General features: G+C 35.8%; 5 protein-coding genes across 7 annotated transcripts; all 5 read left to right on the forward strand.

Moving 5' to 3' along the window:
• The first annotated feature begins 3,629 nt into the window (after window positions 1-3,629).
• Window positions 3,630-9,276, forward strand: LOC133286467 (uncharacterized). The gene is made up of 10 exons (XM_061483884.1): window positions 3,630-3,680; window positions 3,932-4,015; window positions 4,498-4,570; window positions 4,671-4,716; window positions 4,839-4,948; window positions 5,021-5,128; window positions 5,203-5,262; window positions 5,867-5,928; window positions 6,974-7,286; window positions 8,696-9,276. Exons 2-10 carry the CDS (start codon window positions 3,987-3,989, stop codon window positions 8,933-8,935), a joined length of 1,041 nt encoding a protein of 346 aa, XP_061339868.1. The 5' UTR covers window positions 3,630-3,680; window positions 3,932-3,986; the 3' UTR covers window positions 8,936-9,276.
• Window positions 9,277-12,440: 3,164 nt separating this feature from the next.
• Window positions 12,441-14,317, forward strand: LOC133286466 (acyl carrier protein 1, chloroplastic-like). The gene is made up of 4 exons (XM_061483882.1): window positions 12,441-12,660; window positions 13,386-13,484; window positions 13,606-13,728; window positions 13,907-14,317. Exons 1-4 carry the CDS (start codon window positions 12,592-12,594, stop codon window positions 14,036-14,038), a joined length of 423 nt encoding a protein of 140 aa, XP_061339866.1. The 5' UTR covers window positions 12,441-12,591; the 3' UTR covers window positions 14,039-14,317.
• A 3,206-nt stretch (window positions 14,318-17,523) lies between these two features.
• On the forward strand, window positions 17,524-26,791 carry LOC133286469 (coiled-coil domain-containing protein SCD2-like). Of its 3 annotated transcripts, none has more exons than XM_061483886.1 (17): window positions 17,524-18,104; window positions 18,382-18,557; window positions 19,341-19,422; window positions 19,575-19,616; window positions 19,700-19,762; window positions 20,753-20,802; window positions 20,894-20,921; window positions 21,339-21,413; window positions 21,525-21,635; window positions 21,717-21,777; window positions 21,966-22,082; window positions 22,172-22,290; window positions 22,817-22,886; window positions 23,279-23,320; window positions 23,998-24,038; window positions 24,474-24,600; window positions 26,418-26,791. In XM_061483886.1, exons 1-17 carry the CDS (start codon window positions 17,718-17,720, stop codon window positions 26,555-26,557), a joined length of 1,731 nt encoding a protein of 576 aa, XP_061339870.1. In that variant the 5' UTR covers window positions 17,524-17,717; the 3' UTR covers window positions 26,558-26,791. The 3 variants fall into 3 exon arrangements, with proteins under 3 accessions (XP_061339870.1, XP_061339872.1, XP_061339871.1); XM_061483888.1 differs by having other exon boundaries at window positions 21,978-22,082; XM_061483887.1 differs by having other exon boundaries at window positions 18,382-18,554.
• A 3,093-nt stretch (window positions 26,792-29,884) lies between these two features.
• Window positions 29,885-32,577, forward strand: LOC133286470 (serine carboxypeptidase-like 45). The gene is made up of 10 exons (XM_061483889.1): window positions 29,885-30,101; window positions 30,228-30,329; window positions 30,416-30,511; window positions 30,861-30,953; window positions 31,064-31,143; window positions 31,244-31,531; window positions 31,657-31,781; window positions 31,961-32,053; window positions 32,175-32,292; window positions 32,422-32,577. The coding sequence occupies exons 1-10, from the start codon at window positions 29,885-29,887 to the stop codon at window positions 32,569-32,571; spliced, it is 1,362 nt and encodes a 453-aa protein (XP_061339873.1). The 3' UTR covers window positions 32,572-32,577.
• Window positions 32,578-59,324: 26,747 nt separating this feature from the next.
• Window positions 59,325-66,038, forward strand: LOC133286468 (dual specificity protein phosphatase PHS1-like). The gene is made up of 11 exons (XM_061483885.1): window positions 59,325-59,393; window positions 59,613-59,746; window positions 60,022-60,223; window positions 60,627-60,803; window positions 60,914-61,074; window positions 61,616-62,702; window positions 63,323-63,469; window positions 63,570-63,797; window positions 64,792-64,949; window positions 65,245-65,658; window positions 65,765-66,038. The coding sequence occupies exons 1-10, from the start codon at window positions 59,325-59,327 to the stop codon at window positions 65,603-65,605; spliced, it is 2,724 nt and encodes a 907-aa protein (XP_061339869.1). The 3' UTR covers window positions 65,606-65,658; window positions 65,765-66,038.
• Window positions 66,039-70,867: the final 4,829 nt, after the last annotated feature.

Here is a 70,867-nt window from a genome sequence, read left to right on the forward strand (position 1 = left end):
TGTTGTGAAGAAAGTCTGTCATAACTCAAGAAAGAATAAAGGGGATGAGATTCGAGTGGATCGAATACCTTTCCGAAGGGCAATGGGAGGAGTCTTGATGGAGGATCCGGAGGAGAAGAGCCGACGGGAAAAGACGATGAGTCATCAAGAGGCAAAGTCGGAGGAGGTGCAGGCTGACGACGCTGGTATGTGAGGAGAGGACGATCTGCAAGTATGGAGGTAATTGGTTGCTCCTCTGGAATAGGGGCACCTGCAGCTGGTAAAGACAAGTCAAGAAAAGGAACAGGAAGGACCTGATCAACTTGTGACACTGGAGACGGAGTAGAGTGAAAAGGCTGCTGATCAAGGAAAGTGACATCAGCAGAAACGATATAACGCTTGAGATCAGGTGAATAGCAACGATACCCTTTTTGAAAACGGGTATACCCAAGGAAAATACATTTGAAGGCCTTGGATGTCAACTTGTCTTTACCTGGAGTAAGATCATGAACAAAACAAGTATAGCCAAAAATATGTAAAGGCAGAGGATAAGAAGGTGCTACTGAAAACAAAATACTGTGGGGAACATCATTATTTAGCACAGAAGAGGGCATGCGGTCCATAAGGAAACATGAGGTGATAATAGCATTTGCCCAAAAACGAAGTGGGACGTTCATATGAATGAGAAGAGTACGTGCAGTTTCAACTAGATGTCTATTTTTACGTTCAGCGACTCCATTTTGTTGTGGAGTGTGGGGACAAGTAGTCTGGTGTATCGTCCCATGTGTATCCAAAAATTTAGAAAATTCAAGAGACACATACTCTTTTGCATTATCACTGCGCAAGATTTGAATAGAAGCACCAAATTGAGTTTTTATTTCTGCACAAAACTTTTGATAAATTGAAAATAACTCAGAACGATTTTTCATTAAATAAACCCAAGTGCAACGGGAGAAATCATCAATAAAGGTTACAAAATACTGAAAACCCAAAACTGACATAGTCCGACTCGGACCCCAAATATCAGAATGAACAATAGAAAAGGGAGCAGCAGCTCTTTTATTGACTCTACTAGCAAAGGAAGAACGAGTATGCTTTCCCTGCTGACAAGACTGACAATTCAAAGACTTAAGACCTGACAAAAAAGGAACCATATGCTGAAGCTTCGAGAGACTTGGATGACCCAGACGGCTATGGAGAAGCTCAGGAGACTCTGTGAGAGAGCATGCAACTGGAGCAGAGGGTGCATGCAGATAGTAGAGACCTCGTGACTCACCGCCCGCTCCAATCGTCTTCCCCGTACTCGGATCCTGCTTAGAAAAAGACTGTTTAGAAAAGGTGATAGAGCAAGAAAGAGAATGGGTCAATTGACTAACAGAAATTAAATTAAAAGGAATGCCAGAGATGTAATAAACAGAGGTTAAAGTCAAGAAGGGAGTTGGTTTGGCTTGCCCAATGCCACGAGCAGCAGCCTTGGTGCCATCAGCAAGAGTAACAGAGGGAAGATTATTAGAAAAGGTAAGGGAAGTAAAAAGATCCTTATTACCACAAAGATGATCAGTAGCACCTGAGTCTATTATCCAGGGTCCAAGAGACGATTGAGAAAAATAAGCAACATGATTACCAGTATCTGGAGCAGGTGGCTGAGAAGAACTCTTCTGGAGAAGGGCCTCATAGTCTGCAGCGGAAATAGTCACTGATCCGGTAGAGGGCGGTACAACATCTGTTTGAGCAAAGTTCATATGTGGTGGCTTCAAGTGAGGGTACTTTCTATAACAACGTTCTTCAATGTGGCCCAGATATTGGCAATAATTACACCGAGGCCTTTGTCCTCGGCCACCCTGTCCATACGACATCGTCTGTCTGCGCCCGCCTGGGCCATATGAAGTCATGGGCCCGCGACCGCCTTGTCTGCGGCCACGACCACGACCGCGACCACCATTGTTCCAATTACCACGAGAGACTAAAGCAGCAGAATCAGACAAGAGAGCAGTAGAGTCAGTAGCTGTGACGTGTGCGGGAGCCACCTTATCTTGAAGATTCAGAAGGCGCTGAAAGGTCTGGGATATGCTGGGAATCGCAGTACTGGTTAGAATGTTCTCACAAACACTTTCTAATCCGTCAGGGAGACCAGAGAGAGTCACAACCGTAAAGAGACGCTCCACTTGCGTCCTGTACACTGTAGCATCCGCAACATGAGGTAACATAGCCAAAAATTCCTGCATCAAAGAACGAATCTTACCAACATAAACTTCCATACGAGCTTCGGGTGATTTGCGCAAATCCATCATCTGGGAGACAATGGAATAAAGTTGTTGAATATCATTGGTGGAGAGGTTTTTCACTTCCGTCCACACATCATAGCAGGTCTCAAAAGGAATGAAAATATTGAGAAGAGATGAATCAATGGATTGCCAAAGAATACTGAGGAGCTGAGCATCAACTTTCTCCCATTCAGTCATCTGATCTTGGGAAATATCAGTCTTCTTAGTGGTGAGATGTTTGTCATGGCCTTGACCGGTAAACCAGATCTTAACGGAGGTAGACCAGGTCTTGTAAGTGGCAGATCCGGTCAATTTCAGAGTTGTGATAAATGGAATAGCACTTGAAATGATGCCGGAAGAATGTTTACTGGTTCCTTCCATCAGGAACAGCGATCAGACAACCAAAAAACTGTAAAAATTACGCGAAAAAGGAACAAAGTAGCGACTTTTGCACTAGAAACCCTCGAACGGAAGAGACCCGCAACGATCGGTCACTGGATCTGGAAGGAGGAGGCAGAGGCGAGCCTGTCTGCCTTGGTTTGGTTGGAAAAGGTGGCCGGAACAGTGATGAACAGTGACGGAACAGTGTTTCTTGCGATGTGAACAGTGTTTTCTGGTCAAATAATGAAGGAGGATGACGATCTGAGATCGAAAAAGGGTCTAACAATGTTCGGAAGGTTGAAAAAGGTTGCCGGTATGATGCACGGCGGTAAAAAGGTTTGCCGGTATGATGCACGGCAGTACAACGAAAGGAATATATATGCGGAAGCAGAGCCCTCAGATCGAGAGCTCTGATACCAAATTGAATCTGAAATATATTGTATATTCAAGTGTGTAAGTCTGTACAAGGAGGCTCTCTATTTATAGAGACTAAAAAGACCTAATGGGATGACCTAATGGGCCAAGCCCACAATCTAGACTATTCTAGACTATTCTAATAATAATAAAATAATATTATTTCTAACATCAGCAATACAAGCCAATTTTTGTGGAAAAATTTATCTCTTACTCTGTGATATGTCTTGGTGTTTGAATGTTCGTAGCTTAAGCATAAGGTTCAAGACTTCTAATTTAAGATAAGCAACAATGATAAGTGATCTCCAACTGTGTAGTAATTTCTGGATCCTTGCTTTGATTGTATTGAAATGGTTGCAATTGTATTTGATCTAATATGGATTATTATGTTTGTTTGCTATGTCATCATGTCTTTAAATATTTCTTTGTTTGCATAATTCTGTATAAATTGCTTTTTTTATGGTGAATTGTGTTTTGCTTAGTTCCTGTGTTGTGAATGTTCTGGTTTTAAAATGTCTAGAAATTGTTTTTCTTCCTCCTGTAGGATATGATGTATACCTTGTTGGAGGTTGTGTACGGGATCTTATTTTAAAGCAAACACCAAAAGACTTTGATATTATAACTTCAGCTGGGCTTAAAGAGGTTACCTACTTCTATTTTATTTTTTATTTTTCGAATTATTTATGAAATGACCGTTTGCTGGACAATTCTAAATATCAAGCATTAAGTTTATTAAATATAACAGTTAGAAGGGAAACAAGTGTGTTTAATTGGAATTTATCTTTGCATAAAAAGTTAATTTATGCAATCTCAATCGAAAAGTTAATTTTCTATTTTGGTTTTGGTGTCTCTGGATATTAAGATTGCATGATAAAAAATGACTCAATTTTCAGGTTATGAGAATATTTTCATGGTGTGAGATAGTTGGCAAACGTTTCCCTATATGTCATGTTCACATGGATGGTACCATTGTTGAGGTTGGTATATTTCTATTAACTTTAAAGGATTTTAGCTTTGTTCTGAACTTTCTTTAGTAGAATGATTGCTTGAAACTTTTCCTATTAAGTGCTATCTCTTTTATTGCTGTTTGTCATGATAATTTTACCTCCCTCCCAATTAGGTTTCAAGTTTTAATACTCCTAGATACAACGTGGGTATTAAATTCTCTCATCATATGGAAGCACCTAATGGCTGTGACAAGAAGGACCATCTTCGATGGATGAATTGTTTAAACCGAGACTTTACAATTAATGGGTTGTGCACCAGTCCCTGCAACTTAAAAGATTGATTTATATTATTATTATTATTTTATTTTTATTTTTTTTTCCCGGGGCGGGGGTAGGGTGTTTGCATATGGCTACAACTGTCTCCTTTTTTACCTCTCCTCTTTATTTAAAATTTGAATTTACTTCAGTTTGTACAGCTCTTTATGCTGTTAACCAACTTCACACTTTTTCAGGTTGATGCTTGATCCATATGCTAAAATTACATACGATTACATGGGAGGAATAGAAGATATTAGAAAAGCTAAAGTGTGCATGTATCTCTTAAGTCTTAACAGTAATGGTTTCTTATATTACTTTTGCTAAGCAGTGATTTGAGGTTTTGTAACTTAATTTTCTGTATGAATAGGTGCGAACTGTAATTCCCGCAGATACTTCATTTCAGGAAGATTGTGGTTAGTTTCAGTTGATCGGTTACTTGACCCTGCTTTCCTATGTTTTGTGCAGTGTAAACTGCTTTAGAATGACCTACTCTTTGAATTACCTAGGTATGTCTGACTCCATTTTTTTTCTGCAGCTCGCATTCTTCGTGCAGTTAGAATTGCTGCTCGCTTAGGATTTAATATTTCAAAGGAAACAGCTCATTTTGTTAAAAAACTGTCTTCTTCAGTGTTAAGACTTGATGAGGTATTTAAAGTGTTCTCCCTGCTTATATACCAATATCCTGGTTGAGTTGTTTCTCTTCTTTAATTGTTTCAGGGTAGGCTCCTGATGGAAATGAATTATATGCTAGCTTACGGTTCTGGTGAAGCTTCTTTGAGGCTATTATGGAAATTTGGACTTCTAGATATACTTCTTCCCTTTCAGGTAGATGTTGATTTTGCATTAATTTCTAAATATCAATCATGGAATGTAAGTTTAATTTAGGTTCAATAGTACAGGCTGCATATTTTGCTCGCAGTGGATTTCAAAGACGGGACAAAAGAACCAATATGCTTCTGGTAATGCCTTACATCTTTGTGGAGTTTAGACTTCAAAGCTTGCAGGATTATATATTGACTTACCAGCATTAATTTAAGTGGAATAGCATACAAGAGATCAACTTTCCTAAGCTAACTCATTAACTTGTTTGTTATTCTGTCTATCAAGGTGTGCATTAAAAAATATAAACATGTACAAGTTTGGAAATTAATACAAGACCTTGCCTGATTTCACATAATCCTTGCATATGATATAAACTAGAATATGCAATATGTTGAGTTCCTTGGTTCCACTACCTAAGGACATAGAAATGTTTTTTTTTATCTATTTATTTAATTTAGCACAATTAGGAACTCATTCTTGTTTTAATCGTTTTAGGTTCTCAGCCATTAAAGTCTACGATGCATATACCTTGTTTTCGTGCAAGCTTTTCTTACTAGTCTCGTAAACATGAAAAAAATCTTTGAATTTCCAAGTGGTGAGTTCGGGGGTGTAAGTCTCAGACTTATCTAAGCAGAATAATATTTGTTACTTGGGTATTAAACCTTGGTAATTTCAAAGTGCATAGCATATTGGTACCATATTGACACATTGTATATTGGATCTTTTGGAATTTCATTGCAGTCTTTCTTCTCCAATTTGGATAAGCTTTTGGCACCTAATCGTCCATGTCATAGTAGCTTATGGTAAGATCATCTATGCAACAACAATGCCTTTACCTTCCTTGCTGTACTTTGTTAGACATATCTGATAAACATAATGTGTAATGCTATGTAGAAAGAAAATCCATAAGAATAATTGGCAGCAGAACTGCAGTTAAGTGTTCTTTGAAGATCATGCTATTGGGTGGTATATGTTTGAATACATGATTCAAAATTCCTGTTTCAGAGGAAATGCCTCATAAAGAACTTTTATTTCCTGATACATTTGTCATCAATTGAAGCCCATAATCTACTTCAATTTTCTTCTTTTATGAAGCAATTGAAGTTATATAATGATCCTTTTGCTATTAATTTGTTACATATTTTCAGTGCCTAAACTGCCATGGAATCCTATATAATAGATTTGCATATATCTATGCCCAATATTTATTTATTTTTGACTTCAATGGGGTCTAGAACTAGAACCTGGGAAAGCTCAGGGACTCGGGGGAATGGGAACAAGGGTTCTTTCATCTAAAAGGGGAGGGAGAGAGGGGGGAGAGGGGGGAGGCTCATTGTAGAACCTGAATGAGATAGGACCAAAGATCTCATAAACTCATCTGCCGAAGACAAGGGCTGTGACTGTTTGGGCAGAATGCAATGCCCACAGTCATCTATGCTAATCTTGTCTTAGGAGAAACTATAATCTGAATTCAGAACAGCCAAGAGCCCTGCACCAGTGTCCAGCAAACATCTATCAATCTATCATTATGAAATTTTTATATTTTCTTTGTAGCAAATTATTGGTTCTTCAAAATAAAAATAAAAAATCAATGATATTTTTGGAGCCTTTGTTTATCTAAATCCTTTGTTATTGGGTATGATTGAAATTGTCTTTTCTCAATTCTCTTAAATGTTAAGAATAGTTTCTAAACATTGTTTTTCTTCTATCCAAATTATTCCGAGTCTAAATGGAATGTGATGTAATTTATTTTACTATCAAATATACATGGTTTAGAGCACAGATATATTAACAAGCTGATTACAAGTTCGGTCAACAAAGCAAAATTTATCAGGAATCTGTTTTCAGGTTTGGTATCCTAGCATTGCATAAAACTTTGAGTGATCAAGCAAGGGACCCCTTGGTGGTTGCTGCATATAGCCTTGCAGTCCATAATGGTGGAAATTTGTGGGAAGCGGTAAACATAGCAGGGATGATCAACAAACCACATGATGTTAGATTTCCTGAATTATTAGATACTGCAGGTCTGGATGCAGAGGCATTGAAAGCTGAGATTCTAAATCTTGCAGAGTCTGTTAGAGGGACACTGTTGCAGATGACAAATGAGTATTTTGTTTCTCAGGCTATGACTGACTATCCTCAAGCCCCTCATTCAGATCTGGTGAGCATTTTTATGCATACTTCAGGACAATATGCAAAACACATAGGGAATGGCAGACACATTTCTGTCAAAACATGCAGAGAGAGAGAGTGAGAAAATGTTTGCAGCCTTTGAATTTTTTCTAATTTACATCATATTTCATGCAAACAAGGAAGATTCCTTGCTAGTCTGTATCTTTTTAATAAGTAACTTGCTTAAACCATTGCCATGCCAGGGATTTTTTCAAGTTCATGGGCTGAAGTAAGAGAATGAAACATAATATATATATATATATATATATATATATATATATATATATATATATATAGTTTTTAAAGTTTCTAAAGTTACTTTAGATAACTCTATCTAATGTTCACCAAAATACACACAAAAAATTATGTGGGGTTCATATAGACCCATGTAAAGAGAAGAGAGAGAAAAAGAAAACATGGTCTCACACACTTTTTTGTGTGTATTTTGGTAAAATTAGATGAAGCTATCTAAAGTAACTTTAGGTATATATATATATATATATATATATATATATATATATATATATATATATAGGGGCATGATCAACTTATACCGATGTAAGAATAATAAGTCTTATATCAAATATTAGCCGTTGATTTCCATGCATCTAACGGTTGTAAACTTGTAATTTAACACTCATTAATTAATTATTAATTTCCAATAAATTACAACCATTAGATGCACGGAAATTAACAGTTAAGATTTGGTGTAAGACTTATTATTTTCACATCGGTGTAAGTTGATCTTATCCCATATATATATATATAGGCAAAATGATTTCTACAGCTGCTGTACCTACAGCAAGCTAGGATCCGCGTCCGGATCCTAGGATCCGCTGCCGGATCCTGTTTTGTTTTGTTTTTTTTTTTTAAAAAAAACGGTGGGGCCCACTTTTCTGTGTCAGCTGCAGATAGCGTTGTCTACGGCTGCTGCAGAAATGTTAAGCCCATATATATATATATATATATATATATATATTAGTTGACGTAAAGTATTCATTTCATTGAGATAGTTAGAAATTGAGTTGTGGTTACCTGGAATATTAACTTATCTTTTTGAAATTTATGGATTCTTTGTCTGATGATTGATGATGTTAGTAGAGAGTTAAAATTGCCAAATCAACCAGATGTTTGAAATATGATTTTTTTAGTTGTTTAGCAGTCCGGGTCTTCTATGTAAGCATGCAAACATTATGTATGGTTCAATGCATTCTGATTAACATGATTTATTTGTGGGATTCTTGCATATTTTAGTTTGTACACTATAAGGTCTCGGTTTTTCTCTAATGCAATTTGACGTTATAGATTCAATTACTGTGCCATGTTGTTTTGACTGATTAAGTGTTAGAGTATGCAAGAATTTTTTTTTATGTGTTCCTACTCTTATCAATTTTACAGGTATTCATCCCATTAGGATTATACCTACAAACATTCAGCATTTTCGAATGCGTAAAAGTAAGTGCTGATAAGAAATTTTTGTCAAAGCAAGACAGAAAAGTTGATTACGAGTCCTTAGCTCATGGTAAGCTGCAAGAGATACGACATGTTTTTGCAAGGATTGTATTTGATACCGTATACCCACTTCACCTAGATCAAGATCAGTCATTAAAGAGTAACTGGATTTCACAGGGAGACTAGTTTGAAGTCTTTATTTGAATTCACGTGAGAAAAATGATGCTGAAATCCGCATTCTCTCAAGTGGAATAATCTGATAAAAATTGGAATAGTTTGGTGAAAGGTCTAATTCCTTCTCTCCGGGCCTTTCATGATATACTTCTTCTTTTTGGGTTTGGTGGTGGTGGGGAGTTTGTACTGTTACGCATTTTTGTTAAAGAATAGGTTTTTGTTGAGGGGGCGAGTTCTGCCTCTGTATAAAGAATAATTCTTTCATCAATATCTAGTTAGCTTAATCTCATGGTATGCTGATAACGGTCATCTGCTAAGCCTAACGTTAAATGTTATGTATGTAGCAATTTCAAATGCCCACGTCATGAAATTGCCCAAGGGTGCATTGCTGTAATACAAGAAGGAAAAACGAGTTCTCCTTTGTTAATGAATGACACACTGGGATTCTGAATGTTCCAAACCACAAAGATGTTTGGATATTAGCTTAACCTTATAATATTAATCTTCAGTTACGGCCAGTTGTCATTAGAAGAAATTTCTTTTACTTGTGAGTGTTCCTTACATTAGCATCTTCAAGCTGCAAATTGCAAAATATTGAGAGCGTCAGCCCAGCCTATTCAACAACATCAACATCAACAACACCTTTATCCCAAATTAATTGAGGTTGGTGGTAGATGAACCCATATGAAAGATACAAAACGGTTGAAAAAAAGTAAAAAAAAATAAAAAATAAAAAATAAATAAATAAAAATACACAAATAAAATAATACAATAAAATAAAATGAAATAAAAATATATGTATATATAAATAAATAAAAGTAAAAAAGAAAGGGACAAGAAGAAGTGGGGGAAATGAAGGGGAAAAGGACTAAAAAAGGACCATCTGGAACATAGGAATAACAGCGGGTCTAACCCTCCACCATACTTATAGCTTTTCTCCATTCCTTTCTAAGACATACTGTCCGCCAATCTATATCCCACTCCATTAAATCTTGTTTTACTACTTTCCCCCAAGTAAGCTTCGGCCTACCTCTGCCTCTTTTTGTGTTTAGCTCTTGGTAACAAACTTCTGTTCTTACAGGAGCATCCATGGGTCTTCTCATCACGTGCCCAAACCACCTCAATCTATGTTCTCTCATCTTCTCGGCTACCGGTACTACTCCGACCTTTCGTCGAATATCTTCATTTCTTATCTTATCCATCCATGTGTACCCACACATCCACCTTAACATCCTCATCTCTGCTACTCCCATCTTATGCTCATGTTGCCTATGTGCTGGCCAGCATTCCGCTCCATATAGCATTGCCGGTCGTACTGCCGTTTTATAGAATTTTCCTTTTAACTTCAGGGGAATTTTGCGGTCACACAAAAATGCAGATGCACTACGCCATTTCATCCACCCTGCTCTGATTCTGTGATTTACATCCTCATCAATCTCTCCACCATTTTGTAAAATGGAGCCCAAGTATTTAAAAGCATTTTTTTTGGGTACCTCTTGACCATTTAGATGCACAGGTTCTTGGTCCTCATCTTGTACCAGAGAAAACTCACACTTCAGATACTCAGTCTTGCTTCGACTTAATGTGAATCCTCTGGATTCCAATGCGCTTCTCCACAATTCAAGTTTTCTATTAACACCCTCCTTGCTCTCATCAATAAGCACAATATCGTCTGCAAAAAGCATACACCATGACACTTCCTCTTGAATATCTTTTGTTAGTTCATCCATAACTAAGGCAAATAGGTAAGGACTTAGAGCCGACCCTTGGTGTACACCTACCGTGATAGGAAAATAACTTGATGATCCGTTACAAGCTTTTACACATGTAGTAGCCCCATCATACATATCCTTGATTGCCTTTACATACTTTAATGGAACCTTTTTCTTCTCCAGGACCCACCATAAAACTTTCCTTGGAACCCTATCGTATGCTTTCTCAAGGTCTATGAACACCATATTCAAGTCCTTCTTCTTTTCTCGGTATCTTTCCATTAGTTGTCGCATCAAGAAAATGGCTTCTATGGTACATCTTCCTGGCATAAATCCAAATTGATTTACAGAAACCTTGGTATCTCTCCTCAAGCGATGTTCAATAACCCTCTCCCACAGCTTCATAGTATGACTCATTAGCTTAATGCCTCTATAGTTTGAACAATTCTGTATATCTCCCTTGTTTTTGTAGATAGGCACAATCATACTTTTCCTCCATACATCAGGCATCTTATTCGTCTGGAGAATCTTATTAAAAAGATTGGTCAACCATTTTATTGCCACATCCCCCAGGCCTCTCCACACTTCAATAGGGACACCATCAGGCCCCAAGGCTTTATTAGTCTTCATCCTCTTTAAAGCCTCCTTAACTTCATGTGTATTAATTCTGCGTACAAATCTTCTATTCATATCATCATACGCGTCCTCTAAGTCCACCTCGCTTGTATTTCCATCCCCATTAAACAGCTTGTTGAAGTATTTCAACCATCTTTCATTTACATCTTCATCTCTCACCAGAAGTTTTTGATTTTCATCCTTGATGCATCTAACTTGAGTGAGGTCTTTACTTTTCTTATCCCTTATCCTTGCAAGTTTATAAATACCTCTTTCACCATCCTTGCTCCCAAGACTTTTATACAACTCGTCGAAAACCTTGCCTCTCGCTTCTCGCACTGCTTTCTTTGCATTTTTTCTCGCCAATCTAAACTTTTGCAGGTTCTCTTCATTGGGACTTTTATGCAAAGATCTAAAGCACTCCTTCTTATGTTTAATTGCCTCTTGCACCTCTCCATTCCACCACCATGTTTCCTTTGTATGAAATCCATTTCCTTTGCTTTCTCCCAACACCATCCTTCCCAAATTTTGAATACACTTAGCCATCTCATTCCATATTGCATTTACTCCTCCATCAAACTCCCAAGGTCCTTCGTGCAACATTCTATCATTGAACTCTCTCTCTTTTCCCTCCTTAAGCTTCCACCACCTTATCCTTGGATTCTGAACCCTCTTCTTCATTGTACGTACTTTGTTGAACCGAACATCCAAGACTACCAGCTTATGTTGCGTAGCAACACACTCTCCAGGGTAGACCTTACATTTTAAAAAAAATTTCACGTAATTAACTTGAATTCAAAATTTTGGAATATCATCTCCTAATATTGTGCTACCTATAAATAATTATCATAAGTCATCTTTTGCATAAGTTAGAGATTATAAAAATTATAGAACATTTAAATTAGTGGGTGTGAGAACTCAAGTCAGTGATGCTTTACCTGCATTTGTAATTGATAAAGTCCACATCATTGTTGATGGCCGCCATCCACTTCTGGCACTGGGTGCAAGCCGACAAAGCCAATTCCCACATAACCAACTTGCATTCAAGGACCCAACAAATAAATGCCACCTAAGCTTTAGATAGGCTCTGCCTCTGACATTCTCTAGAACAATGTGCACCACTTGTTCATTCCCATCTCTTATAACCCAACGGCTAAAACTCAATACTGTTCCTTTTTGTCGGACATGGCTAGCCTCTCAAACAAAGCACTACCTAGTTTATTACCAGTTAACACTCGTAATATCAATTGCCTTGGACAAAATCACAAAATATTAGACACTTGACTCATAAACATAATCTCTAACTCTCTATCCTTTAGCCTGATTCTTACCTGAGCTTCAATGGCCTCTATTTCAGCCACTTCTCTTAGATTCAAATCCTCTCTAAAGCTGCCTAGCTATACCAGCCAGGTTCAAAATAGAAGCATGTTATTTCTCTTCTTATTTATTTATCTCTGAACTATAAGTTTTAATGTTTGGACTATGCCATTATGTAATAGTTTTAGGTGCAATGTGCTCCATGATTAGATTGTGACACTGACTAAGAGTCTAACCTTTGGAAGAATATATCAACTTTTGCTGAAATGAGTGTTTTGACATAAGTGAATGCATTGAATGTTGCTGAAATGAGTGTTTTGGCATAAGTGAATGCATTGAATGATTCAATGAAAGCTTCATTATTAAAGTATATTTGTCAAATTTTGCCAAATATATCCTGTTGAGGTGAATTGGTGAAAAACAGCAAGCACACCCTTAGGTAAAGTGTGCTCCAGATTATATGATAGCTACACCTTAGAATAATTTTCTGAATCTTTTTTTGGATAGGGCTGATAGCAGAAGATATTGCTCTAACTATGAAGGGCAATGGCTAAGAAATAATAAATAAAGACAGTCAATTTTGTCAGGGGAAAGTGGATTGAAAAATGATAAGATATGGTAACCTTGTACATAACATTATAAAAGATTCAGTAATATTACTTAGATAGACACTATCAATCAATATTTTTAAACCACTTTAAAATTCTTAATTTTGATGTTCCATAGGTAACACAATCGTTCAGTTTATTATGTTGAACTCTACTTTTGATGAAATAACTAAGTAGTAAAAAGATTGTTGGGATGTTTAAAACATGCAGGCTTCTTCCAAAATTTCAAGTTTGAGGACAGTTTCTGTGGGATGGACCAGAAGGAGTTTATCTTCTTTGAGAACCTCCAGCTTCAGCATCTCTTGTGCAGTAAGTTTGATTTTTAGCTACGTAATTCCCCCCCCCCCCCCCCCCCCCCCCCCCCCTCAAAATTTGCATGGAACAAAATATAAGTTAAAATTTTGATACATGTAAATTTGCAATGATCCAGGCACAACCTGAGACAGTGCAGAAAGTTTGCGAGGTTGTTAGAAAACAACTTGCTCTGGCACCTGAATCTGAGCTTACCCCAGAAACCAAGTTTTCAGCACTTGGTGCTGATTCCCTTGACACAGTAAGATTCAAATTGTCAGCATGCATTTTTAAGTTTAATTAATATGTTCCTCTTAGCAAGTAACAAAGCATAAGATTGGACACTCACAAATGCTTTTATTCAGATATTAAGATATGCGTTGTTTATGCTAGTTAAGTTTTAGTTGATCAACTTTGATTTGGACATATGATTGTGTTAGGTGGAAATAGTCATGAGTTTGGAGGAAGAATTTGGCATTAATGTTGAGGAGGAGAACTCTGAATCGATAACAACAGTCCAAGAAGCAGCTGATTTAATAGAGAAACTGGTTCAAAAGAAAGGTGGAGATTAAGAGGTGAACTTGAGTGTAAACTCAAGGGAATTGAACATGCATTTCTGAAGTGAGAGTAGAAGTAAAAATGAATGAGGTTAATCATTTAACCAAGTTACTTGACCTAGATTTTGTATCTTCAAATGCTACTTAGGAAACAGTTTAGCTTTTTTCCATTGTGATATTGTTTATCTTACTGTTCCTATTTGTTGTTGTTTTTTTTTTCCGGAAGATATGTATCCCATTTGCTTTTGTAGGGAAAGACCTAAAGTAAAGTTTATTCTATTTGTCTAATTTTATTGGTCAAGTTTACAATAGAGTGGTGGAGTGGGAATGAAGTGGTGACTAATTTTGCTATATATATATATATATATATATATATATATATATATATATATATATATTTAGAGATATTCCAATCGGTTCATCGCTTCGCTATTAGTCCAATTCAGGGCGGGTTCAGGGACAAAGGCTTTAAATCCCTCCCAAAGATGATATAGGAGGATCGAACACATGCTCTTATCCCCACCTGCTCAATTCCCTGACGTCAATTGAGCTACCATCATTTGATCAAATTTTGCATATTAAAATAGGGGAATATGTCCCTCCTATAATCGAGAGAGACATTTTGTCTCCCACGGATACATCGAAAAATATGCCATGTCTTTTTTTTTTTTTTAAATAATGGGTCCCACATCAAAATATCTCTACAGGAGACAAAATTCTATTGCCCATTAAAATATTACATTGTGGTTGATGTTTTTGTTGGCGAGATCAATATTTGCCATAAGGTTCGTTCGATGTGGCTAAGAGTTGGATCAAATTATGATTAATAGCTATGGATTTGGATCATCTCATGTAAAAAAATAGTCATGTAATTATGTTATTTGATCACAATTACTAATTAATAATGGTATCAGAGCTAATGTCATAGATTTAAACTCTAGAATAATCCTGGTGTAGGTCGACGTCAGATTGACTCATGATGTTTGAGTTGTAGGGATAAGGATAAATAAAAAAAGTTAGGCGCTAACCAACTGCTCTTTGACTCATTTGGGGTTTTTACCCCTTTAATTTTTCAATCTGATATTTGATTTACAGTATTTACTAATGAATGAAGATTGTTCAGTGATGCAAGGGGGACCCAACGGCACTGAGTGCCGCGTCCCTCCCCCCGCATCACTGACACATTTTTTTTTTCAATTGAGTGACGCGCCTCCTCTTGGGCACTCATAAGATTGTGCCAGGTGGCACAATCTCGTTAGTCCCGTTACCGTAAAACTTCGAAAAGTCATAACTTTTGACTCAGGTATCCAAATCAGATGATTTTTTTTATTTCTCATAACTTTTCGAGATCTACGCAACGACATCTCGTTTGTCATATTTTATCACTCACAAACATAGTTTGAATTTGTAAAAATGTGGAACTATTGTTGCAAATTTGAACTATGTTAATGGAAGATAAAATATGTCAAATGAAGTGTCATTGCATAGATCTCAAAAAGTTATGTGAAATAAAAAAAAATCATCTTATTTGAATACCTGAGTCAAGAGTTATGGCCTTTCGAAATTTTATGATAACAGGACTAACGAAATTGTGCCACTTAGCACAATTTTATGAGTGCCCCAAGGGAGGAAAATAAATTCTGTAGTCGCTCTCTCTCTCCTCCTTCTTCCTCTCTCTCCTCTCTCCTCCCCTTTCTCTCTATGAGGGACCAATGGTCCTAGACCACTACATATCTGCTCCCAAGGAAAGTGGGCGTCACTCAATTAAGAAAAAGAAAAAGGAATGTGTTAATGAAGCAGGAGAGGGTCGTGACACTCAACGATGCTGGGTATCGCTTGCATCACTAAACGACCCCATTGATAAATAACTAAAATTAAATACTAAATTGGTATACTAAAACCTCAAAAACAAACTCTCAATGGATCAAAGAGCCCCTAACTAACCGTTATAACTTTTATGATAATAGTAAGCGTTCTGTCGATTAGTTTTCATCCCTTTAAAGAAATCATTTGGTTGCATTGGGTGTCCATCCATTCACCTTGCGTTTTAATCATGGTGCTTGGAGTCTACTACTGGATGGTGGTGGTGTATCAAAAAGTTAAAGTTATGCCTTGATTAATACGTATAGCTTGATTCAGATGATTGGTATTGTAGTAGATCTTGAGTTATAACTACAAGAGCGTAGTTGGAGAGATTTTCGGCAGATCGAAGAATTATCGTGTTTATCGGTTTTCCTTGTGTTCATGTCATGGTACTTGATTTTTTTCTTTTATCATCTACTTGGCATTAGGTTATAATGTTTTTTTAACCTAATAGCAAGTGTTTGATCAGATAATAATTATATATGAAAATATAAAAAAAAATTAATTAATTTATTTGAATCAATTAATAAATCATGCAATTTAGTTCTTCAAGTTTCAAATATATATTATGGGTTAATCTTTTCTTTGTTACATGACAGAAAAAAAAAATTCGATACATGTACGAGAAAAATCTTCTATCGTAACTAATGAGAAAAGATTAACCGATACATTATACACTTGGCTTAGAATCTGTTTGGATGAACTTTTTTTCTTTAAAAATTGTTTTTTTTAAGAAAAAAAAAGCACTCTTCGAAAAAAGTATGTTTGGATGTCTGCTTTTAAAAAAAACATAAGTTATAAAAAAGTCAAAAACCTATTTTTTTCGGAAGCTAAAAATTTTAGCTTTTAAAAAAAACAGAAGTCAAAAGCCAAATATTTTTTTAAAAATCAAATATTTTTTTAAAAATCAAATATTTATTTTAAAATCTAAATAGCTGTAACTTTTATAAAAGGTACTTTTAAAATAAAAAAATAATAAAGAAGACTTTCTTAAAATGCCAATACAAACAAGCTCTTAGCTTTTAAAAACGAAACACAGCTTGTGTTTTTCACCGAAGAGACATGAACATTATCATGATGATGTATCTGGAATTTGTCTTCTACTCGTAAGGAAACACAATAATGTGAGAGATTGATTGTTTTCGGGAAACTCCTAGAAAGGGAAAAGTAGGGAGATATTATAATATGAGTAATAAAGTGGAGAAAACAAAGCACTGAAAAAAGTTGTGTTTTTTTGTTGTGAATTATTTATAAAACAAAATGACTATATGAGTGTCATACGACCTTTCACCATCCAAAAGCTTCAAAGATTATATGGCATAGAATTAGACAGTTATTATAGGAATAATACAATTTAATTCATAAAAAAAATAAAAATAAAAAATCTCACAAGTTCAATCCTAGTTGGAGGCTAATTCCTTTCAACATCATTAATTTGAATTAAATTGAAGTGTTTCCTTTCTATGTCTCCTCTCATTCAAAATGGGAAACTTTTTCATCAGCGGATCCGAGAACAGTTAAATCATGCTCCAGAGTTTCGACTTCACCTTATACGACACCGTTTCTCACGCCGCCAAAACAAATGTCCTTCTCTAATCAAATCTAATATGTATGCTACAAGAAAATAAAAGTAAAAAATGAGACACGTATTCTTCTCTCCCGCGAACCCATCACAAAGAAGCGGCGTCGTTTTGTCCTACACACCCGCGCACGGTTCGAACATAACAAACTTTCCGAATCCCAACTTTCCTTCGATTTTCTCGAGAAAATCTAGCTCCGACAAAATCTAACTGAGTCTCTGCAAGTCTTCTATATACATTAGCTTAGACTCATGGATCGAAGGAGAAACGCGAGTCCGGTGTACACACGTCAGTGGAGCGGCGGTTCAAGCAGCACCGGCTCGTCGTCGCCGGCGATGTCGCCGGCTCATCCTCAGTCGAGGCTAGGTCCTTCTTCCACCGGCCTCTCCACCATCAGGCGCACTCAAAACGTGGCCGCCAAAGCCGCCGCGCAGCGCCTGGCTCGCGTCATGGCGTCTCAGACCGTCTCCGATGACGGCGAGGAAGACGATGATCTCGGGTTCCGGTTCAGCGCTCCGCCTCCAGCCGCTCTTTCTTCTTTCTCGAGCAACGTCAATAGTAACAAGAGTACCGGTGCTAGTGCCACCACCGTCCCTCCGATTACGGTGGCGAGGCCTAATAGATCTCCTTCTCCTGCGGTAATTCTCGTCGCAATTGTTCCCTATTCCTCCGTTTACGTGATTATGTGCATGGATTCGTTTGCTCAATTGTGGAAAAACCGAAGATGATGCGTCTTTGATTGTTTTTTAACTTAGTAATGTTCTGTTGGTACATGATTATTAATTCGATGCCATCAATAGAGATTGAGTGAGATCTAAGTTTTGGATTGCTACTTTTGTTGCAAGAAAATGGATTTTATTCAATTGGTGTCTCCAAGTTCTTGTTGAGCTAATAAGATTTTGATATTTTTATTAGTTAGGTCGGAACTTTGTAGAGCATACTACTCATGCAGTGCGTTCAACATCAGCTGGAAGACCGGCAGTTTCAGTTCGCTCAACACAAGTGGTGCCACCCAACAAATCAATGCTCCGAACGCCTATGGCTGTACCTCCAATTGATCCTCCTACCAATCGGAGTAGAGAGAAAAGGTGGTACGCACTTTCCCTCCAGCCCCTTAATTGTTATGATTTTGCAGCTATGACAATTGACTAGTACGTTTTTATGTCTTCTAGCTCTTCCAGGGTGACCCAATAATACTGTAAAGCTGAATTATCAATAAATTTAAAAGAACTAGACATCTCAAACATATTTTATTTTGTAATACTACTTCATTGACTTGTTCTAACGGCTCCAACTCCCTCTAACGACTGAATGTCCTAAGTTTCTATAATAATATATATGGCTTTTGTAGGATTTTGGTGGTATAATCTCAACAATTCAAAAATTACCCTAAAAGATAGGAAGTTGTTATAAGTGGGTAGTTATTTGAAGTTTCAAAATACTCTATTATCTAAATGAAAATAAATATAATAAAGTGGATTTACATGCATGTGAGTGGGTGTCAAGACATCAGTCAAGTTCAATGCCTGTTTCCCTCAAAATCATCATTATTTTATTTATTTAGGACAAATTTAAGATGAATAATATTTTCTCTGCCTGCCCCATATTTTCTGATGAGCTTTATACTGAGGTTGAATACATGGGTTCTAGTTTTGGTTTGGCCAATTTTTACCTCTTCACATGCGTGTAATTGGTTCTTTTGGATGTATGAATGAGCTCAATCCTTAATTTATTTATTGAGGTTAAATATCTATCTATATCTTTGTGTGTGTATGCGGAATGCATTGATAGGCTAACAAACTCTAGTTTACTGGCCATTTAGGTAATATTGATTACTCACTCTTTGAATCTTAATCATTGGTTACTGATTTCAGGTTTCCACCAGATATCCCTATCGGGCAACTTAACTCAAAAGAAACAGGAGATCAGCGTGAAGCTTCTGCACTGCGTGATGAAGTATAGTATTTATATGCATCAGTTTCTGTCTCCAAAAACTAAATTTAATGACCCTTATATTGGCTATGCTAATTCTTAGCTTTATTTAAGTAGATTTTGTATTGCAATTTTTAAATGATGAGTTTTGAAACTGATTCATATTGATATTGCAGCTCGATATGCTACAAGAAGAGAATGAGATTATATTAGAAAAGGTGTGCTCATTCACACCCAAAATAAGTTGGCCTTTTGCGCATGTTATTTGATGTTGAACATATATGCCTGATTATATTCACAGCTAAGACAAGCAGAGGAAAAACGCCAAGAAGTGGAGGCCAGATCTAGGGAACTTGAGAAACAGGTGATTTTTTTGCTAGATATTAACTGAACTTTGAAACCTAACCAAAGTAGTTTTAATACCATAGTTTAGATACCATGCTTTGAATAACTACTATTCATAGCTGTCTCTAACCATATTAAGAACTACTTAACAATAGAAGTGTTAGGCAGGAGGAGAATAAACAGGATAGAATTTGCAGGGTATATTCCAGGAAAAATAAAGGAAGAATAAGCTGTAATAAAGGAGAAATAAATGTAGTTAGTTAATTAGTTAGCAGATGATATTTTGGCAGTTAGATGGTTTGGTAGTTTAATAAGGGGGGAACACTGTAAAGGCATCTTTGAGACATTCTCAATGGAGAAGGGAGTACTCCCTTGTGAAGAGGATTATCCCTCGTGTCATAGAGGTGGCAAAGCGGGCAATCCGCCCCGTCCCAAAATGAGCCAACCCACCCTACCCCCTTTTTAAAAGTGGGTTGAAAATCTCAAACCACCCCTTTTTTGGCGGGTTGTCAAGTTGTCAGGTCAACCCGTTTATATATTGAATTTGGCAAAAAATGCAGAAAACTTGTGTTGCTCAGAGAAGTAAAGGGTATCAAATGAAGACCAAATAGCTATAAAAGGGTCAATGACTAATGTTTTATTAAAAAAAAATTGACTGCGGCGAGTTCAATCTTGTTTTGACCTGCACTTATGTGGAGCGGCTTAAATGGATTGGCAGGTTGGGAGTCCTAGCCCAATCCCCCATATGTGGCAGGTTAGACGGGCCAACCCAACAGGTTGGACCCGTTTTGCCATCTATATGTAATACCTCTGTTATTGTAATTATAAAATAGTATTCTTTTTTCGCATTACCCTCTGTCTCTCCATTTTCAATTCACTCCCATTCTTTTCACAATCTTTCATTAGCCTCACTCGAGGACCTAACAACAAGTTACTTTGTACCTATAGCTGTCATTCCATATGCTGAGTTTGCTGATATTTGTATCCTTGTTCATTTTGATTTTGACAGGTTGCTTCTCTTGGTGAAGGTGTATCCCTGGAAGCTAAACTGCTGAGCAGGTAAACTAGCTTTAAATTCCTTTATATGCTGGCTGGAACTATTTATTTTCTTTAGTTTTTAGGTTATGGTTTTTGTGTTGTATCTTTGCAGGAAAGAAGCTGCTTTGCGTCAAAGAGAGGTATGCTGGAAGGATGTATATTAGATGTGGTAGAAATATGAAATTAATGATGGTTGGAAGTTTGAAGTTGATCATCCTTGCTTGATAATTCACTATAATAGCTCTTGTAAGTTTTAATCTAAAAAATGTTTACTGTATTCTTGAGAAGAATGCATATGTAAATGGGCATATTTGTGTAAATATGTGCATATTTGTGTAAATATGTGCATATTTGTGTAAATGGGCGTGAATCAGAGGCAGCCACGGAGCTGGTTCTATAATCATAACTTGATTTTTTTTATTTTTTTTTTATTTTTTACCTAAAGCTCTGTTTCCAGTTACAGTTTTCTTCTTGAATTGTGGGTTTTGAGCAACAAAGCTCATCAATGCTGGTTCTTTCAAAAAGTGTCCGTGGAATACTCAATGTTTTTGTCACAGGCTGCTCTCAAGGCTGCAAAACAAACACAAGATGGGAGAGATGAGGATATCACAGCCCTTCGTGTGGAAATTCAGGTAATTCTGAAGAAAGCATGCATTTTTTTTCATTTTATAATTGTACCATATACCTGGTCTGTTCAATTATTCTCTGGTATAAGTTATAGCTATATTCTTTGTATTTGTCAGAACCTAAAAGATGATGCTGCAGCAGCTGTGGAACAACAGCAAGAAGCTGAAGCTGAAGCAAAGGCCCTTCGGACGATGACACAGAGAATGATTTTGACCCAAGAAGAAATGGTTTGTGTTTTCTATTAAAATGAGAATTAACAGGTATCTATTTTCCATCTGTCTCAACTCATCTTTTTATCTGTCTTTTAGGAGGAAGTTGTCCTGAAGAGATGTTGGCTTGCCCGCTACTGGGGTCTTGCTGTAAAACATGGTAATAAAGTCGCTACTGCTCTCGACTTTCTGCAGAAAAGAAAATTTTCCAATCTTTAATTAATCTTTTCCCCCCTTTGTATGACCTGCAAAAATTTGAGAAGTATGTATTTCAAAAGTCCACTCTTCTATTGACATGATTCATGAGTGCTTATAATTCTTGTGGCATTTTACTTCCATTCTTTTTAGGCATATGTGCAGATATAGCACAATCCAAGTATGAACATTGGTCTTCTCTAGCTCCTCTTCCTTTCGAGGTTGTCATTTCTGCTGGACAAAAGGCTAAGGAGGAATCTTGGAACAAAAGTGAGTGTGAGTTGATACTCGAAATTTAGTTTGAATTATTTATCTCTTAAATTATTTGCAGTAACATCTAATTCAAGAGCATGGACCAGGTGCTGATGGTCCAGATAGAAGCAAACTTGTTCGAGATTTGAATGATCTCACTGGGGAAGGAAACATTGAGAGTATGCTTTCAGTTGAGATGGGTTTGAGGGAACTTGCTTCTTTAAAGGTTCTCCATGAATGTTATTGAAGTTAATGCTTTGTTTGTTGAGTTCTTTATCATGTTCTACGCTTTGACATTTTAGATTCAAGCTATTATATGTATGAGTTTGGTTGAAATTTGACTTCTTTTCTATCTTTCCAGTTGTTCCATATTCTGTTCATTCTTTTCCTTTCGTATTGAATTTAAAAATGTATTTGATAGACCCATAGCATATGTTTATGCTAGAAAAAAGAAAATGGGCTGAAAAATAGTGGGCTGAATAAGAGTGATGGGGTGTGTGTGTATGAAAGGAGGTGCAAGAGAGGAATTGGAGAAAATGGGGAAGAACAGAGAGTAATAGGAAAGGGGTTGGGAGCTAGAGCGACAGTCATCTCTTTATTGTTTTCTGCAACTTTTCCTTATTTATGTGTTGTTGTTTGTGCTCTGTACAGAGGGCTACCTCTGATGTTAAGGAGCTAGTCTCCTCCACAGACAATGTTCTATAGTAAATTTTAGTTCCTATCAATATTTTGATAAAATTCTTATTTTATAGGTTGAGGATGCTGTTGCGCTTGCATTAGCCAAACACAGACGTCCAAATTTGGTTCGGCAGTCCATTTTAGGTATGTTAATTTATTATCTGGTGTCCTTTTATAATCTTAGTTTTCTACTTCTCCTTGTTAAACAATTTGGTTATTCTTGATTCTTCCATTTGATGTGTGACATATGTCTATATTCTATCTGCAGTTATTTCAGTTCTTACCATATAAATAGAGTTGTTTCCTTTCCCCTTCTGATTCAGTTTTTGGTTAATTCAGGCAGTATCTTAGTTTTATGATTTGTCATATTTGGATGCCCTTTTGGTATGAGAGTTCTGTTTAAGTTAGTTTTGATTCATCTGCACATTTTTGATTAATGTTCTCAAAACTTTTATCAATCTGGTACTCTTCCAAAGCAGACAGTTTAGTAGATGATTTGAATTATAATGTTCACATTTTTATTCATTTATTTACAGATTCCAAATCGCCTGGTGATGCCAAATATTTAGAAACATTTGGTAAGAATTAAGTTGTCAGCTTTTGTTTTAGTGTTTAATTTGATGTGCTTTATCTATTTTAAGTTTTGGTAAGAAATAAGTTTTCAGCTATTACTTTGGTGCTTAATTTGATTTGCTTCAGTGATGTTAAGTTTGTGAAGATACAAACCCCTACGGAATAAGAGTCTAGGCTGTACATTTGCCTTATAGGATTTCTCTGCTTGTCCTCTCCTGTTAATATGATGCTTTAATATTTTTTCTATCATTTCTCTATATTTTTCTTCTTTTGGAGAGGGGAAGTTCAGATTGACTTTGGCCAATATACCTGAGTTTTATGCATGGTTTGATTGGATACGCATGTGATCTGTTTAGGAGGATGATGGCACATCTATAACGTAAAATGCATGGTACCTAGTCGTTTGTTACCCTCATCACTATCTGTGAGAAATACAAAATCACCCTTGCCTTCTACAAACGTAAAGGAATAAGACATTTTGGTGCATAGCTCGAAATACGTGAAAAAGCTTACTTGGCAATACTATATGTGACAACTGACATTCATGACCTTTGATTGAAGTGTATAAATCCTATTGATTATAAGTATAAGGCCAATTATGTGGCTGCAGTTAGCCATTCTTCATTTGTTAATGGAAATGTGTCTGGCAGATGACCTGATTACTGTTCTTTGTTTCCTCCAGAATTAAGTGAAGAGGAAGCGGAAGATGTCCTTTTCAAAGAGGTTAGTTGCTTGTTCTTTGAAGGTTCTGAAATTTGGCACTCTATTTTCTTGGCCTATGTTCTATGAAATTGCAATACCCGTCCTTCTAATGATGATTTAGCATGTTCATTTCTACTAGTATTTTCTCGTTTATGGTATATGCCTAAAATCTTGTCAAAATCAGCAATCAGTTATCTTGATAGAGATTTGTGTTCTTTGCTGAATTTCCTTCTGTTCAAGTCAGATTTATTTATTAGGAGATTCGTTTAATTGTTTTGTTGCATTTTTACTCAATCACAATCTTTTAGATGAAATCTTGAAATTGAGGCTCCTACATAGCCATGCCTTTCGGATGATCTGTTTATGTCGGAGTTGGATTTAAAGTATAGCTATTTTCAATATAGTATGCACGCATAATTTAATATGCTTAATTTATAAAACTCTAAATATTTGAAGGCGTGGTTAACCTATTTCTGGAGAAGAGCTTTATTTCATGGTGTGGATGAAGATATTGCAGAAGAGCAGCTTCAGTTTTGGATTGTCCGCAGTAGGCAGTCACCAACTTCACATGATGCTGTCGATGGTAAGCTCTTGTCATTCTTATCTTCTTTTGTGGTTCTGAGGAGAGTAAATATGTCATCAAGTTGTAAGTAATCAGTCTTGAAACTGTAGAGGGATTAGTATACCTGGTTTTTTAATTTTGTGCTGATTGGCAAAATTTTGCCAATGGAAGCTTCCGCCTTGGATTATAACACCTCCCAAGATTAGTATACCTGTTTGTTCTGGATAATAGGTCAATTGAAAAATCTTTGATCTTAGGTTCTCAAACTGGTAAGTAAGGGTAAGCTTCGGGATTATTAAAATCATATGATTCTCAATATTAGCAATATGAATCAAGGAGGGAATCAGAAATGATCCTAAATTGTAACAGAATTGATGGAAACAAATCTATTCTATCCATTCTGGACAAATTGTGCAATTCAGCAATACACACAAAGCTTTGTTTTTCAGCCTGGTCACGGCAGATCTGACCCAGATCTGCATGATCCAATTGATGAAAATTTTGTAATTTGGCTTTTTTATTTAAACAAGTGTCAACCTACATACAGGCTAAAAACAAAGCTTTATATCTTGGATCGGCTATTTTATTTTTATTTTTATTTTATTTTTTTGGGTTTTGGGGCTTTGATTGTGGTTTATATTTATGATACATATGATATTAATCTTGTTAGCCTTGATCTAAAATTAATAATTTGAGTATATTCCATATAATTTTTGTATATAAATCTTTTAGATTATGAAAACTAGGTACGCTTGACAAATCTGGTAGTCTAGGTCAGGCGTACACTTTTAAATTTTTGTTGTTAAACTTCCAAAATATTTGCTGTTTTATCCCAGTTCATAAGGAATGAGTAAAATTTGATGCTTCCGCTCATGCAAAAGTAACTCCCAAACAACCTCATTTTTAGGCTTGTTCTAAACTTTAAGTACTTACTAGGGAATCGCGAGATTCTTTTATAGTTCTATTGTTTGCTTTGGGCTAATGGCCCTCCTCTTTTACCGAAAAGAAAAATAAACTTTAAGTACTTATTAAGGTATTCAAATGATGATCTTTGGTTGTGTCTGGGTCTATATATATATATATATATATATATGACGGTTGTAGTGTAATTACACACACCTTTTATGGTATTGAGGGGAATATTGGGTAACACCGAAGTATTTGAGATTGTATGATATGACGTGGCTTGTACGGTAGCTTTACAGTGTCACTCATTCGTTCTATATTTCGCGAATTCCGTTCGTGACAAATAGCTTTGTTGTTGTATGTAACATGAATATACTGAGTGTTGGGATATAGCTACCAACAGAAAATGACACTGGTACTATCTGAATTTCATTAGTTAAAATCAATTAGGTATCATTTTGATTCCCATGTTGTCTTGGATTTCTTGAGAATCATGGGAATGAGACAATGAGTGATGCTGCTCACACATACAAAACAATAAAACAAAAAAGTCCCAACTGCTTGTACGTGCTGTCAAATTGTGGACTATTTGTAACATTCATCCAGCAGAGACAGTTGTCCTCTTTTATGTCTGATTTGGTCTGTGAGCAGCGTAAGACAGGTTTCTCCTACAAAATTTTCTGTGCTTGTTTCGTTTTTTCTTAACTGAATCTGCAACACTACCAATCTGCTGAAATTTAGAAAAAGGATAAATAACGTGTCATCTGTGATATTGGAGTGTAGTCTGTAATGTTAGGTAGACACATAGGAAAATTTGAAGAGAAAAGGGTTTTGTTATGTACTTAAATGTTTTAATTTTTTATTGCTTTTGATGTACTTTAACGTTTAGCATGTGAACTCTTAACTCTTAAGCTCCTTCTGCTTCCTTCTAGTTGAGCGAGGTTTGTTGGAGTTGAGGAAGCTGGGTATAGAACAACAACTTTGGGAAGCATCTCGGAAGGGAGTTGATCAGCCTCCAGGGTCAGCAGTTGCTAATCATAAGCCTGCCACTGACTCTGATGCCTCATCGTGATAGTACACTACGAGCCCTTAATATGTTGATTGATTCTTTGTCCTACATGTATATTTTTGTTTCATTTTCTACACAAGTTTTTATTTCTATACACCAAGCTTTCTACATTGTATTTGGGTCTAGTAGAAAGAAAGAATATTTATGTTGCAAGAGACACAGTGGGTTGTAATAATTAGTAACCAAGGTAAGACTGAATTTTTCCTCATTCTTTTAATGAAATTTTGTAATCTAAGAATCCGAGCTTGTTTGTTTGTTATCAATTGGAAATGCGGAAAATAACAGCCTTTTTTTAGTTGAATATTTTTTTTCTTGTGTTGTTCGTCTTATCTTGATAGAAAACTTGAAAAGCTTGCTTCCTTTGAAAAATAGAATATAAAGCTCTACGATTCAATTTGAATTGTTTAAGATGCAAGATCATGCTTTTAAGTATCACGCAGCATAAAGCACATAATTGTCCCCATTCCTGCATTGGAGTTCAATAAGGCCTAACGTCCTGGTGGTGTATCCCGGATCAAACATCTCTAGCAACTAGCGAAACAGTCAGAGGACTCCACATCTTGGAGGTAACAATATATCTTGTCCAAATTTACCCCAGTATTGAATTGCACAATATATCAGATTCCTCTAATTTAACCAAAAGAAGAAAAAAAATCATTTTCCTCTCCCATCCACTAATAATAGCAATAATAGTAACAGCACTAGTTTATAACATAACCCATTCAGGCCCATGCTTTAGCGGAAGATTATTTATGAGGAGCGTGCTTTTGCTTGCAGAAAACAGGATACTCTATAGTTGTTTACATATATTAAGGATTCTGAGAATATAGCTCAGATGCTGCTCTACTCACGCGGGGTTCCTGTTCAGCTTGGTGGATGCCAATAGTGGGTGTCTCGGTGGCACATAGCATCATTGAAAAAAAAATAAAAATAAAAAGCCTGCGTAATTTAATAGTAAAAGTATATGAGCTTTTTCTCCACTTGTGTTTTTTATGACTATCCTGCAAAGGACACAAGTTTTGAGGGAAAAGAACGTTAAAAATATATATATATATATTACTCAGCGAAAAGGTGCGCCTTTGCTCTACTTGCAAGGATTCAAAAGCAGAGTATAGGCTTCACTCGCACTCTTCCACACATTTTCCAACTCTGATGCCCAAAAGTCATCCTAACAACTTCTACATTGTTATAATATTCACTCATATATCCTTGTGACATTAATTTTCCTAAGCATTATAAGCACCTACTCTTCTTTTCCCTTTTTGTTTTGGAGTTGGGGTGGGTGTAGAACTCGCTTATGAGAGAGTCAATAGAATATTTTGACAATTATGGTATGAAAACCAAAAAAAACCAGTACCACTAGTGCTGGTAATGATGAACAATCTGAAATCTTTTGTAAAAGCTGTAAGGTAGGGACCATTTTCTTCTCCTTTACCAGTTCTTTAAGCTGCTGCATATATAACAGGAGCACAGAACCCACCATGTAAATCTCGATCAAATTTGTCATTTCATAGTTTGTTCTTCTTCTTTTTTACATTCATTATCTTGCATCTTTTGTCTCCCTTGTCTTAAGAGAAATAAAATAAAAACCTATCTACCTATGCAGCTAGAGTGATCAATTGACAAGGCTTTGCAGTAATTACACTCGAAATGTTTACCAAACCATAATCATCCATAAATTGCGCTAGCCATGAATATATAACACATCTTGAGTAGTTGAAATGGTGAATATAGGAAGGGCCCACAAGAAGCTAGCATGGAAAGTTTTGAAGCCACGATGGGGAACATGTGGCTCCGTGGAGGCTGGCATGTGAGTTTGTATTCAAAAAAGAAATATGGAGTTGATGGATGGAGGTGGAGGGTGTGGATTTGCTTTTGTATCAGTAGGACAAAAAGGTTTTGAAAAAAAGAATCAAGGTGTGTTACCTTGTGATTATACGAAATGCCTTTTCACAACTGGTCAAAGGGAACAAGTTCATTCCCACATAAGTACATAAAGATAAGTCTTTAACCACCATCAGGAAAAATAGTAGACTTTATAGGACTATAAGTTTATTTGGTTTCTACCTTCACTTAAAAATGTTTAGGTTTTTGGGTCTATTCAACAACATACTTATTATGGGCCCGAAATAAAATAAAGAGTTAGGATGTTTATACTATCATTTTTTTCTATTATCAATTTATTTCTGCTTTAATTAATGTTGGATCAAACTTTTCAAGGAACAATTTCTGAAAAGTTTACGAAGAGAGAGAAAAGAAAAGTTTAAAATTATAACTATGTCAGCTAAAAAGTTTAATTCAACGGTAATTAGAATGGTAGTAAATTGATAATAAAAAAAAGTGGTAGTATAAATATTTTACTTCTAAAATAAAAAGGGAAAGTATATACAATCATCACTCAAGTTCTTTTATTGAGTATTTTTTTAATGGTTAATGATACATTTGAGTGCACTTTAGATTTTCTAGCTTCTATGACAAGCCATAAATGTATTTAAAACTCAATGGTCATTGCAGAGAATTTTAGGATGGCTCTATTTTCCTTGGAATCTCCTTTCTGTAACCACTTATTTTGTCGATGTGCAAATCTTGCTTGTACTTGCTGATCTAGAAAAACTAATCAATCAAACTATATTTTATTTTATTTTTGGAAAACCAAAAAGGAACTGTGGATCTGTTTTACACCTTGCAAATCTGCAGCATCTCCCCAAGATGCTATTTTTTATTTTTATTTTAAAAAAAAAAATCCTGAAAATTACACATTTTCTTAGGAGTGAAAAGTAGCCCCTTAAAGCCATTATCCATGGAAGAGAGACACATGCCTGTTGATGTAGTCAAAAGAATACAAGTTTTTTTTTTTTTTTTTTCTCAAGTGCTAAAAGGATACAAGGTCTTTATTGTTAAGCATAAATAGAGAAAAAGAACAAAATGCATAGAAGATCTAAACACTATAATTTTTGTGAAGGAATATTTTATCAATAGCTAATTTCCTTTTCATAGCAGCAAACTCACACGCTGACTCAGCTTCAAGCATTCCAACTTCTTTATGCTAGAGGGTATAGACAAACCAAGCACACTGTGGTCATTACTCTGTCACATCTCTTTCAACACCATTTTCACAGGCCTGCAATCAAAAAGCTAAAATTGTAATGATAATTAGAATGGAATAGATAAATTCCAACCACCTTAGTGGCCCCACACTTAACCCCATGCTGTACAAAACAAGGTAACAAACAACACTTCAAATACAACATCTATAACTCTTTCTCTTTGTTCCAACTTTGCCTTAGTCCTCTTCTCTCCATTTGTGAAACCATGAACTGGCCAACATGGATGGTTTTGCTTCATCTTAGTTTTTCCTTGGAAGTTTTCTGTCTCTCTTCTAATGCAGATAGCATTGCTGCTCTTCCTGGGCAACCCTTCATAGGCTTTCAACAGTTCTCAGGATATGTCACTGTTGATGACAAGGAACACAAGTCTCTCTTTTACTATTTTGTTGAATCAGAAACTGATCCAGCTTCAAAGCCTCTTGTTCTCTGGCTCAATGGAGGTCTGCAATCTCTCACTTGCTTCAACTATGTTTAAGTAATGCTTCAAAATTTTGAAACTAAAATTTTTCAAGACTTTTGATTGAATAAGAATAGAAGTATTAAGCTAATTTTTTGTTTATATTCAGGACCTGGTTGTTCTTCTCTGGGAGTGGGTGCATTCTCTGAAAATGGACCCTTCAGACCAAATGGGGAATTTCTGATTAAAAATGAGTATAGTTGGAATAGAGGTACTCTATTGCTACATTCCATTCTATCATATGCCAGAATGGCCTTCATTCATTCTTCTACTGATTGAGTTACTTTTGTGTTGCAGAGGCAAACATGCTGTATTTGGAGACACCAATTGGAGTGGGGTTCTCTTATGCTAAAGGTAGCTCCTCCTATATGACAGTGAATGATGAGGCAACAGGTATCTTCAATTAATATGGATTACTTTAGAACCTTTTTGAATCTTTTGGGACAACAAAAAATTTCTCTTTAGTAAAGCTTCTTTAAATCCTATCTTCTGTGGGAAAAGGCACGTATCATATGTATACTGCTTAGGCTTTTAAAAAGTTGAGACAAAACAGTAATTAATGGTAAATGCCACACAACTTTTGTATTGCATTTTACATGATTATTCTTCATCTCTTTTTCTCTACGCAAGCATTTGAATGATATACTTTTGATTTTGGTATGATCACATTGTCCTTGAGTACTCTCAAATAGTCATTGTTTACATATTTTGTCATCTGAAGCATTGCTTTTGATTTCTTAAGCCAGGGACAATCTTGTATTCCTGCAACGCTGGTTCTATAAGTTTCCCCAATACAGGAACAGAGATTTGTTTCTTACAGGGGAAAGTTATGCAGGTAACTACGTGTCACCTTTGAATATTTCCATTTCAAAAGCAGGTTATAACAATCAGTACTATTATTTGTTCTTACCACATTTTTTTCTTTATGAAAAATATATATGTCAGGTCATTACGTTCCTCAACTTGCAAAGCTCATGATTGAAATGAACACAAAGAACAAGATATTCAATCTGAAAGGAATAGCCGTAAGTTATATTAACATTCACTATTCAGTAAGTTTTGTTTCTCACAAAATGCTATTTGCTGATGCAAAAATGGAATGGTCTATATTATATTGAATTGTAGATGGGTAATCCAGTTCTAGAATACGCCACTGACTTCAATTCAAGGGCTGAGTTCTTCTGGTCTCATGGACTAATATCAGATTCAACGTACAACATGTTCACCACAGTGTGTAATTATTCTCGGTATGTCAGTGAATATTATAGAGACTCAGTTTCGCCTCTTTGTTCAACGGTTATGGGCATAGTGACCAAAGAAACCAGTAAATTTGTGGACAAATATGATGTCACCCTTGATGTTTGCATTTCCTCAGTGCTATCACAATCCAAGGTTATTTGTCCTCAAACACAAGTGAGTCTTCTCTCGTGAACTTTCCCTTCTCGTGCTTTTCCATCACTTTATTTACAATTTTACTTCTCCTAACTTGTGTTTTCAAGTTTGGCTTGTTCATTAAAACTTTTGCCTTATATTTGCAGCAAGCAAATGAGATGATAGATGTGTGTGTAGATGACAAGGTTACAAACTACTTAAACCGGAGAGATGTACAAGAGGCACTTCATGCCAAGCTTGTTGGAGTTCGCAAGTGGGATGTATGCAGCAAGTGAGTCCTTCTTGTTACACTTAAATGCCTATCAAATTGCTTGGCTAGCCTATAATTGCTTTGCTTAATTGATCTTCAAAAAATTGAAAGATTAGTAATCAGAACCAGCTTAGTTTGTTTATGTTGATTTTAATTTAACCAAACCCTGTAATCACTGACCTGTGTTGTGTTATTAACAGCATCCTGGACTATGATATGCTCAACCTGGAATTGCCTACACTACCTATTGTTGGATCACTAATAAAAGCTGGAGTTCGGGTCTTAATTTATAGGTAACTAGAACCAAAAACTCTTTATTCTCCTTTATGATTTATTTGGTTGCTTGAACTTGAGGGCTCATACATATATTTTTTAGTGCTAATTAACAAATCATGTGTACTGTTCTTGCTACAGTGGAGATCAAGATTCAGTAATTCCACTGACTGGAAGCCGCACCTTAGTTCAAAAGTTGGCAAGAAAATTAGGACTGAATACAACAGTCCCTTACAGAGTGTGGTTTGAAGGCCAACAGGTACATATACTAATTAACATCTTTCTAGTGACTAGACTTTCCTTAAGGATGAATAATCCTCTCATCTTGGCTTTAACATAACCCAAATTGCATATACATCATAAACTAATCCCAGCTAATGAAACATAGGTTGGTGGGTGGACTCAAGTTTATGGCAATATCCTCTCATTTGCCACTGTTAGAGGTGCCTCCCATGAAGCTCCTTTCTCGCAGCCTGAAAGATCATTTGTGCTATTCAAGTCATTCTTGGAAGACAGGCCTTTACCTGAAATTTTCTGACACACCGTTTTGTGTTATCTGATTTAGTTGAGAATGTAAGTAAGCATTATCCTTTAATACCATATCATTAGTAAAGGAATGCATTAAGTGTGCAGAATGTCAAAAGAAAAGTTGGAAAACGTTTTTTTATTTTTTTTTTGGGGGTGGCGGGTTCAACCTTTGTACGTGAGTGTTTTGTGTGCTTGCTTACTTGTTCTTTGAGCTGCCAAATGTAATGGATCCTTGTGTTCAAGAGACTCTGTATATATTATGTCACCCAGAAACAGCAATCACATACTCAAACCAAATTATTATATGGATAATGGTTATGCTGTATGGATGCAGAGTTCATCAGCATTTTTCTCTTACTATGATCAATAGGAATATAACTCTCACCCACATCCGAAAAATTAGATTTTAAAGTACTTTTTACTGTTAAGTATTCTACAGGCTATCTATATCACGATCGTATTTGTGATCAGAGGATTTCCACACTTCCCGGGCTTTATAGTTGTTCTTATAGTGTCCAAGATCTCAACAATGGTGACACTAACTAGATTAACGGCATGATTTCTGCGATATATAAGGCCTAAGTTTATATTATACGTTATAATTTTTTTAATTATTTTATTTAATTATCGTATAATATAAGCTTATATAACAGAATTTCTTAATACATCAAAATGAAGTATAACTTAATCTAAGGAATGGGATTAGGCCTGATAAGAAATTGATATATTAATATCGCTGCTAAGTGCAATCCTCAAGAATTAATATATTAATATTTAAAATATTTTAAACACACTGATCAATCAATTTTTAAAAAAATAATATTATATGACATATTTGGAAGAATTATATAAATTCTTTATTAAAGGGTATTTTTATCAAAAAAAATTATTTTTATTCTATCTAGTATTATACAATCTATTACCAAACACTAGATGATATTATTTTATATAATATATTATCTTAGAGGAAGGTTACGTTTACAAGTTTTTTTATTTAGAACTCTTACAACCTCAACTATGTATTACAGGGAGTACAAATACTGAAAAGTGTATTCCCGGAAATACATAGTTGAGGTTGTAAGAGTTGTAAACAAAAATAGTTGTAAACATCATCCTTTTCATTATCTTATATAATATAATATCAAATGCTAAATAATATTAAAAATTAATTAAGTTTTATACAATCAAATCTTATATTATCACGTTTCATATTAGATATTATCTTAGTCTTACAACAAACATTGCCCAAGTATCTATGTGCTATCTGACGTTGGTTTTTTCCTCCATTTGCTATTATTGGCTGGGATGGGACCATAGATTGTTGTCAATGTATAATGTGTACTCTCAGGTTTTGAAAACCATGCTGTATCTCTTGGAAATTACATGTCATCAATGATAAACTAGGGATAATTCCCGGTTCTATTGAAGACTAAAGTGCTAATTCTTGGCCTAAAGGAGCATCTTTTTGTCCAGAAAGGCTGCTTCTGATCCCATTTGTCCTCTGTGCAAATACTCTCAAGAAAGGGTATAAAACATGCACAAAAGTTGTAACCCGAAAAAAAAGAAAGGTACAAAAGTAGTTTGATAATTTGGTTTACCAGTCCTTCATCGTACACAAGAGGCTAAAAGTAAGATGCCTCATTTTGATGAAAAGTAACATGCCTCGTTATGTATAGCTTACTACAAAGCACAAACTCTCTTTTTTTGGGTACTAAGCTCACTACAACTTTACTGCACCACACAAGACCCTTATGATTCATGGGTGGAACTTTTTCTAGGTTTTATTCAGTAGCTTTATCGGACAACGTTTGATACGAGAAATATTTTTTTTATTGAGAAAAAAGATTATTAGGAATTTGGTAGGAATTTTTTATCCCGGATAAGTTATAAAAATGTGTTTGGTTGGCTAAAATTTTGCAGGAAAAATTAAGTTAATTTTACTGATGCTATGTTTAGTTGATGATAAAATATTGATGGGAATGTTAATAAAATTATCAAAATACTCTTAATTTTTTGAATATGCCAAGTGAGTCATCATCAAAATATTACTTTTTTTTGGGAAAAAGTGAATCAAATATTACTTTTAAATAATCCAAGATCAAAGGAAAAAAAATACTAAAGGTTAAGTGGGAAAAAAATTTGCCTTTATATAGTTCAAAAGGTAAATACCGGGTAAAGAAATTTACTGATATTTTATTCACAATACATATACCAAACAAGATACATAAATATTCCTCACCTCACTCTCTCATCGTTCCGTACCAAATAATCATACCAAATTTGCAAATCTTACTCTTGAAGGACTTGGATTTTAGTTTTGTTGAAAATCTTATGTACCAGCAGATTGGGCGTCTTATCATAGATCACGTTGGACGGGCTATTATGTCCTAATTTTAATTTATTGTTTTCTTAATCAAAAGAAAACAAGAGTAAGAACTACCTTGCCTCACTTAGCAAATGAAAAAAATATTTCTACGATCACTTTAAATAAGGTTATTTATAATTATTCTTTATAACATGTATTATCGATAATACATAGTCATAATATTAAATTTGTTTTTTTTCTCTCTACACGTCAACAGAAAAAAAAACTTATATATCAATATTATAACTATATACTATCAGTAATATATAATTACAAAGGGTAGCTATTAATAAAATTATCTAAGTGACTTTAGAAATATTTACCCCGTATATATATATAGGGACAGGATATTCTTACACCGGTGTAAGAGTTAGAAGTCTTACACTTAATCTTGACCATTGATCCATTTGTATCCAATGACTCACATTACTAAAAAATTTGAGCCTTTAGATATAAGTGAGATTAACGGACAAGATTAAGAGTATAACTTACACTAGTGTAAAATGATCTTGACCCATATCTATATACATGTCTCCCTCATTAATTAATTTTTAATTTCCAATAAATCTCAACTGTTAGATGCATGGAAATCAACGGTTAAGATTTGGTGTAAGATTTATTATTCTTACACTGGTGTAAGTTGATCCTATCCCATATATATATATATATATATGAGATAAGATCTTTTGACACCGGTATCAAATTTTGAAATTTGACACCAAATCTTAACCATTGATTTTCGTCAATCAATGGTTATCATTTAGTGGGAATTAATCGTCAATCAAATTCATTAATTAATTATTAATTTCCAATAAATGATAAACGTTGATTGACAGAAATCAACGGTTAGGATTTAGTGTCAAATTTCAAAGTTTGACATTGGTGTCAAATAATCTTGTCCCATACATATATATATACATATATATATATATGGGGAAGGATCTGTTTACAAATTTTTTTGAATTTTTTTTACAAATTACATTATGTTCTCCCGGGAGAACATAGTGTAACTAGTGTTCTCCCATGAGAACATAGTGTAGTTTGTAAGAGTTTGTAAATAAAAAAATTTGTAAATATAATCTGCCCCTATATATATATATATATATATATATATATATATATATATATATATATATATATATATATATATATATATATATATATATATATATATTATGTGCCTGATTATTCTTATAACGATATTAAATTAAAAAGTCTTGTACCCAATTTTATTTATTGCATTTTATAACTCAAATATCTAATAAATCATAAATTTTAAATATAAATTGAATCACCTGTCATTAATTATTAAAAGTATAACTTATAATTATATAAAATGATTACCACCAAGATTAAGGTCGGCAACTATTTACCTTCTCAACTCCAGCTTGTAACACTAAGAGAAGGTCGTTGCTTTGCTTCTTCCCCTCTCTACCCTCAAATGAAGCAAACCCAAAAGGAAATCTCATTCAACCTCAAAACAGAGACAATGTGCAAATCACAAAATAAGCCATAAATGGAATCAAATCACCCCTAAAACTTCCCAAACCACAACGCAAAGCGCTGAGAGCTAGTGCACCCAAAACCAAAGTGACTATGGTTTCACAATTTTTGTTTGCTTTGTAAATAACAACCATCATCTCAAATCATGTGCTCTACGAGATTCCCTTAGCAATCCCAAAAATGCACCAATAACAATCATTCAAACTAATGTTATTAAACCATGTTCAAACTAGATCGACTCAAAATCCAGTGAACCGATCATCTAACTGGTAGACCGGGTAAAAATCAGTTCGTCGACTTGTTTATGTCAAAACCGATGACCCAATCGGTTTACAAAAAGTCCGACAGGTCATGCATTTAAAAAAAAAAATCATAACTTCTCGCAAAACTTTTATTCACTAGTGGTACTCCTCCTAAAAGGCCAAATCCTTTCTCCCAAATGACCAAATCCATTTTAATTTGTTTGTATTCTCTTGATTGCAACAATAGTTAATATTGTAGACTTGTGGTATGTAATATTCAAATTCAAAAATATATATATATATATATATATATATATATATAATGTGACGCCATTAGCGCCAACAATGGCGCCAGTAGCGCCAAGAGCACCAAGAAGAAGAAGAAAAAATATGACGCCAGTAGCGCCAAAATGGCGCCTTTGCCGCCAAGAGTATCAAGAGTGGCGCCATTTGCGCCAATTCTCACGCGAAGAGCGTGGATATGTATCAAACGCCATTTGCGCCAACTTTTGCGCAAAAAGTTTGGACGTGTATATATATATATGTTTACGTATATAAAATAAATAATGATAATAAATTGAAAATAAAGACACTACGTGGTAGCACCCCATATCTCCAGCACAATGAAAGTAGAAGATTCATTTAACTAACAATCATTACATGATGTGGATTTTTTTTAGAAAAAGCAGAAGATTACGTAATATAAGTTACGTAACCTATAAACGTAATACATTCTTCTCCATATAAATACATCCTTGCATGAAACGAAAGAAAGGAAATCAAAGACGGAGAATAGGAAAGAACAGAAGAAAATTTTAAGAGAGAAAACAAGAGGATTTGGGAGAAGAAAGGAAAAACAGAATCAAGAGAAGGTAATGTTGGGTTATGACAAAAGTTCTCTCACTTTTTTATTATTTTTCAAAACAAAGATTTACTTACAAGCCGCTGTTGTTCTGCTAAATTATTCTTTTTATTTATTCTTTACTAGAAGTTTATTTCATTACAGTAGTTTGATTTATTCAATAATTTTATTTCTTACAGTATCTATAGTTTCTTTTAAATTTTATTTCCTTTCACATACTGATTATCTACTGCAGTAATTAATTGGTACCAAATAATTACAAAGAGAATGTGTAAATCTAACTGATGAAGACTGCTATGAACTGAACCACAGAGTTTGGGTTCAGACAATTTTAGGGTAAGGGATGCCTTATCGTGGTTTGAGCTCCTCCACAATAAATCTTTCATATGCAGAAAACCACAAAGTTGGAAGATTATTTAGCTTCAGTTAAATATTACACAATGTATTATTTATTATATTATTTCTTATTATTAAATTATCTGAGAGAATGGTATTTTTCGTTAATACGACTGGAAATGGTTATAGTTAGAAAACCTCAATATTACTGAGAATTTTCTCACGTGTGTTTGTCTGACCTTTCCAGAAAATTATAATGCCTAGTCTAAGCTTAGCAGGTGAAGGATGGAGTATCAATGTTTACTCTTACGAGGACCGCATGGAGTTTTATATTGTAGTAGGAAATCAAGGAGCTACTTCAATACTCTATGGAGTGTGGAGACCTACACCTATAGACTAGATTAGGATAAGACTTTTGTATTGTATAATTATGTGATGCCTGTGAGAACCTGCACCGTTAATTAAGGAAGTTAATTAATTAATTATGTGAAATTAGAAAATAATTTCATAATTGACCCTAATAATTATTATGAGGCTTAAATAATTATGGTAAGTGAGTAATAATGAAAAAAGTCGCTTTTCGGACAAAAAGCGCATATACCAGTTTTGCTACTCGGTATAAATGCGTACCGAAAGAGTATCCCAGAAAATTATAATAAGTGCATGATAATTCCTAGAATATTAAATAGGACTAGTAAAACAAGTTTCAAGTTAAAATAATGAGAACTGGTGCCAAAACTGATACTGGCTATGGGAAAAGTGCGTACCAGAAAGGTGCTCCGAAAAATAAAATAAAAATATGATAATTCTTGTAAAATTGAGTAGGTTAAGAATCCTGAGTTTGGGATTAAAATGCTAAGCGTAGCTATTTATGATAATACTGTGTGTTATGACTTAAACCGCCTATATATAGTGTTTGGCACTAAAGCCTAAGCTGATCTTCAGCCATTATTACGTGAGTGACTTCTGGTGGCTGCTGCCTTGGCCTTCTCCACCATTGTTTGACCTTCCTTGTAGCCTTTCTTCTCATTTTCTTCACAAAAACTCCATGGGTGAGTGCATTCAAGCTTTGGGAAACAGAAAATGGTTGCATTTCTGAGTTGTGAGGGTGGTTGTGAGTGGGTAAGCTTCTGACTTTGAGATTAGAAAGAGTTTGGACCTTTGGCTTGGCATTTGTGGTGCCAAGGAGTCATCTTTTGGTGCAAGAACCAACCTTTGGGGTGGCATTTTCGTGCACCTTCTTGGTCTGCAAAGTTGGAGCTGGTGAGCTCCATGAGCCTTTGCTTCTCTGTTTTGAGCCTTGGGGTGAGTTGCCTAAACTTGATCATGAGTTTTAATGGTTAAAAGAGGTGTCTTTGCATGTTTAATGAGTTAAACAAGTAACCAATTGTTATATGAACTTAAAAGAGGTTAAACATGCATGCTTGGACGTTGGAATGGGTTAAAAACCCAACATTTGGAAGGATATCTCACAAAATGCAGAACTGCATTCTGTCAGGAAATATCCGAATATGCATATCTGGATATAGATATCCGGATATTGATATCCGGATATGGGGATCTGAATATTCGGATATTGATTTCCGGATACTGGCAAAGAGATATTCGGATATTGATATCCGGATTTGCCCCCGACAAATATCCGGATATTCTGGGAATTTCGGAACAGTGACGGTACTGTTCAAACAGATTGTCATTTTGGGTTGGTGGACCCATGATCGACTTTTGTGGACTTCTGTAATAATTAAACTAAGTCAGAATCAAGTGATTAAGGGCTTATGACTTTGAGAGAAGTCTAAAGACGTAAAACGTAAAGGAAGGGCGTTGTTTTTGAATCTTATGCTTGTTGTGCATAAATATTAATAATATTGTTGGTCCAAACAGATTGTGATCTTGCTGTTTGTGGACTCTGAGGTATTGTGGACTCTTGGCTTGGATAGCTAGCTTGCAAGGTAAGCTTTCGTGTCCTCAGTTTAGCCATTGTTTGTTCCACCATGTCCCATGGGGGATGGTTTATATGCATGATGTGTTTTCATGTATTGTTTTGTTGAAATGTTATTGAACTGTTAAGTGCAAATGCTATATGATATGTATGTGGTGTTCCGTCTAAACAGGAAGCCATGGGGTATTCCTGTGGACGAGTACAGCATGTGCTGGTATTTATGTGGGTAATAGACGTATTCCTGCATTTCTCTGATTAGTAGAATAGTTATAACACACATGACATGAATATCTGTTGCATTGCACTGATTTTGGAACTGATATTGAAGTACTGCTTTTAGAACTTATATTGCACATGTAAGTGAGCTTGGGGTGGAAGATCCTTGAGGACCCCTTGTCTTACTAAGATTTCTTGTTTAGAGATCTCACCCCACGTTTGGGGGCGCTTATTTCAAGTTCAGGTAATATGGGGGCTGATGCCTCTGGCGGCAGGAGGCCAGAGCTTAGTTGATGATATTGTTGTTATACTTATGCTGACTTGTCTGGATTGGATGCTGTTTATGTTTTCCGCCTTATTATTATGTTGTTGATGTTGAGACTTATGTTCGGCTTGATGCCTTATTTGGGTGAGCATGGGGTTTGTCCATGTCACTTTATGTTAGTTCTTTGAGTTGAGTTGTATAACTTAGTAGGTTGTCCGGTCTACGTGTTGTAGTTTCGTGACTAGAGACATACTTATGTTATTTATTTAATGAGGTATTTCAGTTAGCTGTCTATTGCAATTTACACACATGCAATGTTTTGAAAATGAATTAAGTATTCAACTTGGCTAAGTATAATGACGTCATAATTGAAAAGAAAAAGATATTCGACAATTTTTATTAAGCGCAGCTTAATACGATGATATGATAACACTTCCGGATATATACGGGGTGTTACAATGCCAGTGTGTACAATATAAACTGAAGTGATGTAATATTTAGTAGACTGTAGGACCAATGTAAAATAACTCTCGTATGTACCTGACGTAACGTTACCTATAAAGTAATGTTAGTGGATGTTTATATAAATTTTATTTTTATTTTATTTTTACTGTTCTTATCATCAATATGTATTAATTAATAATATTTACTCCCTTCCATCTTATTTCTCACTGACTATGCATAAAGTGAAAACATATATATAAAAGAAATAATGTAATATTCCTTATAAACGTTAAAATAAAGGGATGTTACATGGTAAATGTTAAATGTGTTAGATAAGTGGCTTCAAATCTCAAGAGGGGGGTGAATTGAGTTTTATAAAATCTTTTCGCAAAATATCTCCTTTGATATTTTAAAAAATGTTTCTTCAATTAAATGATTTAACAAGGAAACATCTAAGTGTAGGAATTACTGTGTGATCAATAGAAATGAGCTAGTGAATAAATAAACACAATCTAAAATTGCAAAATTCAAGACTAAAGTAAATAGTTTAAGGTTAGAGAAATTGCAAACTAGATGTATCCTAGTTCGGTCACCACCACCATGAACTATATCCAGACTGATGTCGCTCGATCAATCTTTTACACCAACTATCAAGCTTGAGGGTGCTTGACAAACTACTACGATCTTCCAAGACTTTGGACTCTTGGTGTCTTACAATTTTCACTCCAATTTTTCTTAGGAATTTGGTAACCTCTCAAGTACAAAGGGTTCACTCCCTTCTCTTTTCAAAAAATCAAATGGAGGTGTTTAACAATCGCTAAGTACTCTCAAAGTACAGATTATACAAGTTGAAGAACAATGGGTGTTGACACTTTCACAAGAATAAAGCTCAAATAGTATTTATGATCAAGATGAATGAGATTGAGCAAATAATATGATTTAAATCAAGAATATATTCAGTCATTTTCGCAAACTAGGCATTTATAGTCGTTATTTTTGTCTTCTACATCAGTGGGTAATCGATTACTATAGGTTGGGTAATCGATTACCATGTTCAACATAATTGATTACCATGTTCAAGGTAATCGATTACCAACTTGGCAAAGGTTGGAATTCGCCCTAAAAATTGTTTTCTTTGTTTTTAATTAGTTTCAATTGCTTTCAATCATTTGATAAATACTTAAAATAGGTTGTTCATGAAAGTTAGATGCTAGAGATATCAAATGATGAATTGATGCATGTGTTTCAAAAATATTCCTCGAGCCCATTCATGCAAGATGTTAATTCCCCTTACATTTAATTCAAAGTCCTAAAATATATTACTTGTGAATTCTTTGGACTTAGATTCTTCTCTTGAAGCTCAAGTCTTGATCTTCTTTAAGCTTTGTCATTGTCTTGATGGACTTCACATTGGTTCGTTGATCGTTTTAGACTTCTTTTTTGTCATTGTGAGTTGTGTCACTCTTGAGGTCTCTTCCAAGCTTGTTTATTATCATCAAAACTCTTGTATTATTGAAATCTTCATTTTGAGTCCATTGGTTCCACAAAATATTTAAGGACATAACAAGTATTACATGCTTGTTTGTTTATTTGTTAGACAATAATGTGTGATTTATCATTTTTCATATTAGAATATTTGGAATTAATATTATTTTCTAGATATACGAGTATATTTGTGGATTTATAAATATAAAATATAGATTTGCATATACATATCAAGCCAATTGGTTCAACCTATGACTCACCACCAGCTGACCCAATAACTCAGTACCCCGATCAAGTCAATAACCGGGTTGAATTTAGTAACATTAATTCGAACCATATCACGTGTATCCTTTGTGCTTTCAACCCAAATAGCCCCTACAACAATGTTTATTTAACTTCTCCTATAGCACTTTTTATTAGGTGGGCGGAGGAGAAATAGGGAAAGGAGAATGGAGGAGAGAGGAAAGAGGAAGAAAAAAATTTCCAGGTGTCACTCCCTTAACGGGACGACCACCATAGGCCTGGACCACCTAAATATTTTTCCTCTACGACATCCTAACAAGCCACCACTTCCTATCCATAGCCAATTCACATCCATACTAGAAAAATTTGGATTTTATTTTATGTTTTAGAATAAATGAGACAAAGTCGTTGACTCAACGAAGATGCCTTAATAAAAAGAGTAACTTGACTAAGAGATTTGTTATTTGAGAATAATGAACAAGTTTTAGATTCTTTAGTAACAAATGTGACAAATCTGATTCCTTTAGAAGATACTTTTTTATTTAAATAACTAAAGAAAGAAGAAAACCAATTAAAACATAAACATTAGTTGAAGTGCAGAATCACACCTGAGAAGGCATCTAATTTATGCAATAATAGCTCCATACACTTGAAGACTAGCATCGACTTCCTTGGTCAAGTTGTGTTCTCATGAGTTTCACACGAATTGTTTTGTAGAAGCTTTGTCCAACAAAGGCTTTTTCCTTTTTATTTATATTTTTTCTGAATCCTTGTTTGTAGGACTTGGATTCATCCTTGTTATTACGAGCAATGGACAAATCAAGAGCTCCCTTAAATTTGAAAATTGATAATCTTGGACTCTGTTGGACATTTGATTGAGTTGTATATTTTTTTCTCTTTGCTTTCCGCAAAAATTCATGTTTACTATTTTGTTGCTCTCACAATCTTAGGCCTCAAAAAATCGATACATGTCTAAATTTAGAGACCTCTTCAAAAAAAAATTATATATAAAAGATAATAAAATCCAAAATTAAAAAACTAAATTTGAAGGGACAAACTTATATTTTATTACATTTATTTTAAATCTAAATGGATCTAATATAAATGTTTGTATGAGATTGAGAGAACGGTCGCCCTTCCTAATTCTTTCTTGACTACATCATTATTTTTTATATAAAAGAACATAAAATTAAAAAGGTGAAAAAAATAATAATAAAGAAACTTAAGAAAGAGCACCATTAGGGGGTGTTTGGTAGGTTTTTTTTAAAATTCCTAGGAAACTGATATTGAAAATCCTATTTACCCACGTTTATGGGTGAAAGTGGGCCGGCCTACAAGGCCCTATGGATCGGTCGACGTCAGGCCAGATATGATCTAGTATATTTCGTAAAATAGGTCGGACTTGAGCCTTGAAAAAGCTTGTTTAATAAATAGACCGTAGGACCACTTTCACAAGGTCTGGCCTATGATCCTACAGACCAGCCTATATTGTACTATTTATTTTAAATAAAATAAAATATAATAAGTATGCCTTGAAGAAAAAATAAAAGATATAAATTTAATCATTTATAATTATTTATAACTTACTTATATTCGATTATAATTTAATATAAATCTGACTTTATTTCTAATGTAGGAGGAACCAACATCTCAGCATGTTAGATTATGTATATGAATATATTAAAAGGTTTTGGGGAGATGTTATACTTACTACAAGCATCATGATGTGTTTGTTGGATTCATGTAGTTATTTTAATTTACATAGTATGGATTTGTTTGTTGGATCTCATGAAATATATGTTATTTAGTTTGAGCATTTTGCTTTTGAAAATGACTTAAATGCATATTGTGATGAGTTTTATTGTGATTCATGATTCTATTTGGACGTTGAAATTGCGATTTTTGGTTTAACAACAGAATTTGAGTATTTTGTGAAGTTGATTCATGATTCTGCTTGAAAGTTAAAAATTAACAGGCTAACGGGCTAGGCGAGGCTACTTATTTTTTTATAAACGGGTCAAGCCAGGCTAACAGTTAGACTCGTACTAGGCTTGGGCAAGGCCAAATTGAAATTTATTGGCATAGGCTTGGGCTTTTCGAGGCAAAGCTTGGCCCAACCCAACCCAGCCCACTTTCACCGCTATCCACATTTGATATATGAATTGTGAAAATTTTCCCGAAAAAATCATATTCCCGGGAATTTGTTTTGTGAATGAGAATGTCATCCCAGAATACTACCACGAGATGGTATTCTTGGATTCCTAGGAGATGGGAAAATTTGACATGATTTTAATGACTAAAATAACCCTCCATTGTCACCTTTTTCTTCTTCTAACCGACGCCACTGAAAAAGTAGAAAGTGAGAGTAGCACAACATAATGCTAAGCTTCACCATTTCTTCAAAAGAACCTTACTTTCTGTTCAAATCCAAACACTATCCTGACCAATTTCATGACCCACATTTCAATCTTGCTCTTTGATTTTTCCAACAATGACTACGGTGTAATTCGTTTCTCGTTGTCTCCGTCATCAGCTTTGATCATTCAGAAATGAGATATCACCTAATGGTCCATCGATAGATCCTCTGACGCAATTATATGTTCCTCTTTATCTCTCTTTCTCTATCCTCTAACTCCAATAGAATAATCCATTGTTGTGAACGGTATTTTTAGGTAAATCTAGCAAATAAGAGAATGCTTGGAGGTGGTGGTGCAGATGGAGGTAATTAATTTTTGTGAACACTTGATTATTGAATTGAACATAGTTTTTTAAAAAATGGAATGAAAATGATGTGAACAATTGAACCACTTTCAGCCATACATATGGTTGCTGGTCAGAACTTCTTCAGGCATGCTACACTATTTCAGAAGTGAGGCCTGCATTTCGCTGCCCAACGGGGAAGCATGAATCACATCGTGAGTTTTTACTTGTTTTTCAAAAGTATTGCTTTATGAATAAATTTTACTCATGAAGGTTAGTTTTGTAAAATTGGTCCACATTCTCAGTAATAATGGACAATCAACCAAATATAGAATCAGTAAACTTAAACCAACATTCCTAGAAATATTTTGGCCTATCAAACAACATTTTGCCATTCCTGGAAAATTTACTTTCCCAGCATATTCCTGGGAATCACGATTCCCAGAAACACAAAAATTTCTCCTCTACCAAACGCCCCCTCGCTGAAATTGAATATTTAGTCATAATAAAGCCTCAGTAAATATGCATTATATTGTAGACTTTACCACATAAACATGTAATAATTACTTGATATTACATTTTTAAATAAAAAATATTGTTGTATATATGTAATAGAAGTAGTATAGACTTGGTCCCACATCATGTATTTCAGGTTGTATATACTCAGTAGTTTTATATATAACATAATCTTTATTGTGCTATTACACATACAAATTTATTCAAAATTTCCTTTCATTTCTTGTTACTTTACATGGTATCTAGAGTTTAACGAGAGGAACCTTAATCCGCTTATTTTCTCCGGTGAACCCATTATTCATCGTCTTTTCAAAAAAAAATTCGGACACCGTCTCTTTGTCAGTTTCTGGATGTCTTTTTTGTTCTTGGGTCGTCTCTGCGTTGTTCCTAGCCCTTTCTCCTCGCGAATCGCCATCGGAAACCTATTGACCATCGTTCCTCCGTTGTTGACCTCTATCATCCGGTGATTTTTCTCGGCAAACCACCTATTATTGTGCACATCTCGGCAACATATTTCTCTTTGTCCATGTCGCATCCCCATTTGATCAGCCACGTACCCTCATATGCGTGTGGAAGTTACACCCCTCCCTTTGATTCGTCAGCGCGTGGAGGCCCTTTTTCGGCAGTGATCGGTTGGGTTTTTCTCCCCACTTTGAGACGGTTCTGGATCTGGTCTTATTTTGGTGTGTTGACTTCGTTTTTGGAGAAGCACGGATCCCACTCCTTCCGTTTAGTTTTGTGATCTGTCGTTTCTGATTTTTTGGTCTTTTTTTTGTGATTATGGATTCTACTCCTATCTCTTCTGTTTCTGAGTCTCCAACTAGTCATGGAAGTAAACCCTCTAAGGGTCAGTTACCCTACACTCGTTGTTATCAGATCAATCATGCTAATGACCGGTGTTGGAAGCTCCATGGAAAGGGTAAGAACCCGCACCGTTAATTAAGGAAATTAATTAATTATGCGAAAATAGGAAATAATTCTATAATTGACCCTAATAATTATTATGAGGCTTAAATAATTATGGTAAGTGAGTAATAGTGTTGAAAGTCACTTTTCGGACGAAAAGTGCAGATACTGGTTCTGCTAGTCGGTATAAATGCGTACCGAAAAAGTATCCCAGAAAATTATAATAAGTGCATGATAATTCCTAGAATATTATATAGGACTATTAAAACAAGTTTCAAGTTAAAATAGTGAGAACTGGTGCCAGAAACTGACACCGGCTATGAAAAGCGCGTACCGAAAAGGTGCTCCAAAAAATAAAATAAAAATATGTTAAATCTTAGAAAAATGAGTAGGATCAGATTCCAAAGTTTAGGATTAAAATTCTAAGCGTATCTATTAGTGCTAATACTATGTGTTTAAGACTTAAACCACTATATAGGATCTTTTAGCCCAAAACCCTAGGCATCCTTTCTATTGCTACATGAATAGGAGGCTGATACACTGTTCCATTGCAACTCTTCCCTTGTTCTTGACCAAAACTCAAGCAAGAGACCATTTTCTTGGTGGATTCTTCAACCTAAACACTTGAGCCTTGTGAGGGTGTGTCTTGGGAGAGCATGGATTGCTCTTTGGCTGAGTAGTGTCCTCTGTCTGGTGGCTTTGAGTGCTGTCCTCTTGAGTTGAGGTGGTGAGAGCTTTGTTCTTGCCATTGTGAGCTCCAAGTAGTGAGCTTTGTGGGGAAAGAACCATCTTGAAGTGTCTTTTTCGTGTTTGAACCAAGTCAGAACTGGAAGGGTAGTTTGGTGAGCTGCATGAGCCTTTCTTGCTGAGTTTTAAGCTCGGGTAAGTGTTACCACCCTTGTTCTTGAGTTTAATGGGTTAAAAGAGATGTCTCGGCATGTTTAATGAGTTAAACAAGTAACCAACTGGTATGTGAACTTAAAACAGAGTAAAAATGCATGCTTTGATGTTTTGAAGTGTTAAAAATGGAACCTTGGATGGATATCTTCGCGAAATACAGAAACTACATTCTGTCACGAAATATCCGGATATTGATATTCGAATATGGTATCCGGATATAGATATCCGGATATGGGATCCTTTGATATCTGAATATGGGAATCCGGATACCATATCCGGATATTGATATCCGGATATGTCCCTGAGGAATATCCGAATATTCTGGGTTTTCGAAGAACAGTGGTTGTACTGTTCATACAGAAGGCTTGTATGGGTTTGTGGACCCCAGTATGATGATGAGGTACTTCTGTAATAATGAATTTAAATCAGAATCAAGGGATTTAGGGCTTGTGGCTTCGTGGGGAGCCTTAAGACGTAAAACGTAAAAGGAAAAACGTAGTCTTTATACTTATGCTTATGAGATATGTTTATTGATATATTATTGGTCCATAACAGATTGTGATACTGCTGTGTTTGGACTTTGAGGTATTGTGGACTCTTGGCTTGGATAGCTAGCTTGCAAGGTAAGCTTTCGTGTCCTCGGTTTAGCCATTGTCTGTTCCACCATACTCCATGGGGGGATGGTTTATATGCATGATGTGTTTTCATGTATTGTTTTGCTGAAATGCCATTGAACTGTTAAGTGCAAATGCTATATGATATGTATGTGGTGTTCCATCTAAACAGGATGCCATGGGGTATTCCTGTGGGCGGGTACAACATGGGCTGGTATAGCATGGGCTGGCATTTATGTGGGTAATAGACGTATTCCTGCATTTCTCTGGTCAGTAGAATTGTTATAACACACATGACATGAATATTTGTTGCATTGCACTGATTTTGGAACTTATATTGAATTACTGTTTTTAGAACTTATATTGTACATGTAAGTGAGCTTGGGGTGGAAGATCCTTGAGGACCCCTTGTCTTACTGAGATTTCTTGTTTAGGGATCTCACCCCACGTTTGGGGAATGCTTATTTCAGGTTCTAGTAGTATGGGGACTGATGCCTCTAATGGCAAGAGGCCAGAGCTTAGTTGATGATTATTGCTGTTATATTTATGTTGGCATGACGGGATTGGATGCAGTTTATGTTTTCTGTCATTTATGGTTATTGAGTTGAGACTTATGTTGAGCTTTGTTGCCTTATTTGGGTGAGCATGGGAGTTGTCCATGCCACTATATTGTTACTACTTTTAGCTTGAGTTGTATAAAATGCTAGTTAGTCCGGTCTACGTGTTGTAGTTCCGTGACTAGAGACATATATCTGTTATTTTATTTAATGAGGTATTTCAGTTAGCTATCTTTTGCAATTTACATACAGGCATGGTTTTATTAAATGATTAATTAAGCAAGTTGGTAATGATAATGACGTCATAAATGACATTAAAAAGATATTCCGCATTTTTAATTAAGCGCAGCTTAATACGATGATATGATAACATTACCGGATATATATATATATATACGGGGTGTTACAGAAAGCCACCTTAGCCTCCTCAGACTGCTCATGTTGCTCATACTCCTTCCATTACTGCTGATTCAGGGTTGCCTTCTGCACCACAACTTCCTGTATTTATTTTTAATCAATTTGTAACTTGGTGGTCTGAGAAGCGAACAACTAGTTCTACTGCCTCCATTGCTCCATTTGGTAATTCTTTTGTGGAATCTCTTAGTTATAATCTCTAGGCCCTTGGACTCTTGCTTATGGGGCTTATAATCACATTTCTAGTAATAAGTCTTTATTCACATCTCTTTGTACTTCTAGTTTATTTCCTACTATTACTATGGCCAATGGGCCTTTGGTCCAACCCCGTGGGATCGGCACGGTTCTTCTTTTCCCACTTTATCTATGGATCATGTTCTCTGTGTTTCTAATTCCCCTTTTAACTTACTTTCCATTAGTCATTTGACCAAATCCCTTGATTGTGTGGTTTCCTTTACGAAAACTTATGTCATTCTGCAGGATCATAGTTCAAGGAAGGTGATTACCAGAGGATATGAATCTCACGATGACTATCAAATTTTCCCTTTCTCTTTAGCTTACTCTACTATGGACTCTCCCCTCACTATCCATGATTGTTTGGGTCATCCAAGTCTTGCCAAGCTTCATAAAATGGTACCTCATTTATCGTTTCTTTCTAGTTTACATTGTGATTTATGTCAGTTTGGGAAACATACTCATAGTACATTCCCAAGTTATCTTTGTCGTCGAGCTTTGTCTCCTTTTTCTTTGGTTCATTCTGATATTTGGGGATCGAGTCGTCATCTTTCTTCTTAGGGGTTTAAGTATTTTGTTACATTTATTGATGATTAATTATTCCAGATGTACTTGGTTATTTTTAATGAAAAATCATTCTGAGTTATTCTCCATTTTTAGTTATTCTATAATGAAATCAAAACTCAGTTTGGTATTCCTATTCATATTTTTCATAGTGATAATGCTTGTGAGTATTTATCTTATCAATTTCAACAATTCTTTTCTTCTCATGCCATTCTTCATCAAACATCTTGTCCTCATACACCTCAACAAAATGGTGTAGTTGAGCGCAAGAACTGTCACCTTGTCGAGACTACTCACGCATTGTTAATTGATGGCAATGTTCCCTACAAGTTTTATGGTGATGTTGTTCTCACTGCATGCTATCTCATTAATCGCATTCCCTCTTTTGTTCTTCATCACCAGGTACCTCACTCTATTTTGTTCCCTCAACAACCTTTATATCCTTTGACCCTACATGTCTTTGGTTCTACTTATTTTGTTCATTATCTCAGTCCCGACTTAGATAAACTATCTCCCAAGTCTCATAAATGTGATTTTTGGGTTATCCTCGGTCTCAAAAGGGTTACCGTTGCTACTCTTTGACTCTATGTCAATACTTCATCTCGACAGATGTTTTCTTCAAATTATTCCCATTTTTTGGCCCTTTACTGCTCTTGTGGACTCTGGTTCTGTTCAGTCATCTCTAAATGCCACCTCTTTTCAATACCTTCTGTAACAGCCCGTTATGTACCGGTAATGTAATCATTGCATATTGTATTAATCGCAGTTACAATCACAGTAATTAAGTTAATTAAATTACAGTAAAAATTTTCTTTTATTAAATCCTTATTGTCAAATATTAACCATTTCCGCAATCAATTAAAGACAACACCATAATTGTAATTGCGAAACTCACGGAAGTATAAAACTTATTTATTATATCCCCTTAAAGCAATATCATTAACTCTAGGTTATAAAAGCACTTATTTTCAAAATTTACACAGTGGTTATCGATTACCATTCTTGAGGTAATCGATTACCAGAAGTTCCAGAATGAGACAGTAGCTAATTTTGGGCTCCCCTATTTTCGGTAATTGATTACATTTTCATAGGTAATCGATTACCTATGCAAAAGTAATCGATTACTTTGATCACAGTGGCTCAATTTTTGCGTCCCCTGTTTCAGGTAATCGATTACCATACACTGAAGGTAATCGATTACCCTACTGTAAAAATCACAAATGATAGCTTTTTCATTTCAAAATGGACCAAGTGTTCTACTCCTAACACCTTAATACTAAATTTACAACTTACACAAGAACTAATGTAGGCTCTAGGCCCTTCCATCATGCATAATCTAATACAAATGTATCATTTACAATATTCACCATTTGTCTTGCCATTTACACATCATATGGCTCATTTACAACACTAAGTCTCCAAATACCTCAAAACATAACGTGTGGCCATGGACAAGTCCCATGCTCATCAAAAGGTCAAAGTAAACAATAGGCATAAATATACATCAACTACATAGACTTAGAATCTAGTCATGAACACCACAAAAGCATGGCAATATCAACATGCAATATGTTCATAACCTAAGTCCAAAATGCTAAACACTATGCTATGTGCATCAAATGTAATCCTCCAAAATGCTATGCTCTCCACATGTACACCATGACCAACTCCTCCACTAAGCGGGCCTCTTGGCCGAAGATCCTCCATGCTCACTATAACCTGAAATGATGTCCTCAAACGCGGGGTGAGATATACAAATATATCTCAGTAAACCAAGGGTACTATAGGATCACTCCATCCCATGGCTCACTCAATGTGCATACAATGATCATCGTATAAAATGCTTAACATACAAAATCACAACACACTGGGCTTACATCCAAGAACATCCGCACTCGGATTACTTTCAAGGACCCCATCATATAACTCCCGGGAAGCTTCCTGATGCCTCTCCCATGGATTACACGACCCCATGACAAAACCCAACTGGAACTCCTCAGGAGACCTATCCAGCGGAAGTCCCACATTTGGATCATCCTGGTACCGCTCCCAGAGTCGGCCCCACGGCAAAACCCGACCGGAATCTCCCAAAAAGATATCTCAAGCGGAAGTCCAAACCACACACATCTACTGGCCAGAGATCACAAATATGTCACACAACATGCTCCAAGCATATCACACAATCAAAGCAATAATGCATGAACATACCATTTCATACAATGTCAAAGAGCACCAAATCCAACCACTACCTTCCACTAGGTGTGGCGGAACACACAAGGGGATAAAACTCAAGTACCAAGAGTTTACCTCAACTCCGTAAGCAATGCTCCACAACGTAAGCTCCAAGCTTAGTCCACCTTTATCGAGTCTGTGAGAGGGAACCTATAACGATCAAAGATCAATGATCATCAATACAATTTCAAGGCAATCAATTTACTTTCAAAATACTAATACCCAAACCTATTCACTTAGGCTTAAGGGCTATTTTACATTTATTTCAACTACCTTAACCCTTTTTGTAACAGCCTGTTACGTACAGGTAATGTTATCATTGCATATGGTATTAAGCGCAGTTACAATCACAGTAATTGAGTTAATTAAACTACGGGTAAACTTTTTCTTTTATTACATTCCTTTCTTTAAACATTAACCATTTCCGTAATCAATTAAAACAACGCCATAATTGTAAATGCAAAACTCGCGGAAGCATAAAACATACCAAATATAATCTCTCTAAGCAATACCATTTATTTTAGATTTTAGAAAACACATTTTCAAAATTCAACACAGTGGTAATCGATTACCATCCTTGAGGTAATCGATTACCAAAGGTTACTGTAGAAGTCAGAAGCTCAATTTGGGCTCCCCTGTTTTCAGGTAATCGATTACCAAAGATTGGTAATCGATTACTGAACTAGGTAATCGATTACCAATCTCTGGTAATGGATTACTTTGATCACAGTGGCTCAAATTTTCGTCCTCTGTTTCAAGTAATCGATTACCAATGAAAGGTAATCGATTACTATGCAGTAAAAATGACAGATGACAGCTTTAAAGACACAAAATGAGTGATGTAACATACTCCTAACACCTTGATACTTAATATACACCTTACACAAGTACTAATGTAGGCTCTAGGCCCTTCCATCATGTATATTTATTAGGAATGCATCCATTACAACAATTCTCAATAACGTTGCCATTTTACACAACAAAGGGTCTATTTACATCCCAAATCTTCCAATGCCTCAAAATACAATTATGTGGCCATGGACAAGTCCCATGCTCACTCAAAATACAAAAATAACAAGAGGCATAACTATACATCAATTTTAAAGGACTTAATATATAGTCATAAACATACAAGAGCATGGCAATATCCACATGCAACAGGTTCATAACCTAAGTCCAAAATATTAAATACTATGCTATGTACATCAAATGGAATCCTTCAATAAGTCATACTCTCCAATTGCACCCCACGCTCTACTCCTCCACTAAGCGGGCCTCTTGCCCGGAGATCCACCATGCTCAACATGACCTGAAATGATGTCCCCAAACGCGGGATGAGATATACAAATATATCTCAGTAACCAAGGGTACTAGAGGATCACTCCACCTCATGGCTCACTCAATGTGCATACAATGATCATCATATAAAATTCATAACATACAAATATCACACAACAACTGGGCACAAATCCAAGGACATCCACATCAGGATTCCCTTCAAGGACCTCATCATATAACTCCCGGAATCTTCCTGGTGCCTCTCCCATGGTTGAGACGACCCCATGGCAAAACCCAACTGGAACACCTCATGAGCCCTATCCAGCAAAAGTCCCACGTTTGGATCATCCTGGTACCGCTCCCAGAGTCGGTTCCACGGCAAAACCCGACCGAAATCCCCAAAGGATATCTCCAGCGGAAGTCCAAACTAACACACATCTACTGGCCAGAGATCACAATTATATCACACAACATGCTCCAAACATGTCACACAATCATGTCAACAATGCATGAGCATACATTTATACATAATCAAAGATATCAAATCCAACCACAACCTTCCTCTAGGTGTGGTGAAACACACGAGAGAATAAAACCCAAGTTCCAAAGGTTTACCTCAACTCTGAAGCCAATGCTCCACAACATAAGCTCCAAGCTTAATCCTCCTCTATTGAGTCCGAGAAAGGAAACCTATAATGATCAATCAACATGATCATCAATACCATTTCAAGACAACCAATTCACTTTCAAAATACAATAATTCTCAACAAAACAACTTAGGCCTAATGACCAACTACATTTAATCCAATTACTTCAACCATTTTAATCATTAACTAAATCACCATTTATGCACTAAGGCATCACTCATTGGTTATACCACATTTTCACGTCATTTTCCTTATTTCCTTCAATATGGTTGAAATCTCACACACACAACACATCCAACATTCCTCCTTTCAATTTCACTACATCAAACCAACCTACCATTCATTTAAACACTAATCACGATCATATAACATCAACTATATCATTTTTACATCATCTAACCATCCATGACCTCAATAGGTCGAATTTTTCATTCTAGGATCCCAAAGGATTTTCAATCCAATTCAACACACACATGTCATAAAATCTTATAATTAATTCATACCAATGGTCCATAATTCAATTATTCAATTACACCACATACCAATTTCACAAAGTCTTGAAAACTCATCACAAAATTTGCCTAAGTTAAAATTCCCACATCACTATAAATTTTATTGTATCAATCATCATCATTTGTCATTCTAAGCATTTTATTACAAAGGAGACATATCATTTGAAGCTCCTAACTATCATTACTCAACATACAACTTCAAAACCCTCATCAATATTATGATCTCATCAAAACCAAGTGTGGGTGAGAAACCTTACCACCAAGAGCTTCCCAGGATCCAAGGGGATGATCTCCAAGCAATGATTCAACCCAAAGACCCCCAAAATTCTCCAAAATCCTCCAAAACCGACGCTGAATATGGGGTTTTTCTCAAGATGTGGTGGTTTTCATGGCTTAATACTACTACCAATGGATTAGGAAGGTTGTTTCCAACAAATTTCAAGCCAATAATCACTTGATTTGGTGTAGTTTTGATGAAGTTACAAGAGAAATGAATTTGGCAAGGTTTTGGCTATGGAGGATGAGAGACCCACAGGAGAGGAGAAGAGAATGGAGAGAGAATGTCATGTAATTGTGACTTTTAAGTCACTTAAACCATAAGTGGGTCTCACACGCGATTTAACTTTAATTAATCACCTAATTTAAACCACAAATTCATAACCTACATATTTTTCTCGTTCGCGTCATATTTTTTATTCCTAAAAATACTGATCAAAATTTCACACTTATCAGTACAGCTCTACCGTAGTATTTTACACCGAAAAAATACTATTCACCCAAAATTTTCGAAACTTGCCTATCCACTCGATTTTTCGTCCTGAATCCATTTCCGGCATTATTTTTATCATTTGAGGTCTTCTACTCAATTTTTCATGCATCGGGTTACGTGTTTGGTAGATTACCATTTTGCCCCTTTCACACAGTTTGGCCTTAGTTTTCGTATTTTGTCTAATCCTACCCTTTAAATTCATTTTTTAACATATAAATTCATATTTATAATTACGAGGTGTTATACTTTTAATCATCAAACTAACTCACCATTCCATCATCTTATGCATCAAAGCATTAACCATTGATCATACCACATTTTCACACCATTTTCCTCCAAATACCCTATAGGTCGAATTCTTCAAGGAATCACACTCCAAGATTTTTAATTCAATTCAACACTTATACCCATCATATAATCCTATGATTTATTCATACCAATGCTCCACAACTCAATCACAACATCACCCAGCATATCAATTTCACAAAGTATTGAACTTCCACTCAAATTTTCACTAAGTTACAAGTTTACAAATCACCATAATTTTTATTGCATCATTGATCATTCTAAGCATTTAATTCCAAAGGACAACATCATTAAAAGCCCCTAACTACCACAACTCATCAACACATAATCAAAACCCTCCCCATTTTATAATCTCAATGAAAACTCAATTAGAGTGTGAAAACTTACCACCAATAGCTTCCTAGGGTCCAAGGGAATGATCTCCAACTAACCAATCAACACAAGAAAGCACCAAAATCTCCCAAAAATTCACAATTTTCGTGGTTGATTTTGGAGGATTTCTTCTCACACAATGATCCCCACAAGATGCACTCTACATGAAAGTCACTCACAAACTCAAGGGGAACAACTTTGTAGTTGGGAGTTTCTCCTAAAAATGACTAGAAAAAGAGTTGAAAATTCAAAGAACCAAAACCCCCTCCATGGCCAAGAGCTCGACGTGAAAAAGGAGAAGAGGATAGAGAAAAGTTTGATTTTTGTATCTCACTTTGTCTATTTGTCACTGAAATCACTTAAGTGGGTCCCACACGTAGAGGTGGCAAAGTGGGCGGCCTGTCCCGTCTCGCCCCGCCATCAACTCGCAAAAAAATGAGTCATCCTGCCCCGCCCCGCTTTTGAAAGTGGGCTGAAAAACTCAGCTCGCCCCGCCCCGTTTAGCGGGTTGGCTCGCCAGCCCGAGCCTATTTTACACTGTCCCGCCTATGCCCGCCATCAACCCGCCAAAAAATAAGCCCGCCCCGCTTTTGAGATGGGTTTAAAAACTCAGCCCGCCTCGCCCTGTTTGGCGGGTTGGGCAGGTTGGGCCGCCGAGCCGAACTCGTTTTGCCGGCTCTACCCACACGTCACTTAACTTTCTTAAATCATCCATTTTAACCCACAAATTCATAACCTACGTATTTTTCTCGTTCACGTCATATTTTCACTTTCTAGAAATACTGATCATATTTTCGCGCTTATCGGTACAATTATATCGCAGTATTTTACACCGCTAAAATCACTATTTATCAAATTTGCAGAAACTTGCCTATCCACTCAATTTTCGTTCCGAATCCATTTCCAGTATTATTTTTCCCATTTGAGGCCGCCTACTCAAATTTCCTTTCCTAGGGTTACGTGTTCGGTAAATTACCATTTCACCCTTCTTATGCAATTTGACCCTAATTTCAGGATTTTCACTAATCCTACCCTTTAAACCATATTTTCACATATAATAATACATTTACGAAATACGAGATGTTATACCTTTCGCCTTTCTCGGTCCCTGTGTTTGACTCTTCTTTGGTCACCTCTTCTCCTGATGAGTTGCAACTCGTTTCCCCACTTTCTATTTCTCTAGATATTTCTGTGGGTTCACATCCAACTGCATCTACTCCCTCAGCTTCGGTCCCACCTTCGGGTATTGACCTTCTCATTGTTCTTTTTAAAGGTACCTATGATACCCACCCTCCGACCAGGTATTCAATTAATACTAGTTACCATCGTCTTTCTCCATCATATTTTGCATGTCTTTCTTCTTTGTCTTCTGTGACGACTCCTAAGTCTACAGGTGAAGCACTTTCACATTATGGATGGAGACAGGATATGATTCATGAAATGAGTGCTCTTCAGCACAATGGCACATGGGATCTGGTCCCTCTTCCATCTTGGAAATATGTTGTTGGCTGCTACTAGATTTATGTTGTTAAGGTTGGTGTTGATGGTAAAGTAGATCGTCTTAAAGCCCACTTGGTGGAGAAGAGTTTCACTCAGGTGTTTGGACTAGATTATAGTGACACTTTTTCCCCTGTGATGAAGATGTCTTCTGTTCACCTCTTTATTGTCATGGCTTCTATCCACCACTGACCTCTCTATAAACTTGATATTAAGGATGTTATTCTTCATGGTGATCTTCCGGAGGAAGTTCATATAGAGCATCCTCCTAGGTTTGTTGCTCAGGGGGAGTCAGGTCTTGCTTGTCGTATCTATAAGTCTCTATATGGTCTCAAGCAATCTCCACGAGCTTGGTTTGGCACATTTAGCAATGTTGTTCAATAATTTGGTATAACTCGTAGTGAGGCTTATCATGATCTATTTTATCGTCATTCTACTCCGGGCTCCATCTATTTGGTGGTGTATGTTGATGATATTGTCATCATAGGTAGTGATAATTGTGGGATTACTCAGTTGAAGCAACATGTATGTCATCATTTTCAGACTAGGGATCTTGGAAAACTTCGATATTTCTTGTGAATCGAGATGGCCCAATCTAATGAAATTGTGATATCTCGGAGGAAATATGCTCTAGATATTCTTGAAAAGACTGCTTTGTTAAATTCTAAGTCTGTTGATACCCCTATGGATCCAAATGTCAAGCTTCTATCGAATTAGGGGGAGCCTTTTTTAGATTCTGAAATGTATAGAAGATTGGTTAAAAACTGAACTACCTCACAGTCATTTGGCCTAACATTTCATTTACAATTAGTGTGGTAAATCAGCTTCTTAATTCTCCATGTCAAGAATACTGGAATGCCGTCATTCGTATTTTTAAGTATATCAAGAAATCTCCAGGAGAAGGCCTTGAATATGAAGATAAAGATCATGTTAAAGTTATCGGATACTCTGATACTGATTAGGCCGATTATCCTACTGATAGGAGATCCATTACTGGATATTGTGTCTTCATTGGAGGCAACTTGGTTTCCTGAAAAAGTAAGAACCACAATGTAGTTGCTAGATCAAGTGCTGAAGCAGAGTATCACAGGAGCAGTGAAGGATCGTTTGTTCATTTGACCCAATAGAAACGCTCAAAAGTTTTCAGTTCAAACAAATTTTTGTAATTTTATGCAAAATATTGAAATAGTTGCACTTACTAGGGATCAAACCTTTGACCCTTTAGTGAGAGAACTTACTGAGGCAATGTATTTTGTTGGACACAATACTCATATTATTATACTTATTAAATACTTGTATATAAATTTAATTTAACTAATTCGACAATGATGTACTGATTAAACTAGTAACCTATTAATCTAGTATTCCTACTGAGTTAATGATTAGTCTAGGTTAAATAATATTGGTTAATATAATCAAATTTTAAATAAGTTCAGTCAGGTTTTTCTCGTGTTTTGAATTTATTTGTGTTACCTGAGTATTTATAGTAATTATTAGATATCCAGTTTACTAATTTAAATATTAAATTAATAAGAGTTTATTAATTCACAAAATTTTATTTTTTTAAGTCTTTATAAGATCAACTTCATATTTATTAAATTATAAAAATGTATGTTGTACTTCTGAGTATTTTTTTAAGGTTTAAAAAAATTATATATGATGATACGATAATGGTAATTTTCTACCTTAAGATATAAAATTGTTCACTTTAACTAAGATAATGAATGTATCCCTGTCCCACTTCAAACCCGGAAAGTACAAAGGGAAACTGCTTTGCCTGGCATTCTGTGCAGTTTTTGCATTCTTAAAAAAACCAAATGTTTTTTTTATATACGACATAGCATGGCAAAAGAGCAACTAAAGCAGGACCCTGCAGCAATCACCACCAACACTTGCCAAAAGCAAAACCAGGTTTTTAATTCTACTCCCTAAAACTCAGTTTTTCCTTTTCACTATCATTTGTTTATACAAATAAATAAATAAAAGAAAGAAAGAAAAAAGAGATCTTTTTTATATGCATCCAGTGTGTGTAGTTTGTGTATATAATGAAATTTGCATGTGGGTGTGGGAATTGCAGGGCCAAGGCCATGAAAAGCAATTAAAGTTTGAAACTTTGTTTGGTGAATGCAGGTTTTGTATATGTTGAGAGACATCACAGCAGGGCCTACGTTTATGTTCACTCAATGGCTTCATTTAGTTCGTAAACGCACTTCCAAGTATCGCTACTCTGGCTTCCCCTACCGTCCTTCCACCATGTCTTTTAGGTTTCCTACACCCTCTCTCTCTCTCTCTCTCTCTCTCTCTCTCTCCATCAATTTAATTGCAATTGCATTATTTTAGTCTAACTTCAATTTTTTTTGTTTTTCCCTCATTTTCGTAATTGTCATTGAGCATGTTATGTGTGTGTTGGATGGTAAAGTTTAATTTTTTGTATCTTTTGGATGGGGAGTGGTAAAAGGGGCATTTTGAAAGAGATTTTTGTTATGAATTTAGTGTGCTTTCTGAAGTGGTTGCTGACGGTGATTTAGTTTCTGTTCAGCACCGGAGAATCTACTGAGGATGCACAAATTGATCAGGTTCCCCAACAAACAGAAATTAGTCTGTGGGAGAGACTTGGTAAAGCTGAAATGTTGGATATTGAATCGAGTTCCTTTTCTTGGGACAGACTCTCTTCACTTCACCATACTGAGCACACTAGCAGCAATGAACATTCTGAGGATGAAATGAACAGAGCTCTTGAGGTTCATTGTTTTTCTATACTCTTTATATTAATTCCAAGCGTAAATATTGTACTTAATGTTTTATGTTAAGGGCTTTTGAAGTTCTAACAAGTTAGTGTTTAAGATCCAGAGAGTTAGATATACAGATAAAGAAGGTGTGATATTGATTTGAGCGTGTCGATGATCATTAGTTTTTTTGGTTTTTATAAAGAGTAATAATTCCTCTCTGATTTAGCTTCTGCCAAATATATTTTCACTAGGTGCTTCTGTGTAGCATCAGCTCCTATATCGTTAGTTCATTCTTTCTGGGTGTCGAGCATTTCCTGTGTAGATGGGTTCAATTTTTCAAATCAATGCTGTACTGTTGTAAACTGTTTATCTTCTTAACTTCTGCCTTAGTTTATTCTCAGTTGTGTGCACACAGGTAACAGTCAATTCTGGAGGGGTTGTCTTCTTTGCCTTTTTCAATGGCCTTGGGAGTGATGATGCTTTTCCAAAAGAAGCAGCTGCTGTTATAAAGATATCATCATCAAGAATGTCAACACAATCTGAACGCCTTGGTTATGAATTTGCCAAGTGGTTGGGAGTCCAGACTCCGCAGGTTGTTCCCTTACTTTTTATCTAATTCAACCATCACATTTGCAAGCTTAGGGTATCGAGCTGCAATTCTACCATATTCATTCTTTTCTTTTATTTGGAATATGCATGCAGGCTAGAGTCATTCACAATACTAGTTTGGAATGGCTCCAAATAAAGGAAGCTACAGAAAAAGCGAGAGATGCAGCAAGTTCTGAGGGTGATGAAACTGGTGAAATGACATGTTTAGAACTTTTGGAAGCACTTGAGCTTAGCCGATGTCTTTTGTTTATGAGGTATGCTTCAAATATAGCATTAATGTGACAAGGTTTATATATGGCAGCATGAGATATCTTTGCTTGCCTTGTTACTTTTGCCACCTATTGATGATTTTTTTTTTAGCTGGAAATAATTATGCTCAACTGTTCATGCTTGGGCTTGATGTGGTGATGTCAAGTATGGTGTGCAATCATATCATCTTATATTTGAGTTAAAGCAGCCATCCAAGAATGGTATTTTCATATAAATTTCAATATAACAGTAACAAATTTTTCTGGCAATCACCAAGAAATAACTAACTTTTCCTTTTGTGCTCGTCTCCATGTGTGACGGTGTGCAATATACCGGAAGTTGGAGTAGTATGAAAACTATGCCATTTTTGTTCTTGCTTTTATTTATTGCAAGTAGCTAAATCTAATCCAGTATCACTATTTCCCAGAAAAGACAATGAAAGCAACTAATATGGGATCTATTGACTTTTGGTGCAAAAGCACATGGCTGTTCTTCTGCAAAATAACTTTTGATTGTTTATTCTAAAGATTCATCATCTTCTCGCAGCTATGTACATGGTTCACCTTTGCTTGAAAGCTCTAGCGCATTTGAATTGCAGAAATCTGCAGAAAGAACATCAGCAGCCCTTGGCAGGGTAATGATACTTGATCTTGTCATCAGAAATGAAGATAGGCTCCCTTGCCATCAGCTTAGATGGCGTGGGAACTCTGCGAATTTGTTATTGGCTGAAAAGATGATCTCTGCAAATACAGATACACTGGGAGAAGCTTTTGATTCTGCAATGAACCGATATGGACCAAGGGTGATTAAGCCACTTCAAAAAGAAAGAAGGTCAATTTCAGTAGATAGCAGATTGAGTTCTCATAATCCTGGATTGGTATCACAAGGATCTGATCTTTTAGAGATCACGGAATCATCAATATCCACTGAGATGAGCCTCAAAAGTCGAATGTCAGGAGAATCAATGTTCACTGACTTTAACATTGTGGCTATTGACTCTGGCGTTCCTCGCCGTCCCCCTGCTGGAAAACGTGCAAATGATCAGATTAATTATCCTAAGTTGGTTGAGTTACTACTCAATAGCTCTGAGTTTTCCTCTAACCTGTTACATGATATAACTGGAGGGAGATTAGGATGTCCTCCCCCAGAAGACATAAATACAACAACCGGTTTACATGCAGGTGATGTAACATCAGTGGTTCATGAGTTCCGTAGTGGCTTCCGTGCTGCTCTTAGGGATCTGCAGGGTTTCCATATATTTCTACTCACACTTCACCAAAAACTTGATAACTTGTTACGATCATTTATGAATATTATGAGTAAAATATCATTGGAGGAGTCTGAAAAAGAGGATGCAGTGGTTCCTGACTCACCTTCACTGGCTGCTACTGGTAGTTGTCCCTCTCCAACAAGTAAGGAGAGGTTTTCAAATGATAACCATCAAGATGTTAGTGATTCAGAGTCACAAAGAACTGCTCCAAGAGCATCATCATCTTCAGGAAATAGAGATTGCTGTGACTCTGCTTCTGTGTCAAGAGAAAATTGGCATGGAAAGTTCTCTAAAGGAAGCAGGGAGCCACTTCTTGGTCCGCGCTTGACAGCTAAACTCCGTGACTTCCATAAATATGCCAAGGTTGGTCTCTAGGTGACATTGTCTTGCTTACCAATACATGGTTTTGTTTCTGCTGATACAGTTGTCTAAGTTGTTGTTTTGGTGCATTTTTTCCATTTTATTTTTTGGATAGATCATAAATAATCAGTCGGTGGCATATTGCTTCATTGTGCAATTTAAGATGACTTTATTGCAAGTCTATTAAATATTTACTCAAAATTGACTAATGTGTACAATGTTTAAGACTCTGACAAGGATGTACTCTTGTTGCTTTTATGAGTGAGCATGAATTTTGGTGAATCAGTTTCTGTCATTTTATTTTGGAGAAACATGTTACTCTGACCTTTTGCTCATGTTACTTTCTTATTGTCTAATTGATGTGGTTACACTGTGTAGCATAGACAAGGTCAAAAATCACCATTACTTTGGAAAATGTGAGTTTTCAAATGAAATATTTGCTGGTAGTTCCATTCCCATATGTTCTGCATGTGCAAATGTCATACACAATCCTGTATCTCGGGGTGATTGAAAAATAAAGATATAGAAGCATTGTAACTAACTGTGTCTTTGCCATGTAAAACAGCATTTTTACCGCATGTTCCATTTATTTCTCCTGTCTTATTCTTTTTCATGATTTTCAGGTTGACACAGAATCTAATAAAGAATTGGAACAATGGAATGAAATGCTTAAAAATGAAGCTATCAAATTATGCCAGGAGAACAATTTCAATACAGGGTTTTTTGAAGGTAGTGATAACAACACTGTTGTTGATGCATATGAACTGAAGGTATATTAGTTTAAAACAGTATGCAGAACTAATATATTAGACTAATTTCATGTATGGGGAATACATATTCGCAGAAAACATTTACTCCGTTAACTTTCAGGTCAGACTTGAGCACATCCTTGAGAGGATTGTATTGATATCTGAGGCTGCAAATACAGAGAGACCTTCTGCTGTTACAAATAGCCTATTCATTGGTGGTGCACTGGCTGCAAGATCTGTATACACACTGCAACACTTGGGAATCACTCATATTTTATGTTTGTGTACTAATGAAATTGGACAGTCAGATTCTCAGTTTCCTGATCAATTCACATACAAAAATTTCTCTGTAAGCCATATTATCATGTCTGTTTTTTACCTCAATTATTCTATTGACTTATTTGCAGAGATTTAATTTGTCTGATAATCAGTTGACTTCCTGCTTGAAGTCTGATTCTGCTTTTTTATTAATCATGCATGCATTTTCATGGCAGGATTAATCTAGTTTTTGATTGGATTAGGGCCTTAAACTTTTGTTCTTTTTTTAGATTACTTCTGGAGTTTACAGTGACTATTTTACAGCACCAGTTATCCAAAACTTCAAGTTTTTAGATGCATGCTCATGTATTGTTTTTATCTCAAACACACATCCCTTCCGTGAAAGATTTTTGGGCTTCAATTGTCGACAAAGCATTGGTTTTCATTCTACCTTGTGCTAAAATTTAATTTAATTGTGAAGAATGGATATAGAAACTACCAAACTTCTGACCAATTAGTCATAGAGGCTCTAATTTCATGTCATAGCAATCATCCCAAATGCTTGATCTGTTAGGTTCTTTTTATCCCTAATTTAACCTTAATATAAATGGTTTTACTGAAAAATTGGTTTTTGATAAAGCCCAACTGCTTCAATTGATTTGTCTAGTCAATCCTACCTAACGGGATAAAGGCTTGGTCTTTTTGTACTCTACAGCTTAATCCAGTTTGAAGTTTTTTCTGCATTATAACATAATGTATTAATATACTATGGCCAAATTGAAATACAATTCTTACCTTTTTTTCTTCCGACTTTTCTATTGTTCCCTTTTGGAAAGTATTTGATCAATTTTAAAATTTGATCTACTTTGGCTGATAGAGTATTTACTAGTTAAGACTGGCCTTATTATTTTCTCAATTAATCCTGTGATATATTTGTATTCAATATGATATGATTTATGCTTGTTCGTGTGCATATCTATAATAATCTTTTCTGTTAATTGAGGTACCAATTATACTCTTACAATTAGGTTGTGCTCAGGAATAAGTCTTCATATTGGTTCTGTTCACTTTCCCATTTGAAACAGGTGTGTGACAATGAAGATTCTAACATCAGCAGCATATTTGAAGAAGCCTGTGATTTTATAGGTTATGTTGAGCAAACAGGTCAGAGAGTTTTAGTTCATTGCTTTGAGGGGAGAAGCAGAAGTGCCACTTTGGTCCTTGCTTACTTGATGCTCAGGAAGTAAGTAAAAGTATAAATACAATCTTAGGTAAAATTGAAAAACTAGTGCTCCAATGGAGCCAGTCCTCCAGAACCAATCAATGTTGCAATTGTAATTAAATAATGGAATCTTAATAACTAATGACATTATCATATAGGTTTTTTTGGTTAGCAAACTATTTATTGGTGTAATTATCGATTATTTTCATGGTTAAGATTATTAGAATACTGGTAATCATAAGTTTTATGTTCTTTGATAGTTAAAGAGTATAACTGCTAGTAACACCTTTTGGAACTGAAAGCTTTTGTGATGCAGGAACTTCACTTTATTAGAAGCATGGAATGCTCTGAAGCGAGTTCACCGGCGAGCACAACCCAACGATGGTTTTGCAAAGATCTTACTGGAGCTTGATCAGAAACTGCATGGGAAAGTTTCAATGGAGTGGCAGCAGCGGAAACCAATGATGAAAATTTGCCCTATATGTGGGAAGAATGCTGGACTAAGCAGCAGCTCACTTAAGCTACATCTTCAGAAATCACATAAAAAGTTATCATCAGGAAGCGTAGATAGTGCCATGACAATGGAGATCCAAAAGGCTTTAACAGCTTTGAAGATTAGCCGCGGTGGGAGTGTCAGCCCCACACAACAACAGCCTCATTCAATGATATATGAATAGATTGTTACTCTTGCAAATATGAAGATTGGCTCATTCAAGATTTGATTTTTCAGGTGTGTACATTAATCTGCGAAGTATATTCATTGGGAGAGTTGTGGTATGTTAGATTTTGTCATAATTAATTATTTTTTTTGGATAAACCACATTTATCTTTCACAGGAGGCGATCCAGTTCGGGACAGGTTCAGGATTAAGACTTTAAATTCTTCTTAAAAATAGTACTGGGGAGGATCAAACACATGTTCTCACCCCCACTTGCTCAACTGTCATGCACCAACTGAGCTACCATCATTTGGTATCATAATTAAGCTTTTTAACATTCCAAGAGATGGATTAATTAGGTTGTGATTACCCATAAAAGTTAACTCAACCAGTAAAATTGAACCGTGGGACTAAAGGGTGTTGGATTCATTGTTGTTGTTACATTCAGTTGTCTGGGGTTGTTTTTGCTGTAATTGCATCACTTTTATTAGGTAGTGAAGAATATCTAAGAATATGGAATGGTTTATGCCAACTTGTTGCTCCTTAATCGTAATTCGTAAACGTTGTGAACCGTTTGGAACTCTGTCGTTGTAAAATTGAAAATAATTTTTTTGTAAATCCTCAATTGTGAAGCGCAAGGATTTTGCAAGTGAAATGGATTCTTAAATTAATTTGATTACAAACGGGTTTATAAAGGACTTAATTACCACGAGACAACTCGAGAAGAAGACCCGAAAGCAAAAGCAGTTTAGAAAATAGAGCAAAAGATGTATTAGTATATTTGTCAAAATGTCAAGTTGTTACATTTGATCTTAAGGCTGAATTTTAGGCTTTTTGACCATTTTGCTCCTCATTAATTAATTAATAACCAATTTGTCCCTCTCCCAGAACTATCCACCATCATGTCCTCATTTAGTCGATCAAGTTGCATTTTTAATCGACTAAATGGGCAAAATTCAGAAATCAAGAAACACGAATTTTAGTCGACTAAATATTCACCTTGATCGACTAAATGTCGAGCACTTTTAGTCGACTAAGGCCATTATTTAGTCGACTAAATATCGCGAAAAATCCTATATCCAGACCTCTCTCGGTCTCATTTGCAATATTTTCGAAATCAAAACCCTTTTTTCTCTTGTTTGTCAGCTGTGATCCTTCCATTCACCCTTCCATTTCATCCCACCATCTCTAAAACAGAGTAATTGTGAAATCATTGTCATTTCCCTTATTTTCTGATTTGTTTTCCCCAAATCCGAACCCAAAACCCTAAAATCCGATTCCTACCCCCAAATTCGTGTGAAAGATGAGCTCAAGTCCAAACATGTATGTTACCATGATTTACTATGATGGAAAGCATTATGAAGGCCCCAACGGTGTTCAATTTGAAGGAAAACGAAAATGTTGAAAATCAAACGGGGCACTACGTACAATGAGCTCAAGGGGAGGATTCACCAAAAATTGGGGCTACAAGGCAGCCAGTGCGTTCAACGGATGATCGCCAGGGTAGAGTCTACAATTGGTAAGGATGCTATATTCTACATTGGTAATGATATTTGTGACGATGAAGATGTGGAATGTGTCATAAATGCAATCGTGGACCGAAAATTTCAAAACTTTATTGAGATATATGTTGAAATAGACTGTGGGCAATCTTCATCTGCACCTATGCATGAAAGAAGTCAAAGTCAAGAAGACAGAGTGGTCGGTTTATCTGCGCATGCACCTGTCTTAAGTCAGATAACACTGAGGGAAATAGTCGAGGATGAGGATGAGCATGAGGAGGATATGGACAGTGAAGACGATGGTGAACCCGAGAGTGTTATTTCGCTGGGTGACACCTCAGATACGGACGTAGAGGGGAATTTTGACGCTGACACTAGTTCAGGAAACTTGAGTTCCCAGGTGATGTCACCACTCCGTGTTGACCCTGTTAGCAGTGGTAAGATAGTAAATTAAAGTTTTAAATGAATATTTCATATTTGTGTTATCAATCGTACTGACGGAAAACTCCTGTAATTTGGACGTAGGTTCCGATATTGAGCCGTTTTGGAACGAAAGCCCACATTATTCCTTCATTAATTGGGCTCACCCTAATGATGAGACGGAGATATTGTATGGCGACGATGACTTCCACGGTGGCTGGCATTTAGGGGATCCATTATATTTGTACCAGGAGTTTCGAACTAAATTTGAAATGCAACATGCAGTCAAATTATATTGTATGAAGTCTCATCGTAATGCTGTGGTGGCAAAAAGTGATGACCATAGATTTGTGATGAAGTGTCGACACCATAATGATGGTTGTCCCTGGTACGTGCGGGCTATGTTGCCCAAGAATGGAAATACTTGGGTTGTTAGTAAGTGGGCTAAAGAACACACCTGCCTAAACCAAGGCCTTACCCGGGACCATAGACAGCTGGATTCTGATGTAATCTGTGCAGCCGTTATAAGTATGTATTATGTGATGTTTGGTTTAAGGTTTATGTTTACGTTACTTTTACGGTATATTTATTGACTGTGTTGACTTCGATTTTTGTATAGGTATGTTAAAAGAAGATCCATCTCTGAAACCAGTTCTTATTCAGGAGAGGGTACAGCGTTTGTATGGATACAACATATCTTATAGGAAGGCATGGAAGGCTAAAATGAAGGCCATTGTGAAGTTGTTTGGCGACTGGGATAAATCATATGACATCTTACCTGGTTGGCTGACCTACATGACACAGATTAATCCTGGTTCTGTGTTCAAGATTGATACGGACGAGTGTTGTGACGAACGACGTGTCTACACCGATAAGGCTGTCTTTCGCAGGGTATTTTGGACTTTTCACCAGTGCATTGAGGCTTTCAAATATTGTAAACCCATAATCCAAATTGACGGCACGCACCTGTACGGGAAATACAAAGGTACCCTCTTGATTGCTACGTCACAGGATGGTGATGGATACATTCTGCCTATTGTGTTTGCCATTGTTCCACCGGGTGAGAGATTGGATGATTGGTTGTGGTTTCTTAGCCTGATGCGTTTCCATGTCACACATAGGCATGGTATATGTCTAATATCCGATCGTCAACCCAGCATCATCAGGGCTGTGAAGGATCATGCCGGTTGGCAGCCTCCATTTGCGTATCATGTGTTTTGTCTTCGTCACATTGGAAGCAACTTTAACACTAAGTTTAGGGACGTGGAACTTAAGAAAACGCTGATGAAACTAGGTAAGCTATTTTCATGAATGTGTACATGTTGTATGTAATGCTGTTTATGTATAACTCATTCAATTTGGGTTTATTTTTTGCAGGATACATGTGTTCGAAAATTCACTTTGATTTAAGATTTCAAGAATTTGTCGACAGTAACCCACAAGTAGCCTCATGGATAGATCAGATTCCCAAAGAGAAATAGTGCATGTCTTATGATGAGGAGGGCCGAAGGTTTGGTCATATGACGACTAACCTATCTGAGTGTATCAATAAGGTCCTACGGGGTGCACGTAATTTGCCAGTAACGACATTGGTCAAGATGACGCAAAGTAGACTTGTAGAGTATTTTGTCAAGAGGCGTGAAAAGATCCAAAAAGCAAAGGACAAAGGCTGGAGAATTGCAAAAAAGGTTGAGGACTTCTTACAAAAGAATGATCAGTTAACTGTTAGTCTCTGTGTCCGTGTTTTTGATAGAGACTTGCAGTTAAATGAAGTTGAGGATGCCTACAATCAATCTACGCATAATGACGGCGACATTATGAGGGTTGACTTGCTAAATCGTAAATGTCAATGTGGATGGTTCACAGCTAGACGATTTCCTTGCAGTCATGTGCTAGCGGTGTGCAAGGTTGAAAAATTGAACCACTATGACTATGTCGATCCTGTGTTCTCAATTACACAAATTGAGAAGGTCTATGCTGCACATTGGTTTCCAATGGGTAATGAGTTGTTGATTCCACAAATACATGGTCCAACTATTATCCCAAATACATCTTTGGTTCGTGCACAAGGGAGACCGAAGTCTTCAAGGATACAGAATAAGATGGATTGGGTTGAGTCACAACCCTCAAGCAGTGAAAGTAGATGTAGCATCTGCAAGCAAATTGGTCACAATAAACGTACATGTCCTATGAGGATTAGACAAAGTTGAACCAATCATGTGCATGTATTTAAGGTCTTATGGTAGAGTTCACGTAATTCTGTTATGAATTTTTATGTGACGTTGTGTTACTGTATAACTCATTATGTTATTTGACTTTTCATGCCTATTCAAATTAGTAACATTGGTCCATATTGATAGATTGAAACTCATAACAATTATTATTATGACCCCTAAATGAATTCACCTAGTTTCGGGGAGCGTAAACAAACGGTTTCAATCAATACGTACCCAACAATGCATACGAATGGGGTATTGACTCTTTTGTACCTGAAATTGTGTTCCCCAAGTCATAATACGCTTGTACATTAGACTACAATCGGTTCCATACAAAAAAAAATTCGTGGAAAACAGAATGGGGTGCCAAAACCACTGATTTAGTCGATCAACCTGAACTGGTTTAGTCGACTACACGTGAATGAATTTATAAATAGTTATTTATATTTATTAAGATTATTTTGTTTACGGGTTTTCGTTCTATCCTTTAACATAACATAACATAACAAACTTTCCTACACTCACAACATTTTGTGGGGCCCACATTTTTTAAAACAAAAAAATAAATAAAAAATTAACGCACGCAAAACGAATCTCTATAATATTACATAATCACTTTTCCTACAACATAACTCTTATAAAACCCTTTGTTTATTGGTCAGTTGGATCATAATTTGATTTGCTTTCATTTTCTCTTACAATTTAACTATACTTGTGCGCAAAGAAATTAAGCTATGAATAGATTGACGGAATGAAGTTATCCTTCATTGTCAATGGCTTTCAATGATCACATGAATGAAATAGGTTTTCTAAAAGCAGATTCATAACTCTATACTAACATTTTTTATAATATTTTGATCTGATTTAATATAATTAAAGTATGATGTGAAAGATAAATTAAATTGGTCTGATTTTATATAATTAAAATATGATATGAAAGAAATCAAACAAATATGTAACGTTGAAATTTATTTTGAATCGCTCTACATCAAAATCAAGACATTGGCCAAGTTTAGGGATCTTGTTTATGTGAACAAAATTTGCTTCAATTTTGTTTCACAAGTTCATTTAATTTTGAATTATTTTAATAACATAAAAAAAATATGTGAATTAAAAGGTATTTTCATCTATTTATATTAACCT

This window comes from Gastrolobium bilobum, unplaced genomic scaffold (genome assembly GCF_033153095.1).
Source record: "Gastrolobium bilobum isolate Gb01-03AN ecotype WA unplaced genomic scaffold, APGP_CSIRO_Gbil_v1 utg72019, whole genome shotgun sequence".
Lineage (NCBI taxonomy): Eukaryota > Viridiplantae > Streptophyta > Magnoliopsida > Fabales > Fabaceae > Gastrolobium > Gastrolobium bilobum.

Coding starts and splice junctions, on each gene's coding strand:
- LOC133286467 (XM_061483884.1), top strand. CDS start 3,987: ATGTTCACATGGATGGTACCATTGTTGAG. Junction 5,129..5,202: donor ATATACTTCTTCCCTTTCAG/GTAGATGTTGAT, acceptor TCAATAGTACAG/GCTGCATATTTTGCTCGCAG. Junction 5,929..6,973: donor CCATGTCATAGTAGCTTATG/GTAAGATCATCT, acceptor ATCTGTTTTCAG/GTTTGGTATCCTAGCATTGC.
- LOC133286466 (XM_061483882.1), top strand. CDS start 12,592: ATGGCCTCTATTTCAGCCACTTCTCTTAGATTCAAATCCTCTCTAAAG. Junction 13,485..13,605: donor GCTTCAGCATCTCTTGTGCA/GTAAGTTTGATT, acceptor GCAATGATCCAG/GCACAACCTGAGACAGTGCA. Junction 13,729..13,906: donor GTGCTGATTCCCTTGACACA/GTAAGATTCAAA, acceptor TGATTGTGTTAG/GTGGAAATAGTCATGAGTTT.
- LOC133286469 (XM_061483886.1), top strand. CDS start 17,718: ATGGATCGAAGGAGAAACGCGAGTCCGGTGTACACACGTCAGTGGAGC. Junction 19,617..19,699: donor ATGAGATTATATTAGAAAAG/GTGTGCTCATTC, acceptor TTATATTCACAG/CTAAGACAAGCAGAGGAAAA. Junction 21,414..21,524: donor CCCTTCGTGTGGAAATTCAG/GTAATTCTGAAG, acceptor TGTATTTGTCAG/AACCTAAAAGATGATGCTGC.
- LOC133286470 (XM_061483889.1), top strand. CDS start 29,885: ATGGTTTTGCTTCATCTTAGTTTTTCCTTGGAAGTTTTCTGTCTCTCT. Junction 30,330..30,415: donor TGAGTATAGTTGGAATAGAG/GTACTCTATTGC, acceptor TTTGTGTTGCAG/AGGCAAACATGCTGTATTTG. Junction 32,293..32,421: donor TGTGGTTTGAAGGCCAACAG/GTACATATACTA, acceptor AATGAAACATAG/GTTGGTGGGTGGACTCAAGT.
- LOC133286468 (XM_061483885.1), top strand. CDS start 59,325: ATGGCAAAAGAGCAACTAAAGCAGGACCCTGCAGCAATCACCACCAAC. Junction 62,703..63,322: donor ACTTCCATAAATATGCCAAG/GTTGGTCTCTAG, acceptor CATGATTTTCAG/GTTGACACAGAATCTAATAA. Junction 63,470..63,569: donor TTGATGCATATGAACTGAAG/GTATATTAGTTT, acceptor GTTAACTTTCAG/GTCAGACTTGAGCACATCCT.